Genomic DNA, 61,742 nt, shown 5'->3' on the forward strand with positions numbered 1-61,742 from the left:
CATATAAAAAGACTCCACATCAAAAGCTGGACTACAGCCAGCAACCAAAATTCCTTAGTCACAGTGGTTCTGCTCAGGGCTGTTCCTCTCTGCCGGAGGGACACAGCCTGGAGAGGATGCAGGGGCCACGGCTGGGAGGAAAGAGGCTGGCGATGCTGCTCTGATCCTGCAATGGACAGGACGGTCAGCCCGACAGACTGACCAGGCCCCAAACGCAAACAGAGCCCCGAAGTCTCACAACTGAAGGAGCGCTGGCCAAGCCACACACATGGCAAGCTGAGCCAGTTGGCACAGAGCTCAGCCTGGAGAAAGGCAACTCCCGGCCACTGTCACACAAAGCAAGGATCTCCAGCCACAGCTACTTCATGACCCTGTAATTCGTCAGCCTTTTGGGGGTGTGCTTATTTTCACAACAACAAATATGGTATCTACTTTCATGTTTAAATTGTTTCTGAATCATCATGATGTTTTAACATTTAAAAGAATTAAACAGTTCTACTTGCAGTGGTATAACAAGTTTTAATTCAAAATAGACACTCTGAAAACAATAAGTAAAAAAAAAAACTTGAACAAGCTCTTTGAATTTACAACAGAGCACACCAACAATCACACACACATCAGTTTCACGATTGCCTCAAAAATGTACGTTACAGCAATGACATGCAAGAATTATTAAAAATCCACGTGGTAGACTGTCGCATCTTCCAAGCACGCGGCACAGGCGCCTCTGCCGTGCATCACCAACACTGCGGCTCAAGGTCAAACAGGCTGGTTTCCATAACTGCTTCTGGTGCTTTAAGTTATTTCAGATTTTGTGGAAAAAACGAGGTCTAGTTGGCCGAAGGACAGTAACACGCTTGATTCCTTAGCAATAGCCCATCCCAGTAACCTGGACACCAGGCTATGGGAAAGCCCATTTTCCCAGAATGAATAAATTTACCTCCAGGAAACTGTCAGATTTAATACACCAACTAGGAGACTAGCTCCAGTCCATACATTTCACCTGTTCCCTGAAAACCTGTTTAAATCTTAGTAGCCACACTCAGGGATCAACATTTTATTCCTGAGTAACACAGACTTTCCCGTTCGCTGGTTTATGAACAGTTAGGTTAGGAGGAGAGCTTGTGTGTGTTTTCAGTGTTTGTTCTAAAGGCACTAAAGATTTATTGTCTTGTCTTTGAATGGAGAAGACATCACCATATCAAAAAGAGGGGAAAAGTCTACAGTAAGAAGTATTTTGTACCTACAGAATTACTTTATTTGTAAAATAACTCTTGATTTAAATACCAGACTTCAGGTTCAGTATATTTTTAACAAATGAAAACATTTGGTTTTCTGAGTTACAATCAAAAACAACTGTTAGGACGTAAACAACTGAAAAAACATAAATCAAAATTATAATCTAATAAGCAAATACCTTACAAGAAGAAATCAGCATAAGTTAATGCAGTGCATCCTTAAGGAACCAGACATGTCACGGAGGCTGCTACTCACTTCTCTAAACATTTACTGTATCATCTGCTGCTACTTGGGAAGCTGAGGGAGAGCAGTTTTAATTTGCAGTTAATCAAGTGTTCTGAAACAAGCTGAAATTTCCTTAAATGAAAAATAAACATATATAGATTTCAGTTTTTATCATACGATACTGACACTACTGGGAAAACAAGGCGTGCATGAATTATCAAAAGATTTAATTTACATGACAGGAAAAAACAAAAAATAATTGTTACAAAATCAAACTGCAGGAAACAAATTTGAAAGAACTATTCACTTCTTTATATAGAAGTCTTTCTGAGCACCTGAAAGAAATCTAAAGAGCAGCATAAAGACCACTGAAATTGATTAGTTCAACATACAGTGAAGAAAATAACATTTTTTAAAATCTCAATTGAAAAAACTGCTATTCATCTAATACTTTAGATTTCCTAACTTTTTTTTTTTTTACAAGTTTTGTGGTTCATGCTCAAAGTTCAATCTGTGTTTAACATTTTTAAGTTCACACATGTCAAAGCCTAAAAGTACAGAAGGCTTGTGATTTTTTATTGCTTTCATGCAAATATACCTTCTTTTTCCAAAAAATGAAGCCACGTCAATTTTCCACACCCATAAGAGTGAGGATAACAATTCTATTTCCTTTTTACTGGGATATGGTCTCTTGTGGAAATAATCCCTAAGAAACTGCTTTTTGTCTTCGTAAGAACGGTCTTCGTACTTTTTAGGATTTAATGCTAAAATCTGAAGAGCGTCGTCACTAACAGGCGGTCCCTCCGTCCTGCCCTCACTCCGCTGCCGTTTAACAGGTGCAGCGCTCGCTGCCTTTTCTGGGGCCGGGTCTGTGTCCGCGTCTATGATGAGGGGCCGCTCCGTGCCATCCCTCTGGTCTTCGGCCCCGGAGTGGCCATCGGGCAGCTTTCTCTTCACTGAGAAGCTGGGGTCGTGGATCACCTCGCCGTTGACTAAAAGCAGCTCGCTGTTCTCCAGGAGGCCGGGCTGGCCCTGCAGGTCAGGGCTACTGTCCTTGGGGGCGCTGCGGCAGCGCAGCAGGTGGATGGCAATGGCTGCCAGCGTCATGTTGCCGGTGTAGACCCCGCAGCAGTGGATGCACTTGAAAGCCGGAGACTTCAGAATCGTGTGGACTGTGGGCGTGATGTGGTGCCTCTCCTTCAGATGCAGCTCGTATGCCTCCGTTGTCACAAAGGTGCCAAAGCAAAAGGGGCAGGTCAACACCTGCTTGCCGGGCCTCCCAGACGCACCCTCAGCCTGGGGCCTCACCTTGATGTACACGGGCACCAGCGACTTGGAGTGTATCCCCGCCAGGATGGCCAGGTAGACCTCCCGCTCGCCCAGCTCCTCCCTGGGCAATATGGTAATAAAGTCAAGGTGGGGAAACAGCAGGTTGCCGTTGGCGTCGATATCCAGTTGAAAACCTTTGTTACTGTAATCCATGGGCAGCTTCTTCTTCCCCAGGTGCATGGTCCGACTGTGCTCTGAGAGGCCTCTGATATCGTGGAAGGTGCACGGGCAGAACAAGCACCCCAGCCCGTGCATCAGTAAGTGATGGATAAGCTCCTCCTCCGAAACTAAGCACTTACAAGACAGACACCGCACTGTCTTCTCTCTCATCCACTTTAAAAACGGCGCACATGCTGCCAGTTTCTCTGGCTCCAGTTTGTCAGCAGCTTTGGATTCACTGTGCTTATGTGCCACTTCCATATGGACCTGGTACACGTTGGAAGGAAAGAGCTCATTGCAAACGGGACAGGTTTTCCATTGCTTGGCCTGTTTGAGCACCTGATTCGCCTCTGCCACAGACGAAGAGGCCTGAACAAACATATTCTGAGTGGCATTTACCACCACGGGAGGGGAGGGCATGCCGGCCATGGAACTGGCCATCTGGGCAGCTGGGCCCGACTGCAGGAGCTGGATGGGCATCTGGGGAGGGGCAACGGTGGCGACGCTTCCAGGGGGCACGGGCAGAGTGACAGACACCGGGGCAAGTGTGTACGTGGGAATGCCATTCACTTGTTTCCCTGTGGGTATGAGTTGTCGGAGAATAGAGCCCGACGTCAGGAAAGTGGTGTTTGGCGAAGCACCGGGTCTAATGGTCTGATTTGCAGGCAGAATGTTGGTATTCACAGACTGATTAAGCTGCAGGACCCCAGGCCTCACTGGCTGGCCCACAGGAAGAACTCCTGACATGACCGGCTGACTGAGCTGAAGAACACCAGAGTTAATGCCCTGGTTCACAGGAAGAACGGCTGATGAGACTGTCTGGTTGGGGGGAAGGAGCCCAGGTGGGACTACCTGGCCAGGCGGGAGCACCCGCAGCGGGACCGTCAGCCCTGTGGGCAGTGCTCCTGAGGGGGCCGTCTGCCCAATGGGGAGCACCCCTGACTGAACCACCTGGCCAGCAGGGAGAACCCCAGAAGTCGCTGTCTGTCCTGAAGGGATGACCCCAGCAGGGGTCACCTGTCCTGCAGGAAGGACCCCTGACGGGACTGTCCGACTCACAGAAATCACCCCTGGTGAGACTGCCTGAAGCACTCCAGGGGTGACAGATGGGTTGACAGGGAGGACCCCAGACCCAACAGGTCTATTCACCGAGAGAACTCCAGGTCCAACTGGCCTGCTTATGGGCCCCACAGGCTGGTTGAGAGGCAAAACCCCCGGGCGGATGGTCTGGTTTATGGGGAGGATACTGGTTCCAACAGACTTATTTACAGGTCCAACCGGCTGACTCAAAGGCAACACAGGAGGGTTTGCTGCCTGATTAAGTGGCACTCCGTGAGACAGAAAGACAGGCTGAGGCGTTGAGGGTGGCAGAGTGAGGCTGCTCTGGCCCACTGGCAGAGGACTAGAGACCAGAGTCATGTGAGGCTGGGCTACCGCGGGCGGAGAGTGGGTGACACTGCCCACAGCCCCCGCACCCACAGTCGCCGGAGGGGCTGCACCCTGAACCGGCTGCACCACGGTCTGGCTCTGGCCATTCTGCGGCAAGGCAAGGTGGAAGCACGGAGAGGAGGCTGGGATGCCTGGAGCACTGCTATTCGGCGGTATGGCCACGTGTGCAGCTGGTTTGGGAGCAATATGCATCTGCTTCAAAAGGCCAGTCTTCTTAATATGTTCTGAGATCACAGACCTAAGCTTGTTCTCCAAATCCCGGTGTATATCGGATGTCAAAATATGATACATTAAAGCGTCCTGGCTGCTGGCATTGGCGTTGCACTTTTTACAGTAATACCTGTCAGACAGGGGCAACTTCTCTGCACAGAGAGTGTCGTCAGCTCCTGGATGCTCACCCATCTCCTCAGTCCTCAGGCCAAAGTAGGAGTTAATTAAGTAGTGAAAATGTGCTACCAGCACATGCTTCTTCATGCTGTAGTACAGAGTGTTTGAAAAGTTACATTTTAAACATGTAAAACTTATCACATCACTCCTAGATGATTTTGTTTCACCTAAAATATTCACTGTGTAATTCTGGACTTTCCGAGCAGGTGCATGAAACATTCTGAAGTGCCTTCCCACAACTCTGGGTTGAGAGGAAAACACGCAGTTTGGGCAAGGGATCACCAGCTCCTGGTCAATTTCATCTTCATGGTAGCGATGTAAATGATTTTTGAATGAAGTAAGCACTTTTGTGGAGTATTTACAGAGGCTACAACAGTATGGTTTTGTTCGATATCTCTGTTAAAAAAAAAAAGTCAAGCACAGTTTAATAAAACTACATAGTTTAATAAAAATCAGATGCTACACAATCTACAGTTAACAAGTAAACGATATTTTTTCTTCTAACTTGCTGGATCTAGGGCTGTGTTGTAAGGAAAAGCAGCTACAGACAACACACATCACAAAACCCTTTTCATTTTCTTCCTAAAACACTTTAAAAATGTAACAACTATTCTCAGCATTTAGGCCATACATACAAACTGCGTTTGGCCCCAAAAACATAGCTACCTGAAACCCATTTCCAAAGCCAGCCATTAAAATCACAAATCTCATTATTTAATCCTATACTCTGAATCAACTGCATCAATTGAACTCAATTCTCAGCAAGAAAAAATTACTTTCTCCCTTTTTTATTCCACTTTTCTTAGTTCCAAGTTGTTTTTACTCCAAATTCTAAAACTTCTGGAATGTTATAACTTAACCAAACTTGATAATTGTTAAACCGATCACCCCTTTCATTTCCCAGATTCCAGAAGACAAATGCACAGTGATAACCACTGAAGACAGAGGAGCTGTGGCTCACTCACTGTGAATAAGCCTGAGGTAAGTTCAAGCCACAGACTGCCACTCTTACAACATGGTATCTCTCTGTAAGGCAAATATGGGGAATTCAACAAGCCTGGGGCATAAGAACAGACATTTGTACAACAGCTGGCCAACTGAGGAGCACAATGTGTTCTAACATCCAGGAAGCCTTGCTGGTCTGACGTGAGAGTAGCATGGCAGGCACCAGATCCCAGAGCTGGAGCACCAGAAAACACTGGGCCTAGTTTCACAAAGCAGGAAGGCCAGGGTGTGGACAGGTTAGACAAGAGGGCAGAGGTCCTCCCGCCCTGCAGCTGTTTCCCGCTGATGCAGTGGCCGCTGGCCACCCCCGTCCTTCCCAGTGCTCGGAGACCACTCACACACACACACATACACATACAAATTCCCCTCCTGTGGGTTTTGTCACTCTCTCTGCTAGTCACACAGTCTTCCTCTTGGGTCACTGATCAGAGAAAGCACCCAAACACATTCAACAACATGTCACTACTGCCTTTTCAGCAATTAAGAAATCCCAGGTTCTGGCATTTCCAGGAGAATCTATAAAAAACCTAGGGGACAGCCAACCACACATCACATTTTAAAAAATATGTTTCACCAATTTGGACACACTTTTTTCTATTTTAATATCTCTGAAATCTGGAAGCACCTTATGCTGTACTTTAGTTTCATTTGTGGTTCATTTAAAATGGAGCATCTTATACTCCAAAAATACTGTATTGAAAAACCAGATACTTAATGAAAATTACACCCAGTTAAAGAGTCAATAGAACTAACAACTTGTTACTATCTGTTAGTACTGAACAGATCTTTGGATCAAGGAAAGATTTCTTAAATAAGACACCATAAATACAATCCATAATAGAAAATACATGCCTCCTGAGAAATCTGTATGCTGATCAAAAAGCAACAGTTAGAACTGGACACAAAACAACAGACTGGTTCAAAATTGGGAAAGGAGTACATCAAGACTGTATATTGTCACCCTCCTTCTTTAACTTCGATGCAGAGTAGTACATCATGCAAAATACCAGACTCGATGAAGCACAAGCTGTAATCAAGGTTGCCAGGAGAAACATCAATAACCTCAGATATGCAGGTGACACACCCTAATGGCAGAAAGCAAACAGGAACTAAACAGCCTCTTGATGAAGGTCAAAGAGGAGTGTAAAAGCTGCCTTAAAACTTAACATTCAAAAAACGAAGATTATGGCATCTGGTCCCATCACTTCATGGCAAATAGATGTGGGGAAAAAAGGGAACAGTGACAGACTTTTATTTTCTTGGGCTCCAAAATCACTGCTGACGGTGACTGCAGCCATGAAATTAAAAACACTTGCTCCTTGGAAGAAAATCTACAACAAACCTAGACATCATATTAAAAAGCAGAGACATAACTTTGCCAACAAAGGTCCGTCTAGTTAAAGCTATGGTTTTTCCAGTAGCCACGGATGGCTGTGAGAGTTGGACCATAAAGAAGGCTGAGCATCAAAGAATTGATGCTTTCAACTGTAATGCAGGAGAAGACTGTTCAGAGTCCCCTGGACTGCAAGGAAATCAAACCAGTCAATCCTAAAGGAAATCAACCCTGAATATTCACTAGAAGGATTGATACTGAAGCTGAAGCTCCAAAACTTTGGCCACCTGATGCAAAGAGCCGACTCACTGGAAAAGACCCCGATGCTCGGAAAGATTGAGGGCAGGAGGAGAAGGGGATGACAGAGGATGAGATTGTTGGATGGCATCATCAACTCAATGGACATGAGTTTGAGCAAACTTTGGGAGATAGTGGAAGGATAGGGAATCCTGGTGTGCTGCAGTCCATGGGGTTGCAAAGAGTCAGACATGATTGAGTGACTGAACAACAGTAGAAAAAAATTATAAACAGGATTTTATCAAAGTAAGAAATCTTCTCTTTGAAAGATACTTTAAAAGACAAAAAGACAAACCACAAGCTAGAAGACAATATTTACAAACCACGTACCTAATAAAGGACTTGTGTCCATAAAACACACTGTGGACATGTTCAAGTCTCAGTAAGGAAACATATGACCCAATTTTTAGAAAACTGGCAAAACATTTAAGAGTAGAATACTTTAAACTAAAGAGGGTATCCAGATGCCACGGAAACACACGTAAAGATGCTCAACACTGTCAGTCACTAGGGAGATGCAAATTAAAACCAGAGAAGACACCACTACAAGCCTATTAAAATGGAAAATAAGCAGTTAAATCCAAAAGCACAAATACCCTGATTGAGTCCAGTGAGGACGCAGAGCAGCCGGGACACACACCACTGGTGGGAAAGCAACATGGTACAGCCACTTTGGAAAACAGTCCGACAGTTTGTTACAGAGATGGACCATATATTGTACAACCCAGCAATCTCACACCTGGCAATTACCCAAGAGACGTGAAAGCAAATGTTTAGAGAAAAACCTGTAAGTCAAAGTTCTAGGAAAGTGATCAATCAGAAGTAACTGGAGGGTGAGACCTTGGTTCACTGTAACAGAAAAATAACTAAGGAGAGAAGCAGAAAGAAGTGGAGTCAGGCATCACGGGCACTGCAGGATGCCTTGTCTCCGAGATCATCCCTGTCTCCCTTCTGCCTAAGGCCACATCTTCAGGTCCCATAACAGCTGGGCTTCATTTCCAACATAACACAAGCATCTCCATCCCAAACCCAGATATCCAGCACATCTCATTTCTCTGCAGCATGAGCCACATAATCCAGCCGAGTAGCACATTCCTGCTGCAGTGGCCGAAAAACTGTCTTTGTTCAAAAATCCTATTTCCCAGACACAAATTAAAGAAGGTTCTCTACAAATACAGAGCAAGGTACTAAAACTAGCACGTAACACAGCCTCTACCATGCCAGGTAACAGTGGTTTATTTTTTCTGAATATGGTACCTATTTAACATATTCAATTTCCACTATTTCACATTGTTATTTAACTTTTTGTGCCCATTCACACACCAAAAAACATAAACTCCCTAAGGAAAAGAACCTTAACTTTCACCTTTTGCATCAAGCACTCAGAAAGTTGTAGCAGGAATTCAAAAAATGTTTCTTGATGAAGAGCATATAATTATACATTATACTGCATATTACATACAATCTTTTAGGAATTCAGATGAGAAAAATCAGACAGGCCTAAGAAAATATTCACGAAGCCAAGGTATTCAAAATAAGGCATATTTGAAAAGCCATGAGCTGTTCTGAGCAGAATAGCCAAATCAGAGCGGTTTCAAGGAATCTTGTGTCTGTTGGTACAGAGGGGAATGTCGGGTCAAGGAAGGGAAGAGACACAGAACAGGCAGAAAGCAGGACTCAAGAGGACAAGGTGACAACAGAAATGTTTACAAATAAAATTCTGACAGAAAAACGACTGACGAGTTACAGAAAGCTTTTTTAAGCCAGAATTCTCAAGGGCTACGCTATTTGGACAAATGGGAGGGGGAGGCAATGAGCAGAGGCTGGTCCCCTTGGGGCAAGCTGCCTGGAGCCGAAGAGGTGCTAACCCAGCGGCTGGGCGGCAGGAAGGTTTTCCAGAGGAAACACTTTACAACGGAGAACTCAGCAGTATGTCACATAGTTTAGTGGGAATCTGCTTAACATTGAGGTTTCAAATTTATTATAAATTGTGTTCCCCGATTCAAACTCCATATTTTTAATTTTTGAAACCAGAATGTATGCTCATACTTGAAGTCATTTCTTTTTACTCAGAATAGTTACATAACTCAAAAGCCCTTCTTATATCAGAGGCACATAATAATAATATAATAATTTCACTGTATCACTTCATCAACTTTATATGCAGAGAACTCTCACAGCATCAACAATCCTGTATTATAAAACATTTAACTTTTTCTACTTCCCTAAATGTTTACATTATACCCCTCCTCATCCCTTTCATTCATCTGCAACCCAGAAACACATGATGTTCCTCAGAACTAAACCAACACTTACCCCACGTTCTGAGGAAACATGAAAATTGGAAATAAAAATACATACCACTTTCTTTCCAGAAGGTTCCCACAGAGAAATATCTCCCCATGATGTGTTATAAAAGTACTTCTCTCCTGGGTCAAAGCCTTTAAGGTCCTTTTAGAAAGGGAGAAAAACAGAGATTATTATGTAATTTCATAAGATAAAGAAGAAGGAACCCAGTGGGATTCTTTGGCCCTGAAGAAATCGACATGCAAGGGGCTTCCCTGGTGGACCAGTGGTCGCAAGTCCCAGCACTCCCACCGCAGGGAGCACAGGTTCAATCCCTGGTCAGGGAAATGAGACACCCTATGCTGCACAGTGCGTAGAAAGGGAGGGAAGGAGATAAAGAAAGAAAGAAAGGGAAATCTACATGGGAAAACTGAAATGAAAATATACCCCATGGCAAACGCTGACAGAGTTCCCATCAAGCTGGAGACCTGGGGAAAATGCTGAAATAATCCAAGTTAATACTACAGCTTCTGTACTTCAGCAGCTGCCTTTCAATTTATGTCAAGTCCTTACAGAGTTTATACTTAGTAAACGTATCTTCTGAGTTTCACAGAGTCTTAAATTCAATACATTTTTTTCTTCCTTTCCCACACTTCTTGTTTGCGCTTCATTAAACTGTCCTATTACAGAGCTGATTTCCTTCCTGGCCACACTTGCTGGGGTGCTGGATTCTTTCCATGTCTTTAGTCTTCCATAAATTCAAAAACATACATAAATATATATATATATGTAGTTTTAAAAATACCATCTTATAAGAAATAAACAGATCAGATTTCCCACAAATAATTTCTGAAAGAGAAAACCCACATGAGCAAACACTGTCTTCCCAGTGTGAGCCCCATGGAGAAGCGTGTCTGGGGTGGGATGATGTGGGCACTCCAAGTGTTGGTAAGAAGTCAGACAGTGAATATGTAAGGCTTAGCCAGCATGCAGTCTGTCTGAAACAACTCCTCAAGCTTACCACTGTGCACAAAAGCAGCCACAGACAGTATGTAAACACAGACAAGCAAAGCTATATTTCAAGAAGTTTATTTACAAAATGGACAGCAAGCCAGATTTGGCCCAGTTTGCCTACCTCTGGTCTAAACACTCAAATAAGAAGTATAGAATGTCAGACTGAGTTAAAAACCACAATCCAATTATATGTTGACTGACTGGTTCAAAATCAGGAAAGGAGTCCAAGGCTGCATACTGTCACCCTGCTTATTTAACTTCTTTGCAGAGTACACCATCCAAAATGCCGGGCTAGATGAATTCACAAACTGGAATCAAGACTGCTGGGATTCATCAACCTCAGATATGTAAATGATACCACTCTAGTGGCAGAAAGTGAAGAAGAACTAAAGAGCCTTTTGATGAGGGTGAAAAAGGAGGGTGAAAAAGCTGGCTTAACACTAAACATTCAAAAAACTAAGATCATGATATCCAGTCCCATCGCTTCATGGCAACTAGAAGGTGAAAAAGTGGAAGCAGTGACAGATTTTACTTTCTTTGGTTCCAAAATCCCTGCAGACGATGACCACAGCCATGAAATTAAAAAGACGCCTGCTCCCTGGAAGAAAATCTACCACAAACCTAGACAACATATTAAAAAGCAGGCATCATCTTGCCAGCAAAGGTCCATTTAGTGAAAGCTATGGTTTTTCCAGCAGTCATGTACGGATGTGAGAGTTGGACCATAAAAAAGGCTGAGCACCAAAGAACTGCTTTCAAATTGTGGTATTGGAGAAGACTATTGAGAGTCCCTTGGACAGCAAGGAGATCAAACCAGTCCTAAAGGAAACCATTTCCTAAAGGAAATCAACCCTGAATATGGAAGGACTGTTGCTGAAGCTCCAATACTTTGGCCAAGTGATACAAAGGGCAGACGCACTGGAAAAGACCCTGATGCTAGGAAAGACTGAGGCAAAAGGGGAAGGGGCTGGCAGAGGATGAGATGGTTAGATAGCATCACCAGCAAGAATTTGAGCAAACTCCAAGAAACAGTGGCGGACAGAGGAGCCTGGCATGTTACAGTCCATGAGGTCACAAAGAGTGAAATACAACTTAAGAGACTGAACAACAGCAACAATTGTATGCTGTCTATAAAAATTTCACTTCAAATACAAAATCACAGAGAGGTCAAAGATAAAAAGAAGGAAATCAATATCATGTGACCACTGGTCAAAAAAAAGCTGATATAAATCACCAATGCCAAAAAGAGAGGGGAGGACTTTTTCTGGTGGCAATCGGATAAGAATCCACCTGCCAATGCAAGGACAGCAGTCCAATCCCTGGTCCAGGAAGATTCCACACGCCAGGGTGCAGCTAAGCCCGCAACCTGCAGCTGCTGAAGCCCTTGCACCTGGAGCCCGTGCTCTGCAGCAAGGGAAGCCACCACAGTGAGAAATCAGCGCCCCGTGACGAAGAAGCCCCCACTCGCCACAGCTAGAGAAAACCTGTGCAAAGCAACGAAAACCCAGAGCAGCCAAAGAATAAACAGAGATACCACTATGGTTCCTACAGATGAGAAAATAATATGAACACCATAATGCCAATAAACTCAACAAATTAAACTGACAAGGACAAATCTCTTAAAAGAGTATGAGAAAAAGCTCACTCAGGAAAATCAGGTAACCCGATAGCCTGATGTCTAGTGTAGAAACTGACTTCATAATTAAAGCCCTTCCCACAAAGGAAGCTCCAATTCCAGACAGCTTCACTGGGAGTTCTACTAAACATGGTATTATCAATTCTACATAGACTCTTCCAGAAAATAAAAAGAAAGAAACAACTCCCAATTCATTTCACAAGGCTGGCCAAGACTTGACAAAGATGTAACAGAAAGTGAAAACTACAGACCATACCCTTCAAGAACATAGATGAAAAATCCTTAACAAAATGTTTGCAAATCAATCCACATACTAAAAAGGACCAAGTGGAATTTATCCCAGGGATAGAGGTTGGTTTAACAATTTTTTTTTCTTAAAAAAAACAAAAATAAAAGTCATGTAATTCACTAGACTAAAAAAAGAAAATTATATTAATATAGAGAAGTCATCTGACAAAATTCAACCATCAGTCAATAATTTCTGCTCTCAGCAAAGTAAGAATAAGGATCTTTCTCAACCTGAAAAGGGGATCTCCCAAAAACATGTAGCTAACAACTATGCTGCAGGGTAACATAAAGAACATTCTTACATCTATTTTAGGCTTCATTTCAAAAATTTTTTGAAAACCAACACTATCGAAAGGTAGTGAGGATGTGGAGCAAGGGAAACCCTCCCCACTGCTGTCAGGAGTGTGAAATCACACTACTACTTTGGATAATACCAAATCTAGATACTTATCCAAGAAATACCAAAACAGCTGTCCACAAAAAAACACTTTTATAAGAATATTTGAAAAAAAAAGTGCTAGTTGCTTAGCTGTGCCGGCTCTTTGCAACCCCACCAGGCTCCTCTGTCCATGGGATTCTTCAGGCGATACTGGAGTGGGCAGCCATTCCCTTCTCCAGGGGACCTTCCCAACCCAGGATCAAAACCACATCACCTGCAGGCAGATTCTTTACTGTCTGAGCCACCAGGGAAGCCCTCTAAGAATATTTATAAGAACCTTACTCATAATAACCCCAAACCAGAAACGGCCTAGGTGTTCACATTAGAAGAATCAATAACAAACTACTCACAGAATGGGATTCTCCTCAGCAACAAAAACGAGCAGCTACAGAGAAACAACACAGAAGAATCTTCCCCAGGAGCACCTATTATTTCACTCATATAACACATCAGCCAGGCAAATCTCATCCACAGCGAAAATCTTCAGCATGATGGTAACCGGTAGGGTGGGGTGGGGTCTGACTGCCACACCAGGCCCTGTGCCCTGACAGGGGCTTGTACTGCATGAATCAGTGCATTTCCAAACCCATCAACTGGAGACGGCTACGGTGCATCTCACAAACATATAAATTCCCCTCCCACTAAAAGCTGTAAAGAAATACTAAACTTGTGTTAACGATACACCTATGCTGTAAGAGTTTAAGGGCAAATTTATCAATGCCTGAAACTTAGAAATGCATCCAAGTATAAGATAGAAGATGTTCCCTGGTGGTCCAATGGCTAATACTCTGCACTCCCAGTGCATGGGGCCTGGGTTCAATTCCTGGTCAGGGAACTAGATCCCACATGCTGACACTAAAGATCCCACATGTTGCAACTAAAACCCAGTGCAGCCGAACAGATAATTTTTTGTTTAAATAAGGTTGAATGATGGGTGTATATACATACGTGTGTTAATTTTATAGAATTTAAAAAAAAATAAAAATAAAAATTAAAAAAAATTTATAGAATTTAGGTGGGAGGTACATGGGTTTTCATGGTACAATCCTTTCAGTACTTCTATAGGCTTCAATTTTTCATAAGAAAATACTGGAAAAGGAAGAAGTAAGCAGTAATGTTCTATAGCAGGAGATGAGAAGGGTTTAAGGGAAGAAGTGCTTTCCACTGTCAGATGCAGGGAAAAAAGAGCTAGTATGGGCTTCCCTGGTGGCTCAGTGGTAAAGAATCCACCTGCCAAGCAAGAGACATAGGTTCAATCCCTGGGTCAGGAATATCCCCTGGAGGAGGAAATGGCAACCCATTCCAGTGTTCTTGCCTAGGAAATTCCTAGGAAATCCCTAGACAAAGGAGCCTGGTGGGCGACAGTCCATGGGTCAGAAAGGAGTCAGATTCAACTTGTGACTAAAGAACAAGAAAACCCAATTATTAGGAAATAAACAGATTAACTATTTCAATATTTCTTGTAGATTAAGATACCTGGTGTTCACAACTGAACAGTTTGCTGGCTGCACACCAAAATTAAAACAACCTGAGAACTGAACAAAGATACAAAAAGAGATAATCAAAGAAACCAAAAGTTGTTTCTTTGAAAAGATCAACAAAATTTACAAATGTTTAGCTAGACTGACAGAAAAAAGAGAGAAGATAAAAATAAGTAAAACCAGAAATGAAAGTGGGTGTTTTACAACTGACCTTACAGAAATCAAAGGATTAGATGAAAATACTAGCAACAACTGTATACAAACAAAATAGATAAACTAAATGAAATAGACAAACTCCTAAAAACACACTAATTATCCAAACTTATTCAAGAAATAGAAAATTTCAACAGACCTATAACAAGTAGAGATCGAATCAAAAGGCATAATCAAAAATATCAAAACAAAGAAAAGTCCAGGGCCAGATGGCTTCACTGATTAATTCTACCAAATATTTAAAGAAGAATTAACACCAGTTCTTCTCAAACTCTTCTTCCCACAACAGAAGAGGAGGTAACACTTCCTAATTCATTTTACATGGCCAGCATTATCCTAATAACAGAGCTAGAGACATCACAAGAAGAGAAAATTACAAATATTCTTTATGAATAAAAATGAAAACTACATAACGGATACTAAGGAACAAAACCCTAGAGTGATTACAGATTATACACTATGACCAAGTGGGATTTATATCAGGAATGCCAGCAGAGGCAGCATAAGAAAATCTACCAGTGTAATATACCAAAGATAACAGAACAAAGGGGAGAAAACCCCACACAACTACTTCAAGTGGCAGAGAAAGCATCTGATAAAATCCAACATCATTTCATGATTAAGAAAACACTCAGAAAACTAGAACAGAACTTTCTCAGCATGACAAAGGCACTGATGGACACCATGACACTCAACAGTGAGAGACGGAAAGCGTTCCCCCAACACTGCGAACAAGACAAGGACGCCTGCTTTCACCACTGCTATTCAGTATTGTCCTGGAGTCCTAGCCAGAGCTCTTAGACAAGAAAAACAAATAAAAGGTATCTACATTGAAAGGGAAGAAGTATAACTTTCTATTCACAGGTGATACGATCCTATTAAGAATCCAAAGTGGGGCTTCCCTTGTGGCTGCCAATGTAAGAGACATGGGTTCAATCCCTGATCCAGGAAGATCCCACATGCCAAGGAGCAAATAAGCTCGTGTGCCACAACTACCGAGCCTGTGCTCCAGAGCCCGAGAGCCGCAAATACTGAGCCATGTGCTACAGCTACTGAAGCCCCAGCACCTGGGAGCCCATGCTCTCCAACAAGATCAGACGCCACAATGAGAAGCCCGTGCACCACAACTAGAGAGCAGTCCCCACTCTCTGAAACTGGAGAAAATCCGTGTGCAACAGTGAAGACCCAGCACAGCCAAAAAAAAGAATCCAAAAGAAGCTACCAGAGGTAATAATAAATTCAGTAAAAATGCCGGGTACAAAATGAACATACATAAGTTAGTTGTTTTTTATACACCTGTAATGAAAAATCTGAAAATGAATTAAGATAACAATTTCATTTACAATACCATCTAAAATAATAAAATGCCTAGGTATAAATATAACCAAGGAGATAGGTGAAAGCCTTGTAGACTGAAAACTACAAACATTATTGAAAGACATTAAAGACCTAAATAAATAGAAACACATCCTTTATTCATGGGTAGGAATACTGCCAAGATGTCAATACTATCCAGCATGATCTACAATATAATCCCAATCAAAATTCCAATAGTCTGGCAGAAACAGAAACTCCAATCCTTAAGTTCATATGGAAGTGAAAGGGGCCCCTAACAGCCTAAACAATATTGGGGGAAAGAAAAAACAAAGAAGTTGAAGAACTCACACTTTCCAACTTCAAAACTTAACACAAAACTATGGTAATCAAAACACTGTAATACTATTGTAAGGAAAAACATACAGATTAATGAAAGAGAACTGAGAGTTCATAAATAAATCCATGTAGCTATGGCCAAATCATTTTCTACAAAGCTACCAATTCCATTCAATGGGGGAAAATTAGTGAAATAAATGGCTCTGGAACAACTGGATTTCCACATGCAAAAGAATGAAGTTGGACCCTTGCAACACACCATATACAAAATTAATACAGATCAACAATCTAAACAAAAAGAACTACAACCGTAATACTCTTAGAAGAAAACACAGAAAAATTTTAACTTGAATCTGGCAATGGCTTCTTAGATACAACATAGAAAGCACTGCAAACACACAAACAGGACTCCATCAAAATATAAAACTTTAGTGCATCAAAAGATATTAAGAAAGTAAAAAGAGAATGGGAGAAAACATCTACAAATGGGAAAAAACATCTACAAATCATACCTAATAAGGGTTTAATATCCAGAGTACATAAAAAACTACATCTCAGCAACAAAAGGACAAACAATCTGATTTAAAAATGAACAAGACTTGAAAGCAAATCTCCAAAGATATCCAAATGGCCAATAAGTACATGAAAAAATGCTCAACATCATTAGTGGCCACAGTGGCGAGGGAGGGAGGGAGAGAAAGAGGACGAGAGAAAAAGAACAAACAGCAAGGCTGTGGCTAAACTGGACCCCTCATGCATGGCTGGTGGGAACTGAAAAGGGTACAGCCACTTTGGAAAGTTAGGTGGGTCCTCATAAAAGCTAAACAATTATTACATGATCCAGCAAAAAAATGAAAACAGGGCCTCAAACAGACACATATGAGCCAAAGTTCACTACAGCATTATTCACAATAGCCAAAAGACAAAATCAACCCTAGTGTCTATCAACAGATAAACTGATAAAATGCAATATGTGGTTATATAACGGACTGCTGCTGCTGCTGCTGCTGCTGCTAGGTCGCTTCAGTTGTGTCCGACTCTGTGCAACCCCATAGATGGCAGCCCACCAGGCTCCCCCATCCCTGGGATTCTCCAGGCAAGAAAACTGGAGTGGGTTGCCATTTCCTTCTCCAATGCATGAAAGTGAAAAGTGAAAGTGATGTCACTCAGTCGTGTCCGACCCTCAGCGTTCCCATGGACTGCAGCCTTCCAGGCTCCTCCGTCCATGGGATCTTCCAGGCAAGAGTACTGGAGCGGGGTGCCATTGCCTTCTCCTCGCTTGGCCATAGAAGGACTAACATATTGACACGTGCCACAACATGAACCTCAAAAACATTAAGTAAAATAAGCAAGTCACAAAAGATCCAATATTGCAGGCTCCACTCACATGAAATATCTTTAACAGACAAATCTATGGAGACATATAGTAGATTACAGGTTATCAGGGGCTGTGGTGGGAGCATAGGGATTTATTACTTAAGAGTTTCTGTTTGAGATGATAACAACTAGATGGTGGAATCTAGTTGCAAAACAGTGTGAATGTAATTAATGGTACTGAATTGTACACTTAAAAATGGCTAAATGGGCAATTCCCCTGGTGGTCCAGTGATTATAACTCGGAGATTTCAACACTACAGCCAGGGTTCAGTCCCTGGTCAGAGAAATAAGATCCCACAAGTCACACAGCAATGGCAATTTCATGTTAATATCTTACTTTTATAAAAAATTTCTAAGTACACTTGGAAGATTTAAGGGGAAAAGAGATTAAAATAGTTCATTACTTATCTTATACTGATTACATATTGAAATAATATTTGTAACATATGAGGCTAAATAAACTAAATTATTAAATTAAAAAAATAAAGAACTGGAAAAGTCTTTGCCAACACCAAAGAGGCGCTGCAACCACTGCAGGTGCACAGGGTCCTGTGTTCAGACAGGTCAGTGCAGGGTGAGTCCCTGCTATCACCATTTTTAAAATGTTGATAAGTTAACTCTGAATTTGTTTTATGACGTGAAGTCTGACAGGACAACGAAGCGCACACCAGGGGCTTGAAGCTTCAGCTCACACACGGTCCCACCACCACTGTTTCTGGGACAGAGCCTGTCCCTGCTCTCGGTCCCCATACCCTCCAATGCTCCCCTCTCCCACAACCACTCTGAGACTCTCGCCCACCACCTGGGGCAAGAGCTGAGCTATCAGGAGGTCCACATTCCACAGTCACCCTGCTAAAAGCCAGGTTCAGACTTGGGGAGAGGAGGAGGCAAGGTGGTCACCAGCCTCACCCTGGGCTGGCAGCACCACGGTGTTTGGCAGATAACTTGGCACCTAGAGCCCACTCTGAATCCAAGTACCAGAAGCATCCTGGCTCAGAAGCTGAAATCACGTGGGAGCTATCATCTGCCTGGGACAGCACACTTCCCCACATTTTCGTTTTGCACAGGGCCCTTCAAAGTATCTAGCTAGCCTTTAATACAGAGAAGGCAATGGTACCCCACTCCAGTACTCTTGCCTGGAAAATCCCATGGACGGAGGAGCCTGGTAGGCTGCAGTCCATGGAGTCGCTAAGAGGCAGAAACGACTGAGCGACTTCACTTTCACTTTTCCCTTTCATGCACTGGAGAAGGAAATGACAACCCACTCCAGTGTTCTTGCCTGGAGAACCCCAGGGACGGGGGAGCCTGGTGGGCTGCCGTCTATGGGGTCGCACAGAGTTGGACACGACTGAAGTGACTTAGCAGCAGCAGCAGCCTTTACTATAACGGATCAAATGTTGTTAACTTGCACATGTATACCTGTGATGGATTCATTTTGATATTTGGCAAAACTAATACAATTATGTAAAGTTTAAAAATAAAATAGAATTTAAAAAAAAAATAAAATAAAAAAATAAAAAATTACTTCATCTCCCTAGGGGAAAAAAAAAAAAAGAACCTCTTCAAGATACTTTAAGGAGTTGCAGGGTTTAGATCTACTTTTAGAAAAGGAGATAAGGTTCGTGGAAGAGCTTATTTTCCCTCAGGTTTACTTTCAGCCAGGTTTCTGACAAGAACTGTACAGCCTATGATTTGAGGTCCTAACTCTTAGGATGAATGGAGTCATATACACTTTGGAACTCCAAGAAGGCAGAGTGAATTCTCACTATGAAGTCTGAAATGCTGGATAAGGAAACAGAAAGGACCCTGACAGGTGTCAGATAAACGTCCTCCTGTTTCATTTGGTCAGTGTTGGTTTTCATCACTTTTAACCAAGAACTCTAATTACTACAATGGATTAAGAGTAAGTACATTTGACATTAAAAAGTTCTTAATGTGGGATTCAGTGAAAAGAAAACACAAAGCCAACACATGGTTAGAGCATGTTCTGTCTCTAAAAATCTGAAAAGGTATTAATATAACAATGTTTACCATGGAGATTCTAAGGTAACAGCGTACAAGCGAGTCATTTTTTTCTCTATGTTTCTATGTATATTTTCTAATTTTTCTATAATGAACTTTTATATTGCTTGAGTTTTCAGAAAGTCTGCAAAATATAAGACCAACTACAAATTAATAAAAACAAAATTTCCCCCCAAAAGAATTAGTAAAATTTAACCCAATAGTTAATTAACTAAAAATACTGGTATGCCATTCAAATGTCTTACTTTTCTTTTGTGAAATATACATACATCTGTGTCAGCATAGTCTTGGAAAGAAAAAGTTAACAGTCTTGAACAAATTGAGATGAGTAAACAATCTTAGACTGACTAAGGAAGCAAGTTAGTGAGGAATGTCCAGTTTTATGCAATGTCAAAATCAAAGGACTCCAGGATGAAAAACTGTAGTTGTTACTGACATTTTATCTAAATAAAACACTAAGTTTATAACAGAATTCTATTTTAAAAGTGAATTCACATTAAAGGAGACTAAAGAGAGATGACAACCAAAGGCAATACCTGACCTCAGGGACACATAAACAAACAGCATCAGGTATTATGAGAGGTTTGGAGAAAAACAGAGCAGGTAAGATAATGAAGTGGAAAGAGCAGAATTTTAGGGGGAAGATTTTTCTGGGGCAGCAACGTTTGACAAGCAAACTACTTGAGATCTTTTCTTCAGAAAGTTTACTTTAAAGCAAAAATCAATTCTGACCATTAATGAGAATCCTGGTAATTATTAGTCTTTCAGCCCTTTTTTATAAATAAAATCAATCTGGTTCAAAGTCTGAGATTTAAAAATTAAGAAACTGATCTCTTCCTGGGCCAGTAATATCTTGAATCAAATTATTCACAACTCTGAAAAATTCAAAGCAGACACAGTCCCTATTTTCAGTAGTTATGAATTAAACATGCACAGAATGGCTATAAAGCTACATAGCAAGCTTTATTTAACAATTTTTATTTCTTTATGCCAGCCATATATTCTCAAGTTATAATATTATATGAGAACAGAGTTCATCATAAAGAATGTGACTGTGACTTTAATTTTTTCAACTTTTGTAAGACTGCATGTATTAAATTCACAAATCAAAAAAGACAAAAGAAAACAAACAACCCTACTGTACAAGTATGCATCCCCGTTTGGGATTACTCTAATACTGAAAAACTGATTTAGTCTTTTTCTGTTAAAAAAATTTAAGTAATTCAACATATTCCCCTCAAAGATCAAAAACAAATATATGCTGCAACTAACGGCTGTATATTGTCACCCTGCTTATTGAACTTCTATGCAGAGTACATCATGAGAAACGCTGGGCTGGAGGAAGCACAAGCTGGAATCAAGATTGCCGGGAGAAGTATCAATAACCTCAGATATGCAGATGACACCACCCTTATGGCAGAAAGTGAAGAGGAACTAAAAAGCCTCTTGATGAAAGTGAAAGAGGAGAGTGAAAAAGTTGGCTTAAAGCTCAACATTCAGAAAACTAAGATCATGGCATCTGGTCCCATCACTTCATGGGAAATAGATGGGGAGACAGTGGAAACAGTGTCAGACTTTATTTTTGGGGGCTCCAAAATCACTGCAGATGGTGACTGCAGCAATGAAATTAAAAGACGCTTACTCCTTGGAAGGAAAGTTATGACCAACCTAGATAGCATATTCAAAAGCAGAGACATTACTTTGTCAACAAAGGTCCATCTAGTCAAGGCTATGGTTTTTCCAGTGGTCATGTATGGATATGAGAGTTGGACTGTGAAGAAAGCTGAGTGCCGAAGAATTGATGCTTTTGAACTGTGGTGTTGGAGAAGACTCTCGAAGAGTCCCTTGGACTGCAAGGAGATCCAACCAGCCCATCCTAAAGGAGATCAGCCCTGGGCGTTCATTGGAAGGACTGATGCTAAAGCTGAAAGTCCAATACTTTGGCCACCTGATGCAGACAGCTGTCTCATTTGAAAAGACCCTGATGCTGGGGAAGATTGAGGGCAGGAGGAGAAGGGGACGACAGAGGATGAGATGGCTGGATGGCATCACCGACTCAATGGACATGGGTTTGGGTGGACTCCGGGAGTTGGTGATGGACAGGGAGGCCTGGTGTGCTGCGGTTCATGGGGTCGCAAAGAGTCGGACATGACTGAGCAACTGAACTGAATGACCCTCTTAAAGTAACTAAAAACTGGAGCCTAAAGCAGTCACTTTAAACCATAAAGACATAAATAAAAAGGAATGCTGTTCCTGGGCCTCATTTTAAGAGGCAGAACTTTCCACCTTGAAGCATCTGACCTGTTCGAAGTCCCGTTCAGAGTCCCACTCAAAGAGTCCCCCTCAGCCCAGGGCTTCCGGGGTTACTGTCTTCTCTTCAACCATTACGCGTGTCCTCTTACCTTCAGCAGCTCCTTGCAGCTGTCAAGCCCAATGTCCACAAGAATGCTTTTCACCTTTTTCCGTACCTTCCTGATGTTGTCAAGATTCTCCACGGGAATTTGAAACATTTTTGAAATTTTCCTTTAAAGGAAAGAAAACAAAATTATAATAAGTGTATACACACACAGACACACACACACACACACACACACACACACACACACACAAGGCGCTAGTGGTAAAGAACCCGCCTGCCAATGCAGGAGACATAAGAGACATGGGTTCGTTCCCTGGGTCAGGAAGATCCCCTGAAGGAGGGCATGGCAGCCCACTCCAGTATTCTTGTCTGGAGAATCCCATGGACAGAGGAGCCTGGTGGGCTATAGTCCATAGGGTCAAAAAGAGCCAGACACAACTGAAGCAACTTAGCACGCATCCATATATACACACATACATGTATGTGCATAAAATTTTTAAAAACAGGGTAGGTAAAGAAAGCAGAGTAATTTTCAACAAATTATTCTGGGACAATTAGATTTCCACAATCAAAGAATAAGTTGGATTCTTTCCTATTAGTATACACAAAAATTAATTCAAAATGAGTCCTATACATCCATGCACAAGTGAAAACTTCAAAACTCTCAGAAGATAACACAGGCATAAATTTTCATGACATTGGACTTGGCAACAGGTTCTCAGATATGATATCATAAAACACTAGGAACAAGAGAAAAAGTAGCTAAGTTGGACTTCATCAAAATGAAAAACGTACATGCTTCAAAGAAAACCATCAAAAAAATGAAAAGAGAATCCACAACATGGGAGAAAACATTTGTAAATCTTATTTCTGATAAGGAACTTATATCTAGAATATATAAAAAAATCTCCGATGACAATAATTAAAGAACAAATATGCCAACTTAAAAACAGGAAAAGGATCTGGATATTTCTACAAAGACAATATACAAATGGCTATTAAGAACTTAAGAATATGCTAGGCAACATTAGCTATGGGGAAAAGCAAATAGAAACCATCATGAGATAACTCGTCACACCAACTAGAATGGCTGTCAATCTTAAAAGAAGTAGCAGTAACAGTGCTGGCACGGATGTGAAGAAAGTAGATCCCCCATACACTGCTGGCAGTAATGGCAGAAAAATGGTGCAGCCGGTCTGGGAAAGTCCAGCAGGTCCTCAAGGATTAAACATGTAAGTACCATATGAACCAGCAATACCACTTGAGAGAAATAAAAAACCTGCATCCAAACAAAAGCCTGAACAAGAACGTTCACAGCACCATTACTTGTAACAGTCAAAAACTAAAAAGCGCAAATGTCCATCAACTGATAGATACATAAAATGTGTGTATCGGAAGAATGGAATATTATTTGGCCATAAAAAGTGAAGTACTGATGCATGTTACACTGATAACCCTTGGGAAATATTATTCTAAGTGAAAGGCATCAGACACAAAGGACCACATATTATATGATTCAATTGATAGGAAATGTCCAGAATAGACAAAATTTACAGAGACAAAAAGGAGAACATTGGTTGCTTAGGGGCTGAGGAGAATGGAAGGTGATGGCTAAGTTTCTTTCTGGAACAGTGACAATGTCCTAAATCGACTGTGGTGATGTTATGCACAACTCTGTGAATGTGCTAAATAAAAACCACTGACTGTACACTTTAAGCAAATGAACTGTACGGAATGTAAATTACATCTCAGTAATGCTGCTTTTGGGCTTTTCTAGTAGATCAGTTGGTAAAGAACTTGCCTACAATGCAGGAGACCCAGGTTTGATTCCTGAGTTGGGAAGATCCCCTGGAGAAGGAAATGGCACCCCACTCCAGTATTCTTGCCTGGAGAATCCCATGGACAGAGGGGTCTGGTGGGCTACAATCCATAGGGTCGCAAGAGTTGGACACATCTTAGCAACTAAACCACCACCAACTCTGCTTTTAAAATATCTGAAAAGGCATAAAATTAAAACAAATCCTGTGGTAGCTGACCAGGATAAAAGGTACAGCTGTGACCTTATTATCTGTAATAAATACGGATTCTAAAAATATATATTTGTTAATGTGTATGTGTATATTGTACAGCTCAGGCCACTGCAAGAGCCTGGAAGTAGTTACACACCAGTAGCAGACCACGCCTTGGGCTCAAATCATCCTTTCTAAATATCACTTTCCCTTAAAAGGAAGCAGGGCTCCTTGCAAAAATGGCTGATTTCAGGGCTGGAGCACGGAAGAGACAAAATGATCCTAGAATGTCTTCTGCCAGAAAATAAAGGAGTTGCTCAGAAAACGGGGAGACGTGTCAAAAGTACTCAAGTCAGCTTGAAGAAGTTTCCACAAGCCAAGTATGTGACAATGTGGGTACCAAATAAATGACAGTAACAGATTATAACCTGCGGCCCTGAAGTTTCCAAAGATAATGTCACCGTATCGCCCATCCCACATGCTTTCCTCACAACATGTCAGTGACACTCCTCCCAAGCAGGAGAGGCATCTACGCTCCCACTCCTTGAACCTGGAAAGAACTCGGCAGCTCCCTCGACCAATAAAGCATGGCTATGTGAATGCCCAGGCTAGACCACAAAACGCCACACACTTCCTTGCCCTGAGGGTACCATTACTCTTGGACTCTAGACTCCTTATTGCAAGAAGCTCAACTAGCCCACATGGAAAGGCTCCACATCAACCACTGAACATGAGAGTGAAGATGCTCTTACAGCCTGCAGCTGTCCACTCACCCCAAGTCTTTTGAGTTTTCTCAGGTGAGGCCCCAGACATTGCAGAACATAAACGAGCCATCTCCCCTTGCTCCCACCTGAAGAATTACTGAATTTTTATATAAAATGTTTCACTCCACGAAGTTTTAGGGTGGTTGGGTATTCAGAAACAGTTATCAAAATATAACCCACTAGAACATAAACTCAAGTTCATGATAACAAAAATAATTAAATTTAAAGTTTAGTCAAGAACAGCGTATTTGATATCATTTCCAAGCACCTCCCCACAAAATACTCATTAATAACCAAGGGGAAAACAGTAATTCACAGAAGTCTGGAAGACATCCAATTAAGAGACAAAATTCCCTGTAAACTTCAGAAGTATCCAGATGATACAAGAGCACCATTCATAATAGCCAAACTGTGGAAACAATCCAAGTGTCCATCAAATGGTGAACACATGAGCAAAACATGACATATTCATACCACAAAACACTACAATAAATATAACTAGGCACTGACGCACACAACAGCAAGAATCAGTATCTCAAAAACATGATGCTAAGTCAAAGAACACAGATGCAAAGTCCTCATATTGTCTGACTCCATTTATATGAAACGCCCAGGAGAAATCTACAGATATAGAAGGTAGATTAGTGGTCAGCTGTGGGTAACCGCACATGGATAGGTTTTTGGGGAAAGTGCTGGAAATGTTCTAATACTAGATTGTGTTGTTGGTTGCACAATTCTATAAATTTACTAAAAATCAACTAATTATACTTCTTAAAGACATGGGAACACCAGACTACTTTACCTGTCTGCTGAGAAGTCTGTATGCAGGACAAGAAGCAACAGTTAGAACTGGACATGGAAAAATGTACTGGTTCTTGGGAAAGGAGCACAACAAGGCCGTGTATCATCACCCTGCTTATATAACTTACATGCAGAGTTGTTGTTGTTCAGTCCCTAAGTCATGTCTGACTCTTTGCGACCCCACTGTCTGCAGCACACCAGGATTCCCTGTCTTTCACTATCTCACAGAGTTTACTCAAACTCATGTCCACTGAGTCAGTGATGCCATCCAACCATCTCATCCTCTGTCATCCCCTTCTCCTCTTGCCCTCAATCTCAATCAAACAACCCAGCATCAGGGTTGTTTCCAATGAGTCGGCTCTTCAAAGGAGGAGGCCAAAGTATTTGAGCTTCAGCTTTCAGCAGCAATCCTTCCAACGAACAGAGTACATCATGGGAAATGCCAGGCTGGATGACTCACAAGCCGGAATCCAGATTGCAGGGAGAAATATCATAACTTCAGATATGCAGATGATACCACTCTAATGACAGAAAGGGAAGAGCAACTAAAGAGCCTCTTGTTGAGAGTGAAAGCGGAAAAGTGAAAAAGCTGGCTTAAAACTCAATGTTCAAAAAACTAAGACCATGGCATCTGGTCCCATCACTTCATGGTAAATAGATGGGGGAAAAGTGGAAATAGCTGCAGATTTTATTTTCTTGGGCTCCAAAATCACCGTGGACAGTGACTGCAGCCACGAAATTAAGACACTTGCTCCTTGGAAGGAAAGCTATGACAAACCTAGACAGCACATTAAAAAGCAGAGACATCACTTGACGACAAAGGTCCATAGTCAAAGATATGGTTTTTCCAGTAGTCATGTATGGATACGAGACTTGGGCCAGAAAAACAGCTGAGCACCGAAGAACTGATGCTTTTCAACTACAGGAAAAGACTGTTGAGAATCCCTTCGACAGCAAGGACATCAAACCAGTCAATCTTGAAGGAAATCAACACCGAATTGGAAGGACTGATGTTGAAGCTGAAACTCCAATACTTTGGCCACCTGATGTGAAGAGCTGACTCACTGGAAAAGACCCTGATGCTGGGAAAGACTGAAGGCAGGAGGAGAAAGACATGACAGAGGCTGAGATGGTGGGATGGCATCACTGACTCAATGGACATGAGTTTGAGCAAACTCTGGGACATAGTGTAGGACAGGGAAGCCTGGTGTGCTGCAGACCATGAGGTCGAAAAGAGTTGGCCACTACTTAGTAAATGAACAATAACAATACTTAGACAAAGAAGGTGCAAGGAAAAACTAAGAAACTGTTTCAGATTGTGAGAGACTAAAGAAAATTAAATACAATGTGTAATTCTAACTAGATTCTTTACTATAAATAATGTTTCTGGAACAACTGGCAAAACTTCAATGTGGGCTGAGAATCAGATGCTAACAATGCATTGATTTTCTGATTTTGATGGTTGTGGGTATGTAGAATGGATTTTGATGGTTCCGGGTATGTAGAATGTCCTTATTGTAGGAAATGGACAATACTGGAGTCATCTGGCATCTTTTCTGGCAACCTAGCTTCAAATGATTCAGGGGAAGTTCTTTGTACACCGGCAACTTTCTATAAATCTGAAACTATTTCAAAAAAGGTTTTAATGCACAAACTATAAAAACTACAAACAAAATCAGTTAAATTTGAGTTAAAGAAATGTCAGGTAAAATAATGCCAATTTTCAAATTATCAAAACAATAATTTAAAGACTGATAATATCCACTGGTAGTGGCATCACCGACTCGATGGACATGAGTTTGAGCAAGCTCCGGGAGTTGGCGATGGACAGGGAAGCTTGGTGTGCTACAGTCCACCGGGGTACAAAATGTCAGACATGACTGAGCGACTGAACTGAACTGAAATGAACTGACTGGTAGTGAGGTTAAGTAGAAAAACATTAATTTCTCCATGTTTACACATCGACTGGCAGTATCTCCCAAGATTTTTAAACAATTTCTCTGAGTTGGAAATTCCACTTCTAAACCCTTTACAACTCCTCCTCCCTCAAGGATAAGCTTGGAACCCCTTCTAAGAACTCCCAGAATGGCCAGTTTATACTTATTTCATTGCACTCACCTCACTACGTTGTAATTATTTCCTTATATACCTATTTTCCCTTTTGAACTAAACATCTTCAGGGCAGGAATCATGTTTCTCTGAACATCTGGGCCTATCACAGAGGTTCAAAATGGACAGGCTGTAGAGGATTATTGAGTTGGAGTTCAAGACATTCTAAGTAAATAAATCAGCATCAAAAAATCACTGAGGTAAAGGAGTATCTGAATGTATTTGGCAAAAGGTAAGTAAAACTGAAAATATGGACTGGAATAAAACGAGACATGAAAGGGGCATTAGAGCTAACAGTGGAAAGAATTTTTTCCCGGGTAATAAGAAAATATGAAGTATCGAGAAGCCAATTTGGAATGGGTAAATTTTTCAGACAAGTTACCTATGTAAAAATTATATTTCAGGTTCAGTAAAAAGCGAGTTTGAAGGATCATTTAGTATTTTAGAACCAGAAGATACAAAAAATCATAGCAAGTCAAGTTTTAAAATAATAAAAATCATTAACAATAAAATGCACAAAACTGGGTTCTAGGCTTCAAAAGCATAATTTAAAAGGCAAGTTGTTAAGAACCTTGTGGGAGCATTCTTAAAAATTAAGCACAGCGTCACTTTCAAGCCCAGACTGGCTTCTCTGGCCAGAGCAGCCTCAACAGAAACTTCCCTTCACCTTTTCCACTCACTCCACCAGATGTGCTGGTCTGTCCTCCTTAGAGTTCCTGGAGCACTTCTTTCCCAAAAGCTGGCTGATAAATAGGACTGCCCAAGGTTAAGACCATCATCCACCTATATCTAAAACAAAGAAGCTAAATGTATTGCTTGCAAAGAAATCTGGCCTTACATAGCAAGTGCTGATCTTATCACAGTTGAGAAACAGTAGTACAGGGATTGGCCACATTTCACAGGATGGTTCCCAAGCTGCTCCTGACAGGCCAACTCTCAGGAGGAAGGCGCTGAAGAGGCTTCCAGTGATCAGGCAAGTTTTAAAGGGCTCTGCAGGTACTTGTTCAAGGCTTGGGAGAAGGGCCAAAGTCTTCGTGAACCTGCAGAATAGGAGCTTTTTATTCTCAACTGTACACGCTCCCATTCCCTCATCATTGTTACTGTGGTTCCCTCCCTCAAAACAAGTACACAGGTCCATTCTTAATTTAAAGAAAAAGTTTCCTGTTTATAGCATTTACTGTTTTAGGGAAACCAAGTAAACATAATAAAATAAAAGACAGGTAAATCACAGAAGTTCTGTCAAGATCCTTGGTCTACTGTTGCTAATCACTTTGGGGGGAAAAGCTGACTTTTACCATATTTTATCCATTCTCTAAGAGATGCAAGATTCTACACAAAAGGCTGAGTAGATTAATTAATTAACTGGAAAAGAAGTTGCTTAATGCTTCCATATCTATAGATCCTTTACTGATGCTATTCTCTATATATTCTTAGTACTCAATTAAATCTGTATTTTCACCATTAGGAAACAGCAGGCTAATGCAGCTGTACTATCTACCACGTTTAGTTTACAGTAAATTATTCTTTTCTTTTGTATTTTACTATTATTTTCAGCTGTGTTCAGTGCTTGCTGCTGCACACATGCTTTCTCTAGTTGCAAGGAGCGGGGTTTCTCTTGTTGCAGAGCACGGGCTCTAGGTGCACAGGCTTCAGTAGCTGCAGCATGCAGCTGCACCATGCAGGTTCAGCAGCTGTGGCTCATGGGCATATTAGCCGCACAGCAGCTTCTGGAATCTTCCTGGATCAGGGATCGAACCTGTGTTCCCTGCACTGGGAGGCAGATTCTTATCTACTCTATCATCAGGAAAGTCCCACAGTAAATTACCTTTAATTTCACAGTGTGTGGTAGACATGAATTTACCAAAAATCGCATTAAAGTGCAAAAGAAAATCGGAGAAGGCAATTGCACCCCACTCCAGTACTCTTGCCTGGAAAATCCCATGGATGGTGGAGCCTGGTAGGCTGCAGTCCATGGGGTCACTAAAAGTTGGACATGACTGAGCGACTTCACTTTCACTTTTCACTTTCATGCATTGGAGAAGGAAATGGCAACCCACTCCAGTGTTCTTGCCTGGAGAATCCCAGGGACGGGGGAGCCTGGTGGGCTGCCGTCTATGGGGTCGCACAGAGTAGGACACGACTGAAGTGACTTAGCAGCAGCAGCAAAAGAAAATACTATTTTCCAAAGAGGCACTTAAAGGGTTTTTGTTGCTTTTTAGTATCACGATCATATAAGAATACCCCATTATCAAAAAATACACTGTAAAAAAATGTCATTCTGGTAATAAACAGTAATTTTTTAAGTCATAGAACTTTCTTGTAAGTTCCTGTGAAATCTAAGTTCTGTAATGATTTCACTTGCAAAACAATCCAGAACAATGATCTCACAAGCAAGACTCTGGAGCTACACTGCCTGAGTTCAAGTAAACTCCACAGTTAACTCCTAGTTGTGTGATCTTTAGCAAGTTACTTAATCCAAGGGCCTGTTTTTTCTGTACAACAGGGACTGCACAACCGACTCTGAGAAGTAGTTTTGAGGAAGAAAATTCATTTAATGTAAGAAAAGCACTTAGAACATAAGACTGTGAGTTTGCTATTATCTAACTCCAAAAACTTAAAATGCAACATCCAAAACACTAGGATCATGGCATCCAGTGGAAGCAGTCATAGATTTTATTTTCTTCAGCTCCAAAATCACTGTTGACAGTGACTGCAGCCATGAAATTAAAAGACGCTTGCTCCTTGGAAGGAAACCTATGACAAACCTAGACAGTATTAAAAAGTAAAGACATCACTTTGCCGACAAAGGTCTGTATAGTCAAAGCTACTGTTTTTCCAGTAGTCATGTACAGATGTGAGAGCTGGACCATAAAGAAAGCTGAGCACCAAAAAATTGATGCTTTTGAATTGTGGTGCTGGAGAAGAGAGTCCCTTGGACTGAGAGATCAAACCGGTCCATCCTAAAGGAAATCAACCCTGAATATGCACCAGAAGGACTGATGCTGAAGCTCCAATACTTTGGCCACCTGATGTTAAGAGCTGACTCACTGGATAAAACACTGATGCTACAGAAAGACTGAATGCAAAAGAAGAGGGTGACAGAGAATGAGATGGTTATAGATAGCATCACTGACTCAATGGACTGAATCTGAGCAATCTCTTGGAGACAGTGGAGGACAGAGGAGACTGGAATCCTGCAGTCCTGGTGCTGGGGTGGGGGCGCGGTGTTGGCAGAGTCAGACATGACTTAATGACTGAACAACAAGCTCCAAAAAATATAAATGAAATGCTGAAACTACTCAAATACAGGGTTTAGTTGTTTCTTTTTAAGTAACTTTAAAAACACATGATATCTATACATGAAAGCAAGAATCAAAGGTCTGGGTTCAAACACAGAAGATCCCTTCTCAGACAGGCTCCTTCAGCAAGTCCTCATGATTCAATGACCTCCTTGTAACACACTGCCAACAGGTCTGTGATAACCGGTGTGGCAGCCACAGCAGAATATTGGGGTGTGACCACTCAAAGTGACTACGACCATAAATTCACCAGGAACATATTGCAAACTTGGATCAAATTAAAAAGGTGTCCCAGATATCTTCAGATAGATAGATATCTTCCCTGGTAGCTCACATGGTAAAGAATCTGGGTTCCATCCCCGGGTCAGGAAGATACCCGAGAGAAGGGAATGGCTACCCACTGCAGTATTCTTGCCTGGAGAATTCCATGGACAGAGGAGCCTGGCGGGCTAGAGTCCATGGCGTTACAGAGTCGGACACGACTTTCACTCACTCATTACGGGAGAGTAAGGCAGAGTGGTTACAAGAATTCTGTGTGTGTGTGTGTGAGTTGCTCAGTCGTGTCTGCCTCTTTGCAACCCCACGGACTACAGCCCACCAGGCTTCTCTGTCCATGGAATTCCTCAGGCAATACGGGAGTAAGTTGCCATTTCCTTCCCCATCCTCTTCCGACACCAATCTTCAATTCCTAACCTAAAACCAGCTCTCACATCCTTACCACTGCTCAGTCAGACGAGTGAGCCTATCTCCTCCCAACTCCAGTCCCCCTCCAGACTAGCATCTGTACCCTTAGGACACACAGATCGGTCACTTCCATGTCTAAATACCACTGTCTCAACAAACTCCCAATTACAACTAGAATATCAAAGTTCGTTCATAACATGGCTACATCCCCAATAACAAGTTACACGTATTTGTAAACATGTATGTCTAAACAAGTTACACATACATTACTTGACTTCCAACCAAAGCCGAACACGCGCTTTCCTCAACTCGCACTTTTTACGTGGTCCTCTCCTCCAGAGCGCTCCTCCCGACTCCCGGTCCCACGTGCGTGCTGAGCCCTGTGGGGCTGGCTGGTGCCCTCAAGCACTTGCCCATTTGCATCATAAATCACCACACGCAAGAGTCCTCCAAGTCTCAAGAGGCTGCCATTACCCCATTCCATTCAATTATAAAGTTTTAAGAGCATTCCGGCAAGCCTCCCATTCAAATTCAAAGAAAATACTTAAAACATTTAATTATTTAGCTACTGTTCAGTTAAAACTGGCGGCTACTATTTTCGACCTTCCCAAGCCAAGAGTCAGGAGAAATTCTGCGCGCTCTACGTAAGCGCGGTGAGCGGCGGCATGTGAAAAGTTCAACTGTAATGTCAACATCTGCACGTCATCAGTATTCACACCGAGAACTCCAGGGTGAAGGAATTGGGGCTCCTCTCAGCTGTGCGCTCAAGAAAAAACCCGCCACAACGCAGGCAGCCGAGCCCGCCTCTGCTCTGCCCGGCCCGCGTCCGCGCTCGCTCCGGGCGGCCCTCCGGCTCCCAGCCCGCCCCCTTCCCCGGCCCTCCCCGGCCGCCGCCCTGTCCCCGCGTTCCCCTCGCCCTGATGCCGTCCCCCGCCCCGCCTCCCGGGCCCCATCCCCGCCCCCCTCGACCCCGGCCCACGTGACGCGGAGGGACGACGGGCGCCCTTCGGGCCACGAGCCCCGCGCTGGCAGAACGTCGCGGGATTCGGGAGGCGGCCACGGGCCGCCGGGTGTGGGCGGGGTGGGGCGGGGCCGCCGCCGGGACTTCGCAGGCCGGGCCAGGGGCGTCGCCGCGGGCAGGGCCGGGGTTACCTACCGCTGGGCGCCCGCAGCGCCGCCGCGTCCCTCGCACGTCTGGCCGCGCCCGCTGGGGCCCCGCGCCCGCCCGCCTCCGCCCCGCGCGGCGGGACCCCCGCTCGGCGCGCGCCACCCCGCGCGACCCCGTCCCCTCCTCCCAGCTCGGCCAGAAAGAGAAAATGGCGCTCGATTGGCCTCCGGAAGTGACGCGCACCCTCATTTGCATGCCGATGCAGTCAACCAATGGGAGAAGAGCATGCATGGGACCCCCTACTGGGCACTGACCCACAGGCCCCTTTGGGCCCCTGCCTTAAGCTGAACTGGAGGCTCAGCAGTGGGAATGGGGTTTTGTGTTGAAGCCCCCTCCCCTGACCCCACTCTTGCCACAGTGAACTGGCCTGCTAGCTTTTCACATCTACAAACTCTCGTGAGAGTTTGAGGTGATGGCGTCACTAGAGGGGGCGGGGCCTGTGCGTCGTTCGTCACGTGACCAATCACGTGGGTTCCCTAGAGCTTTGGCTTCATTTGCATGAGGTGGGGTGGAGCTAGAGGCAGTAGCAGGAATTGGTGGCCCCGCCCACATCTCAGAGCCAATGGGAAACCAGCTGTGAGGGGAATCCTGCCCTATCATTGGAGGATAGAACTTGAACTATCAGAACTTTGACAAGGATGCTCTTGATATATCTTGGTGAACTGACTGGATAGGGTCTCCTGACTTCGTAATTATATCCTGAGAAAATTAATTTCACACTTTTTCTTGAGAATTCGGATTTTTAAGTTAGAGCTACTACGTGCTGTGTAGGAAAAAAGTTAATTGTATACATTTATAAAAATTCTTAAATGGCTTAAAAGTTCACTTTTGCCCAGCTTTGTAAAAAAAAATGTGAAGGGATAATATATTTCTCAAAATGAATGTACCATAGCGTGAATGGAGCTTTCAAAATGCCTATGGGTCTTCAACTGTTGAGTAAAGTGCCCAAGGGGTAAGAATAGAACCGCATTGCCCTCAGGGAACTTGCAGTTTAAGGGGAGGCCTGCTGTGTAGACAAACAACTATTTTAATTTATCCCTCCTCAGTGACTACTCCAGCCTTTTTCTCCCTTCTTTGAAGATGCCGAGCCATTACTTGCCCCTCCTCGACTTACTTTTCAGCACAAGACCATGTCTACTTCTTCCAGAACACCAAGACCATCAGAAATGGTCTCCGTCTATCTCCTCCGGCCCCACGTGCACACCTTTTCCTCAGCACCATCCTGATCAGAGTATGTGTGGGTTCACGCTCAGGACCAGTCCCTTCATTCCTGGGCCTTGTTTGCCCTGCCCGGCACCTCATTGCCCAACCATTCAGTTCAGTTCGGTTCAGTCGCTCAGCCGTGTCCGACTCTTGGCGACCCCATTAACCGCAGCACGCAAGCCCTCCCTGTCCATCACCAGCTCCCGGAGCCTATTCAAACTCATATCCATTGAGTCAGTGATGCCATCCAACCTTCTCATCCTCTGTCGTCCCCTTTTCCTCCCACCTTCAATCTTTCCCAAGATCAGGGTCTTTTGAAATGAGTCAGTTCTTCGAATCAGGTGACCAAAGTATTGGAGTTTAAGCTTCAACAGTCCTTCCAATGAGTATTCAGGACTGATTCCATCCTTTAGGATGGACTGGTTGGATCTCCTTGCAGTCCAAAGGACTCTCAAGTGTCTTCTCCAACACTACAGTTCAAAAGCATCAATTCTTCAGTGCTCAGCATTCTTTATAGTCCAACTCTCACATCCATGCATGACTACTGGAAAAACCATAGCCTTGACTAGACGGACCTTTGTTGGCATTCCTCTCCCCTAATTTCAGCTTCTCTCTTTCTATGGGTAACTTCTGCTCAGTTTAACCCAATGACTAAAAACATAAGAGGCACTGGAGTAAATGTATGAATTAATTTTAAAATGTTCCTGAATGCTGGGTTGATATTACTCAACCACAATTTGTTTTTTTCTCTACAAGAATCCAAGCCATAATTGAAGGAGAATTTACTCTTTATTTATGAATTATGATTTAACTTGATAATAAATCACAGCAGTAAATGGGTATATGTCCCTATACATCTTTCTTGAAGAAATGGGTGGGATGAAAAGTTACAGCCTTCTGGTTACCCTTGACCCAGACCACGCAGCTCCAGTGGGAGCATAGTATCACATTTCTCCAAATGTCTTGCTTCCACTCCTCATCGTGTGCTCTCTTGCGCCACCCTCACCTGCATCTAAGAGTGGGAAATTACAGGTATCCCTTGACCACCAGGGCTTCCCTGGTGGTTCAGCTGGTAAAGAATCTGCCTGCAATGTGGGAGACCTGGGTTCAATCCCTGGGCTGGGAAGATCCTCTGGAGAAGGGAAAGGCTATCCACTCCAGTATTCTGGTCTGGAGAATTCCATGGACTGTATATTCCATGGGGTCACAAAGAGTCAGACTTGACTGAGTGACTTTACTTAGCCACTAGTGACCTCCTAACTGTTAAAGCCAAGAACAGATTTTAGTCCTCATCTTCCCTTTCCTGAAGCCCTTCCCTCACAACATGACCTCTAATCTTCTCCACCCTAGCTGATTAGTCCTCACACCTTTACTAGCTTCCCCTTCTCAGCACATCCTTGAACATTTGCCCCATAATTCCTCCCATTTTCGTCCACGTTCATCACCACGTCCTGTGTGCCAGGCATTATTCCAGGTACTGGAACCCCCATCCCTTTCAGTCATCACTCTCCATCCTCTCCCTTGTTAATCTCAACGGCAGATTCAAACTTCATTATTTTGATTCCAGTGTATCCACCTCTGTCCTGAGTTCTGGCTGCCAACGGGGCAGCTCCACCTGGGGGTCCCACCCACACCACACAGTCCAAGTGCTCAAGGCCGAGCGATCACCCCTCCTCTACAGTCCCTCCAACAGTAAGCAATGTGCTTACCTGGCCTTCATTTTTCCCATCTCCAGTTCTCTAACTTTACGTCCTGATGCTCCTCTCCTGTAGCCCTCCTACCACGTGTGCCTCTCCTGGTGGGAACACCTGCACAGGTCAGGTCAGCTCAGGCAACTCTGGGAAGCCTTCCAGTCAGCCATCCTAGAGATCTAGCCAAAGCAAGTCTGACCCTGTTGCTTCCCTTCTTCCCTTCAGCCATTCCGACAGTTGCTCAGCTTAAACACAAGCTCTCCAGTGCTGACCATCCCCAGCCCATCTCCCGCTCGCACAAACACTGCACAGTATTTGTTCATGGGATTCCTTCCTTTTCCACAACCTGAACTGATTTCTGTTCCATTGCCATTCAAGGCTGAGTTCTGCTGACTTCTCTCCCAAGAGCTCCCTGACCACCAGCACCGCACACGTACCTGTGGCAAGATGTGATGGGTTCCTCTTGATATTCACAGAACACTGCACTAACTGTGTGATCCTCATTTGCTAATGTATCTGTCTCTCTCAAGGAGTGCTGTACCAACAGGGGCCATGTCTCCTGGTCATCACTGTATCCCTGATGCCTAGTTTACTTTAATACAATTTGTAATAATATTTTGATAAACATAATGAATCTTTAATAAATGCTGAAAGAATTCATTTTTCTCCCAACACCTTATAAAAACTTTTGAACATACTGAAAAGTTGAAATAAATGTACAGTGAACACCATTACCTAGATCTTACAATTAACAATTTTGCTGTATTTGCTATATCACCCAGCTATCCAGCTATTCATCTTTTTCATTCAGTTTTTTATTGAAGCATAGTTGATTTACAATGTTTGTAAAGCAAAGTTGATTTACAATTTACAATGTTACAAAATTTACAAGGAATCGCTGCTTTACAGCAAAGTGTTAAACACATATAGACATTCTTTTTTATGTACTTTTCCATTATGGTTTATCTAGGGTATTGAATATAGTTCTCTGTGCTATACAGTAGGACCTTGTTGTTTATTCATCCTATATGTAATAGTTTATATCTGCTACTTCCAAACCCCCAGTCCCTCCCTCCCACCCCCCACCCCCTGGACAGACACAATTCTGTTCTCTATCTGCGAGGTTGTTTCTGTTTTGTAGATAAGTTCATTTGTGCCGTATTTTAGATTCCACATATACGTGATAACACATGGTATTTGTCTCTTTCTGACTTACTTCATTTTATATAACCTCTAGTTGTATCCATGTTGCTGCAAATGGCATTATTTCGTTCTTTTTTATGGCTAAGTAGTTTTCCATTTCATATACGTACCACATTTTCTTTATCCATTCATCAGTCGATGGACATTTATGTTGTTTCCATACTATTCATTTACACACTATTGTGAATCAACTTTTCATCTCTTGTACCATCTTTTTTTTTATGCACTCGAAATTGCAGATATTGGTCTACTGTGTCCCTAAACACTTCAGCATGCATGGATATGTTACAAATGACATTTAAAACTACAATCAACAGCTTTTATGTTGAAAGGACTGTCCCTCTCCATGACAGAGGAATGAGCAATATGACCCAGAGGGACTCAGTCATCAAATCATTCAAAATCAGAAGTTAGACCTGAGGGCATATATGCTGGACATGTCGCAGCACAAGCAAGTTTGTTCTGCTTCTTCTCAACCTACTTGGTTTCAGTACAATTACCAGATGCTTTGCTTTTAGCTGTTCAGATCAGATCAGATCAGATCAGTTGCTCAGTCGTGTCCAACTCTGCGACCCCATGAATCGCAGCACGACAGGCCTCCCTGTCCATCACCAACTCCCGGAGTTCACCCAGACTCACGTCCATCGAGTCAGTGATGCCATCCAGCCATCTCATCCTCTGTCGTCCCCTTCTCCTCCTGCCCCCAATCCCTCCCAGCATCAGAGTTTTTTCCAATGAGTCAACTTCAGTTGGGTCTAAATAGCCTGTGCTGGACTTTTTCTACACTCTCATTTGGTTCCTTCTATAATTAGCATCAGCTTTTGTAAAAATAATTGACCACCACAAAAAAAGCAATCTGGGTGACTACATAGCCCCAGAGCCTGACATATCAGCCCACAGGGGGAGCTCTTTGGGAGGGTACTGCCTTGAGGGTCCCAGCTTCCAGATAAAAGTGACGCATCATATATGTGTGTGTGTGTGTGTGTGTGTGTGTGTGTGTGTTTTCCTCTGGGCAGACTCAGCCCCACATCAGGGGACACATCTTTGCAAGCAGAGTGGTCTGGATTTCCAAGTCACATAGGCAACTGTACCTGGCAACACACAAACAGACAACCGTACATATGCCCATCTAAATAAAATACATCTCTAAGGTTCATCCAAATCCACTGACATTTCTATGGAAAGATATTCTTTGTGAACACCTTAGATGTGATCTTGCCTTTCTCACCTTTGTTTTACATTTATTTGTGTCTGCTACACACCAAGGAGTGGAGGAGGCAATGGCACCCCACTCCAGTGCTCTTGCCTGGAAAATCCCATGGACAGAGGAGCCTGGTGGGCTGCAGTCCATGGGTCGCTAAGAGTCAGACATGACTGAGCGACTTCACTTTCACTTTTCACTTTCATGCATTGGAGAAGGAAAGGGCAACCCACTCCAGTGTTCTTGCCTGGAGAATCCCAGGGACGGGGGAGCCTGGTGGGCTGCCGTCCATGGGGTCGCACAGAGTCAGACACGACTGAAGCGACTTAGCAGACACCAAGAAGACAGCAATGAGCAGAAAACAGAAGAAATTCAATCCCTGCTTTCATAGAGCTTAGAGAACCGTGAGGGAGATCATCATTAGTGAAATAAGAACACAGTGAAAGTTTAATTATAACCTGAGCAAACACTCCTGAAGAAGGTAGACTCTCCAAGCATCCACATCCCAGAGACCTGATCTGGAGGCGCATTCTTGACAGAGTGGCAACCTGAAGTCAGAAGGACAAGTCGGCATGAGTGGGTCAAGGCAGCAAGTGGTCGTGAGGGGAGACGACTGCAGGCAGTGGGAACAGCCTTGCGAAGTCCTTCCCTTTACTGTACTTCCAGTCTGTCCTCCAACCATTTCTTTCTGCTTCTCAGGTTCCCCAGAATTATGTCTCACAAGCTGTTTTAATCAAATTAATCCTGCCTTAATGGAGAAATAGCAAAACATTGGGAATTTCTGATCGTCCAGTGGTATTTTTAAGTTTTTTATTAGAAGAGAGATATAAGTATTTTTAGGGGAAAAAAGTCATCATCTAAAAATTGGTTTACACATACTTATTCCCAAACTGAAAAATAAATCATCATAAAAGGTGGTGAAGGGGAAGAAGAATTAATATATAATTTTCAAGAAGCATAGAGATGTTACTGTCTCATCTCACAGATGAGGAAACAGCAGCTCAGAGAAATTAAGTAGGTATCTGAATTCACACCCCCAACTGCATGCAGAGACAGGCCTTCCAACTCTTCATTCTTGGTCTTCCCATTTTTCTGCACAAGTGCCCACAGGTATCGATAATCACCCATGAATATCTGAACCCGCGAAGCAAACACAGTATAGCCTCAACCCCTCCCACCTGAGCCAGCAAGTTTGCACTGAAGGCTTCTAAACCTCTTTTCTGGTCATCTTCTTCCTCCATATCTAACTTAGCTTCACTTTCTAGGTTTTGCACAAGTTCAGAGCCATCAGTAGACAACACTGGGACTTCATCTACCAAGCCATTTCTCCGTGTTCTCCCCACTGTGATTGAAACAGCTTTTATGGCTGGACATGCCTCTCCACTCCTGCCTTTGTCACTGTCTTTTCTTTCATGAAGTGCTGGTTCCAAACAGCTGAAAATGGAGGTGATTTTTGTTCATTTACATATCAGGATATGCTCTGAGTTTCTTTTAAAGTGCCATGGGAAAAAATGATTTCCGAATTGTTTAGAGGAAAAGTTTATGTTTACATTTTAAAATAAAACCCCAGTGAAGCTCACTTTGAGAGCTCACTCTGAACCCCAACAAAGCAGATGGCTCTCCAGGGAACATACTCAGGTTCTCAAGTGCTCTGCAGAGCACCCTGACAGGTGCAAATGAAATAGCAGGTAGTTAAGAATAGCAAGAAGAGATAAGAAAGCCTTCTTCAGTGATCAATGCAAAGAAATAGAGGAAAACAACAGAATGGGAAAGACTAGAGATCTCTTCAAGAAAATTAGAGATACCAAGGGACCATTTCATGCAAAGATGAGCTCGATAAAGGACAAAAATGGCATGGACCTAACAGAAGCAGAAGATATTAAGAAGAGATGGCAAGAATACACAGAAGAACTGTACAAAAAAGATCTTCACGACCCAGATAATCACGATGGTATGATCACTGACCTAGAGCCAGACATCCTGGAATGTGAAGTCAAGTGGGCCTTAGAAAGCATCACTATGAACAAAGCTAGTGGAGGTGATGGAATTCCAGTTGAGCTCTTCCAAATCCTAAAAGATGATGCTGTGAAAGTGCTGCACTCAATATGCCAGCAAATTTGGAAAACTCAGCAGTGGCCACAGGACTGGAAAAGGTCAGTTTTCATTCCAATCCCAAAGAAAGGCAATGCCAAAGAATGCTCAAACTACCGCACAACTGCACTCATCTCACACGCTAGTAAAGTAATGCTCAAAATTCTCCAAGCCAGGCTTCAGCAATACGTGAACCGTGAACTTCCTGATGTTCAAGCTGGTTTTCGAAAAGGCAGAGGAACCAGAGATCAAATTGCCAACATCCGCTGGATCATGGAAAAAGCAAGAGAGTTCCAGAAAAACATCTATTTCTGCTTTGTTGACTATGCCAAAGCCTTTGACTGTGTGGATCACAATAAACTGTGGAGAATTCTGAAAGAGATGGGAACACCAGACCACTTGATCTGCCTCTTGAGAAATTTGTATGCAGGTCAGGAAGCAACAGTTAGACCTGGACATGGAACAACAGACTGGTTCCAAATAGGAAAAGGAGTTCATCAAGGCCGTATATTGTCACCCTGCTTATTTAACTTCTATACAGAGTACACCATGAGAAATGCTGGGCTGGAAGAAACACAAGCTGGAATCAAGATTGCTGGGAGAAATATCAATAACCTCAGATATGCAGATGGCACCACCCTTATGGCAGAAAGTGAAGAGGAACTAAAAAGCCTCTTGATGAAAGTGAAAGTGGAGAGTGAAAAAGTTGGCTTAAAGCTCAACATTCAGAAAATGAAGATCATGGCATCCGGTCCCATCACTTCATGGGAAATAGATGGGGAAACAGTGGAAACAGTGTTAGACTTTATTTTGGGGGGCTCCAAAATCACTGCAGATGGTGACTGCAGCCATGAAATTAAAAGACGCTTACTCCTTGGAAGGAAAGTTATGACCAACCTAGAGAGCATATTCAAAAGCAGAGACGTTACTTTGCCAACAAATGTCCATCCTAGTCAAGGCTATGGTTTTTCCTGTGATCATGTATGGATGTGAGAAGGCTGAGCACCGAAGAATTGATGCTTTTGAACTGTGGTGTTGGAGAAGATTCTTGAGAGTCCCTTGGGCTGCAAGGAGATCCAACCAGTTCATTCTGAAGATCAGCCCTGGGATTTCTTCGAAAGGAATGATGCTGAAACTGAAACTCCAGTACTTTGGCCACCTCATGAGAAGAGTTGACTCATTGGAAAAGACTCTGATGCTGGGAGGGATTGGGGGCAGGAGGAGAAGGGGACGACAGAGGATGAGATGGCTGGATGGCATCACTGACTCGATGGACGTGAGTCTGGGTGAACTCCGGGAGTTGGTGATGGACAGGGAGGCCTGTCGTGCTGCGATTCATAGGGTCGCAAAGAGTCGGACACGACTGAGCGACTGAACTGAACTGAAGAACCCTTTGAAAGCAGACATTTATAAAAATTCAAACTATATATTTTATATAGAAAACAAAACAGTATAATAACAAATTCAGAATTTCTCCTTAATCAAAATTGTCAATTAATAAATTTCACTCTTTTCCTGTAAAGGCAGGATGCTCATAATTCTTCTAATAGGCCTTAGCCTTTAGATAAACTTAGCCTTTAAGATCGGAGAAGACAATGGCACCCCACTCCAGTGCTCTTGCCTGGAAAATCCCATGGATAAGGAGCCTGGTAGGCTACAGTCCATGGGTCGCTAAGAGTCAGACATGACTGAGCGACTTCACTTTCACTTTTCACTTTCATGCATTGGAGAAGGAAATGGCAACCCACTCCAGTGTTCTTGCCTGGAGAATCCCAGGGACAGAGGAGCCTGGTGGGCTGCTGTCTATGGGGTCGCACAGAGTCGGACATGACTGAAGCAACTTAGCAGCAGCAGCAGCAGCCTTTAAGATAAAAGCAATTTCCTCATATCTATCTCCAACATTAAGTGTGTCACACACAAGCTTGTCTGCACAATGCAGTATGATGTTTACATGTGCTCTCTATTCATTTCTTTTTGCTTCCTTAGTGCTTTCCTCCTATCCTTCTCTTTTGGGTTTTACTGTCCTTTATCTAACCCAAATTGTAAAGTCAGAAGTAAAATTTTTGTCTGGCCTTGCCCTCCTACATTGCTAATGCTCAGAAATCATAAATGGGAACCAATACTCTCTGCCCAGTGGATGGTCTACGTTTGAACTAACTCTTGGCCATCCTGGGGTACAGCTGCACCCCCAGTGGTAGCTGCAGGAGGTGAGGATTAGCTACCAACGGAACCCTTTTTGATGTTCTGATAATACTGACCTCCAGCTTTCAGAGGGTTCTCCGTGCCCAGGAGTCATAGCCACTGTCAACAGCAGTCCCTGGTTCCCCTGCCCCTCCCTCCCAGCCCAGACAGACGCCTACCAGGGCCCCTCCCTGTTCTCCCCCATTAAAATAACAAGCAACCCAGTTTAAAAATAGGCAGAGGACTTCAACAGACATTTTTCCAGAGAAGACACACACATAACCAACAGGCACCTGAGAAGATGCTCAGTGTCACTAGTCATGAGAGAAATGCAAACTAAACCGAGAGGTCACCTCAGCACCTGTCAGAATGGCTACTGTCAAAAAGACAGTAACAACTGTTGGTGAGGATGTGAAGAAAAGGGAACTCTCATGGACTGCTGGTCGGAATGTAAATTCGTGCAGCCTATATGGAAATTCTTTCTAAAATTGAAAACATAACCACCATAAGATCCAGCAGTCTCTCTGGTGGAATTCAGGCGAGTTGAGTGGAGGGCTCCTGTCTTGTGGTTCTCAGACCGAGAGAAGGCAAATAGGTGTTTTGTTTGCAATCGTCAGTTCAGAAGAGACGACACCACCCGGTCCTTCGGCGCGTTCCCTCCAAGGGCGAAAGATCCAGTCCCTTCAACGTCACTCAGGAGTCTGGCCCGAGCACCAGAGACTAGGTTCACACCTGCCGGGTTCTAGCAGGCAGTCCGGTCCCGCAACGCAGGAAACCACTTTTTAGATTTTCTTTTAAACAAGGAACCTTGCTTCCACGTTCTGCTTTACAAGCTTGCAGAAGAACGTTGAGCGGTGGAGCGAGCGGGACCCGGCCTGGCGGGAACTGCGACCTGGCGGGCGGGAAACCGGGAGGTTCCCCGCCGGCTGCTCGCCGCCCCCGGTCCCGGGTCAGAGCCGCCTCTTCCCGACGCCGCCCCTTCCCGCTCCCCAACCCTCTCCAGGCTAAAGGGAAGCTCTGCTGCCGGCTCAAAGCATCTGGAGGTGTTTCCCGAGACCTGGAGACCCGCGTCCCCGCCGACACCGCCGGGTCTGCGCAGGGCCCTCGGAGGAGGGCCTGGGGAGGAGGAAGCCGGGGTCGTCCGCGCCGTGTGTCCAGAGCACCGGGCTGGGCCGGCAGCGTCTCGCACTCGGCCCGGGGAGCCTGCACACAACCCCCGCGCCCGCGCGAGCTCCAGGCCGGCGCTGCAGGTGGAAAGAGCGGGATGAGGGGCTGGGGCGAAGCTCTCCCCCTTGGCTCGGAGGCTGGAGTGGTTTCCTCCTCAGACCTCGGAGCCGACGAGGCTTCAGGGTTCCCGCCCTTCAATCCAGTTGCACTCCGACCCCCGCCCGGGGCGTGGGAGAGTATGGACGGCCGCCAGGCAGCGGGCAGACCCCGTTCCTGAGAGCCGAGCGGGGCGCGAGCAGCGGGGCGGGGGCACCGGGCCGGGAGCGCCTCCTCGCGCAAGACCCGGTGCTGCCTGGGCGCCCGGCGGCAGGGCGGCCGGGGCTGTCCCCCGACCCAGACGCGACACGGAAGTCCGCGCTCGTCTCCAGGCCCCGAGCCCGGGGGTCGCGACGCAGGTATGCCTCGGTCACTCTACGGCGACCCGCGCCGCCCCAAGCCTGCCTGTGGCGCCCACGGGGCTCCGCTCCACGTGTGCAGCGGGTCGGCGCGCGACCCCCGGGGAGCAGCGAGGAAGGGCGAAGGGCGCTCCCCGGGGAGATCCCCCCGGAGATGCTCGGTGGGCCACAGCGCGGGCACCCGGGCCGGCAGCGCCGTGTCTCCAGGGAGCTCCGTAGAAACGCAGATGCTCCGGTCTCAGGCCTGCGACCCCGGAGAGGTGGACGGCCGCGTACGGTGTTACCGGACCCCGGGGGGTACACTGAAGCTTGGGAACGGCTGACCTACCTGACAAAGTAACAGACGCTGATGGAGTTCCTTAGCTTGAGACGCCTGGACTCAGTCCCCGTTTCCGCAGCAGTTTCGCAGAGAAAGAGTTCACCGACGTGCTCACGAGGCTGGTTCGAGGGTTTCACTAGGTCAGCTCTTGCCAACTTTCGTGATTAGCTTGGACGCCAGGCGTCTTCCGGGGGCTCCGGCAGCCTCCAGGGGCGGACTGTCCCGCAGAACCCAAGCGGGCTTCGGCGTGTGGGGGCGGGGGCCGCTGCCTGCTGCCTTCTCGGGGCACTAAGCACCGGCCGGCAGAAGCCGGGTCGGCCTGTTTCCTTGTTTGTAACATGAGGACTGAGCTTTCAAGCCTGCGCCTTTCTGCGCCCCTCCGCTCCCCTCTCACCCCCCTGCCTTTTTCCATCCCTGGATTGCTGCTCCACTGCGCCCGCCTCACTGCCCCGGGACACACGCTCTTGTCGCATGCTGGAAAGGACCCCAGAGACAAAAGGAAGGCAACAACCCCATAGGTAGCCAGAAAATAGCCTGCCCACCGGGGCATCTGTAGGTCAGGTATGTAATAGGATGCGCAGTTCCCAGCTGAAGGCTCCCTCTTCCCATGATGGGCTCCGCCCCGCAGATAAGCAGGATGCAGCAGAGGTTAGGACCGCGGGCTGCCTTTGGCTGTACCATTTACCTTCTCATCAACAGTGCGCAAGTGTTCACATTTCTCCACATCCTCGCCAACACTTGTAATTTTTTTTAATACTAGCCATCCTAATGGATGAGTTGGTATCTTGTAGTTCTGATTTATTGTTCCTCATGTCCTGTTTTTCCATTGTCCCTAATGATTAGTGCTGTTGAGCATTCTTTTCATATGGTTACTGGTCATTTGTACATCTCTGGAGAGAATTCTACGTAAGTTCCTTCGCCTGTTTTTGAATTGTTTTGTCACTTGTGTTGTAAGCATTATCTATTCTAGATTTTAATTCCTCATCAGACATATGATTTGCAAGTATTCTCTCCCATTCTGTGGATTGCCTTTTTATTTCATTGATAGTGTCTTGGCACAAAAGATTCTCACAAAGTCCAACTTGTCTGTTTCCTTTTGTTGCCTATGCCTTTTGTGTCATATCCAAGAAATCAATGCCAAATTGAGTGTTTTGAAGCTCTAGTCCTATGTTCTCTTTTAAAAGTTTTAGTGTTAAGTCTTTATGTGGCTTGTGGGATCTTAGTTCCTCAACCAGGGACTGAACCCATGCCTTTGACAGTGGAAGCACGGAGTCCCAATCACTGGACTGCCAGATAATTCTCTATATTGTTAAGTCTTACATTTAGGTCTTCGATACACCTGACCTGTGTCCTGAGAAATATATGCTGGTCAAGAATTAAGTTAGAACCGGACAGGGAACAATAGACCAGCTCAAAATTGGGAAAGGGGTACAACAAGACTGTATATTGTTACCCTGCTTATTTAACTTACACATAGAGTACATCAAGAGAAATGCCAGGCTGGATGAATCACAAGCTGGAATCAATATTGCCAGGAGAAATACCAATTTCAGATATGCAGATAACACTCTACTGGCAGCAAGTGAAGAGCAACTAAGAGCCTCTTGATGAGGGTAAAAAAAAGACAGTGAAAAGGCTGGCTTAAAACTCAACATTAAAAAAAAAAAAAAAAAAAAGACCATGGCAGCCAGTCCCATCACTTCATGGCAAATAGAAGGGGAAAAAGTGAGAGATGTTATTTTCTTGGCCTCCAAAATCATTGTGGTGATTGCAGCCATGAAATTAAGACATTTGCTCCTTGAAAGGAAAGCTATGACAAACCTAGACAGCATAATAAAGAGCAGAGACATCACTTTGCCAACAAGGGTTCAGAGTCAAAGCTACGGTTTTTCCAGTAGTCAAATAAGGATGTGAGAGTTGGACCATAAAGAAGCCTGAGAGCTGAAGAACTGACGCTTTCAAATTGTGGTGCTAGATTCTTGAAAGTCCCTTGGACAGCAAGGAGCTCAAACCAGTTGATCCTAAAGGAAATCAACCCTGAATGTTCACCAGGACTGATGCTGAACCCTCAGTACTTTGGGTACCAGATGCAAAGAGCTGACTCATTAGAAAAGACCCTGATGCTGGGAAAGAATGAGGGCAGGAGGAGAAAAGAGCGGCAGAGGTTGAGATGGTTAGATAGCATCACTGACTCGATATGAATTTGAGCAAACTCCGGAAACAGTGGAGGACAGAGGAGACTAGTGTGCTGCAATCCATGGGGTTGCAAGAGCTGGACATGACTTAGCGACTGAACAACAAAATGTCTAACTTCATACTGTTTTTTCTGTTTTGGTCATGGCACTTGGTATGCAGGATCTTAGTTCCCTGACCAGGGATTGAACCCTTGCTCCCCACATTGGAAGTATGGAGTCTTAACCATAGGACTGCCAGAGAAGTCCCCTACTTTCACACTTTTGTATGTGGTATCTAGCTTTCCCGGCATCATTTACAGAGACTACCCTTTTCCCATTGTTTCCTTTGTCCACTAAACGATCTTGGCACCTTTGTCAAAAATCATCTGGCTATTTATGTGATGGTTCATTTCTGGGCTATTCTATTCCATTAGTCTATATGTCTGTCTTAAAGCCAATACACAGTTTTGATTACTGTTGTTTTTGCAGTAAATTTTCTAACTGGAAAATGAAAGTCATCCAGTTTAATTCCTTTTCCAGGATTGTGCTGGCTGCTCAGAATCCCTTGAGATTCCTTATGAAATTTAGTATGAGCTTGACAATTTCTAGAGAAAAAAAAAAATCAAGATTTTGACAGTGACTGCACTGATCTGTAGAGTGCTTTGAGTAATACTGATGTTTTCATAAGTCTTCCAATCAGTTAACTTCTTTCAACATGTTTTGTAGTTTTCATTGTACAGGTCTTTCTCATTTATGCTTAACTCCTAAGTATTTCTTTTTTGGCAGTATTGTAAATATTATTGTAATATCAGGTCTTGGGTTTTTTTTTTTTTTTTTTTTTTTGCCATACCGTATGGCTTGTGAGATCTTAGTTCTCCAACCATGGATTGAACCTAGGCCCCAGCAGCAAAAGTGCAGAGTCCTAACCGCTAGACTGTCAGGGAATACCCTGTAATCACTTTCAGGTCACTCATTGCTCGTGTATAGAAATGTGACAGCTTTTTGTGTGCTGACTCTTAATCTTGCTACTTTGCAGGGCTCATTTATTAGATCTAACAGCTTTTCTTTTCTTTAAGATAGTCTATGTATAACACGATATCATCTGCAAACAATTTACTTTTCTCTAACTTGTAGGTCTTTTCTTTTCCCTGCTTAATTGCTCTGGCTGAACTTTCAGGACTATGTTGAAAAGAAACGATTTAAACAGGCAGGCATCTTTGTCTTGCTGCTGACCTTAGATGAAAAGCTTTCGATCTTTCACCACTGGGTATTGTTTGCTATGGATTTTCTGATATAGATTTTATACTAAGGCAGTCTCTTTCCATTCCTATTTTGTTGAGTGTTTTTTCATGAGAGGTGTTGAATTTTTTTTTTTTTTGCATCATTTGAGATCATGTGGTTTTTCCTGTCACTTTGTTGATGTGGCATGTAACACTGATGACTTTCGTGTGTTGGAACTTCTGCATTTCAGGGATATATCCCACTTGGTCATGGTGTTTAATCCTCTTGATGTGCTGCTGAATCCTGTTTGTTAGTATTCTGTTGATGATTTTCACATCAATGTTCATAAAGGATACTGGATTTCACTTTTATTTGTAGTGTGTGTGGCTTTGGTTTTGGAGTTATACTGGCCTTCTAGAATAATTTGGTAAGTGTTCTCTCCTCATTTTGGGGGGAGAATAGTTAGCATACTATTATGAGCTCTGTTACATGGACAGCCCTGCCAGGCTTTGACAGTTACGTCTAGAATTCAGGCAGGATTTCACAATGATTTTCCTCACTTCTCAGTGGTTCTTCCTCCACTTTTGCTTTTCTGGTCACTAAAACACCCACACCCCACTGCTGGTGGCTTTGTGACCAAGATTCACGTGTATCTGATGTAATCTGCTTTGAAGACCCAGTAGTTGAGCATGGGAGACAGATGGGGCCAGTGACTCCTCCCGAGCCTCCTTGGTCCCAGTAACGTGTGACGCAGGCATCCAGCCCGCAAGCCAGTTTGCAAGTCGTGGGCCTGAGCAGGGACTGACATTAGGAGCTCAGCTTCTGGAAATGGAGACGCCAGTCTACACAACACGAACGCCAACACCACGCCAACCGTGATGACGTTTGGTTGCTCTTTATGCAGCTCCCAACCCACCCAGAACACACGTCACCTACAGGGGCCTCTCTCCACTGCACTTCACTGACTCATGTCTGCAGAACCCGCATCAAGTGCTTCTCCAAAGCCAGTGTATGGGCCGTCTGCAGAGTGGAGACAGAGGGGATTTTATGTTTGGGGCTGAGTGAAGAGACTTTATTGAACATTTCAGAGTTCCTTCCATACATATTCTTCGCAGAGCAGCTTACTTTAATAAGCTGGATCTAATAATGTCACAGTTCATGTTGAGAGGTGCTATGCATAAGTCAGTTTGAAAATGAAGACAATGGAGCAGGGACCTGCATTCTATAAAACTGGGGACCGATATGCAGAGCTAAATGAAACAGTGTAGGGTGCAAGTTTTTCCTTCAGCTACAGAAAACTCTGAGGCCTTCAAACACTGGTGAGACTACCTGCATTCACTTCAGAGGGTAAAGTGAGACACTGAACGGCTGACTCAGAGCTGCTGCTCACACAGCATGTTCAGCGAAGCTCCTGGTTAGACAGAGCTGGTTTTCTAGGGAGGGAAGTGGAGCTGCTGCTGGGATGCTACTAGAGGAGAGCCCGTGGGCACCCAGAGCTGCCATCCCCAGGGAACGTGACAGCACCTCCCTTCTGCCCTCTGCACCTGGGGCACAGAATCAGTCCTAACACTATACACGGCTGTTCTAGGAGGGAAAACAGCAAGATTCCTCTCACCAAGACTCAGAGCTTCAGGAAGCAGGGCCCAGAGGCAGGAAGGCTACCAAGAGCCTTGCACTGAGACACTGCACTGAGTGTCAGTTGGGTGGGCTACAAAGGGAAGGGGTGTGTGTGCGCATGCCTGTGCTCTCACTCTGAGACACTGTGCTGTGTCTGTGTCTGAGTGTATGAGTCTGTATGAGAGTTGGGAGGACTACAAAGGGAAGGTGTAGAGGTGTGTGTGCACATGCACGTTCTCACACTGAGACACTGTGCTGAGTGTGTGTCTGAATGTGTGTGAGTGTGAAAGATGGGAGGACTACAAAGGGAAGGTGCCCTAAGGTCTAGGGAAGCTTGCTGCCATCCCGCTGGTCGTGGCCAGTTTGGGGCTGTCTCTGCTGCAGGGCAGGGCTTCCTCCCAACAGAAGCTACAGCAGAAGACACAGCTTTCCTTCAACACGAAGGCTACAGCAGCACCATGAACTTTCAGGTAGAACTGAGACGGCATTTCTCCAGCCTCCGACAGCATGTGTGTGAGCTCTGGTTCCAGCCTGGCAAGATGGGAGCACCAGAAACACCCTGGAGGCACCCACAGTCCTTCAAGGCAGGTGCTCCCACGTGCGCCTCACCGCCCATCAGCGCAGGGCCCGTGCACGTCCTCACACTGGCCAGTCCTCCCTCCGGACATCTCTGGTCTGGACAAGAGTCTGTGTGAGCACCCACCTTCCTAAGGAAACAACCACACAGGTACCCGCACCCCTCCAGGGCACCACATGCACCAGCCCACAGCCATGTGCCCAGAGCGGGTACCCACGTGGCTGGCTGGTGTCCCAGAACCCTTGCTGGCCCTCCAGCGGGGGCCGCATCCCTGCCGGGCACTGCCCCTCGTCCCAGGTGCGGACAGGGAACGGAGCATCCAGGCCATGCCACTGCTGCTGGGATACGGGCAACCTACCCAAGAGATGTTATGAGAAGGGGGATCACACACCCTGAAAGCAGCGCTACAAACGTCTCTGCTGTATCTCAACAGGAACCCTTCTCCGATCGTCTGAACTGGGTTGGTAGCACTTCCAGTACTTCAAGGCTGACACCTGGTGAGTCAAGACGCCCCAAGTTTAGGACACTTTCTCTGCGTCAGACTCAGATGGTTATTTCCTAACGAGGCTCATCTAACACACGCACTCTCTTTGGAAGTCACAGCACAGAATCTCACACTCAGAACAACTCATCAGCAACTCAGGGCCAGGACTGACATCTCCATCAAAAGGCACTAATGTGACGCTAACCCGACTGCAGAGAGGACAGCCGTTTACAGTAGGAGGCGAACGAAGCAGGCAAAGCAGCGCCTCTGTGAACAGAGGCCACCGGTGCATCCCAGGACTCAAGTGTCCACGAGTCTGCACGTCCAGGAAGACCAGGGGAGCACGGCAGCCACGGATCTGGGGGCTGTGGAGAGACCAGTGCGTGAGCAAACGTGCACACGTGGATCCCAAATAAGGAGGCCTGACCGCTTGCCATCCACCAAGAGGGTTTTACACCCTTCCCACAGGCCTCCTCTGCAACACCGTACAAGGGGTGCAGACGGCATCGGCAGTGCGCATGTGCCCGGAGCCGGTCACGATCCACTGCCTTCTGGTCCTTTCTCTCCACCTCAGTTCCTGCTCTGCTTCTCGGAGCCCCACTCGTACCCTGGGGCGCGCTCCTCAGGAGGCCCCTTGATTGTCCAGGGGCTTGTCACTCCCCACCCTGCAGATAGTTCTTGGGAGAGAGGTCATCGTCCACGTGGGGCTTGGCCTTCCTCCTCCTCATCTGCTTCCTCAGGTCAGCCACGTGCTCTGGCCACAGGGGGCTGGCACTCCCATGCCCTTGCTCTCTCCTCCTCTTGTACTCCAGGATCTGCTTGTTGAGTGCCTCATGGTCAATCCCACACAGGTTCAAGTGTGCTGCAGGGCTCAGGGTATCACTTGGCGGAGCCGCGTCCAGGGCCTCGGGGTCACTGGGGGAGAAGGGGAGTTGTCACACCAGGCACAAATACCACATGGCATACAAACACTCCATCAGCCCCTGCCCACACACCGCGCTGCCACGTCTGCAGTGGAGCTGTGGAGCCAGCACAAAGCAGGCTTTGGTCCAGCGGCCTCCAGTCCAGCACTTCTTGACCAGCACTCCCGGAGCCTGTATGTGGCTCAGGCCACCAAGCTCCTGAGGCAGACATTCTGGGCTGACATCAAGTGTATTTTCATTGCTTCCCCACTTAAACATGGCTAGTGCACTAGGCTAGTTAAACAGAATCATGGGGAGCTGGTCTTTAGTTACCTGATGAACCAAAAGAGAAGACAAGTCCATTCTGAGGGCAAAACCAGAGCAATCCTCTCAAAACCCCAATCTGGCCACAGCACGCCCCTCACTCTCAGACCTGGAAGGGCTCCAAACCCACAGGCACTCCACCTGCCTCGCCCAGGTCTGCTCCTCACTGAGCTGGAACTGGGGACTCACTGCCACTCGGGGCTTCTGCCCTAGCTCAGGGGTCTAAGTGTTGCCCCCCCACCCCCTGGCAGGCTGGCTCCTGTAGGCCCTGGCCCCTGAGGCCCTGACAGTGCCCAAGTGATGCTCACATAGATGATCTAAGGACACAGACTAGACACCAGGTGGAGCTGTTTCACCTGGAATCCTCACGTCACCTTCTCAGAGGCCTACCCTGATGTTCACTGCTTCCTAGCAAAACGCAGGCTCCAAAGACACTGCCATTCGTTCACAGCATTCCCTAAGCGTTAGAACAGGCCTACTGGGAGCAGGCACTCGACATAAATGCACGAGGGAACAGAGAGGATGAGCTGCAACCACTAGCACTCAGCGTGCAGGCCCCAGCACTTCCAGTGGGCCCGGAGGCCCTCCTGACAGTCTCCCCGAGTTGCTGGGTAATGGGCCAGGCTGCCACTGTGGCCTGCCATGGGCCAACCCTGGGTTGGGCCTCAGGCCAAGACCCTAGGGCATAAACCAGGGCCCACCCCCCTACACTGGGCTGGGGGTGGGCAGCACTATACAGCAGTTGTGGAACCCAGTACATCCATAGCTGTGTGTGCCCACATCAGAAACACACGTCCACATGTTACCACCTGAAGTCACTTTGCACAAAGTCTTCTTTTTCACCCCGGGGTCCAAAATCAGCAATTGCCAGCAGCCGATCAACCTGAAACAGAACAGACAGTGGGTTAGCGGAGAACTGTGCTTCTCCACTGCCTGCGGAGCGGGGCGCCCACGGACTTCAAGTGTCAGGCTGCCCAGAGCCACGGCCACCTCAGGGCCCGGCTGCGTGACAGGGCTCCCTCCCTGATGTTGCCCATGCCCACGATCTTAGTTACACTTGTTCTGATAATGAACCGAGTCTTCTCAAAAGACTGTACTTAAAGCGTGTAAATGTTAGTCAAATTTACAAAGGAACCAGTTAAATATTAGTTGAATTCCTGACACTTACTGGTTTCTAATGAGGTTCTGTAAAATGCTTCAATTTTGCCACAGAATTTGCTTGAGGGAAAGAAGCCCCCAGCGTGGCTATGTGGGAGTCACAAAGCCCAGCATTTGACTCCAGCTCTGCGGGGTGGGAGGGGCGAAGGCTGGAGATGTACTCTGCTGCTCAGCAGGGCCCAGCAAGGCCCCCCACCTTCGCCTGCCTGCTTTGATGCTGCCAGGTGCTCCCACCCAGGCTGGGCACTGAGGCCTGACCTCCCACCTCAGTGCGAGCCCAGCCAGCCGGACCCACAACCAGGTCCCGACATCCACATGAAGTCATCACCAACAAGTGACGCTGTTAAAACCACAAGGTGAGAAGAGGCAGAACCAGACACGAGTCAGTCCACAGAAAACCCAGGAACAGGACGATACTACATCGAGGACAAACAGGCCTCCTCGAGTTAAAACTGGGAGTTAACTCACATTCCTGATGGCCAATGTGCTGAGCACCTGAGTGTGCACACTGGTACTACCACCAGCAATGAGCACCCCTGAGTGTGAGCACTGGCAGGACCATCATTAGCTTTTAGGTAATCAGCAAAGTGGGGCTTCCTTGGTGGCTCAGTGGTAAAGAGTCACCTGCAATGCAGGAGACACCGGGTGGATCCCTGGGTTGGGAAGATCCCCTGGAGGAGAGCATGGCAACCCACTCCAGTGTTCTTGCCTGGAGAATCCCATGGAGAGCACCCCTGAGAGTTGGCACTGGTAGGACCACTGGTGCTGAGCACCCCTGAGTGTGAGCACTGGCAGAACCACCAGTGCTGGGCACCCCTGAGTGTGAGCACTGGCAGTACCAGTAGTTTTGCTGAACTACCTAGGTTTCAGTTTGGACACAGCTGATTACTCAGCCTCTTTCAAACATCCAGACCTGTGACCTGAAGACTGCATTCTATCCTGAGAACGCAAAGTAAGCTGTTCAAACTGGAGCAGTAGCAACTACTTGCGACTTTTGTTGCAACCAATATTAGACAGACAGAAGACTCCAAGTTTCATCCAGAACTAATTGCAAATTTCTGTGCCTATCCAAGCTGCTTACCAATGGATGATTTTAAATCTTAAAAATGTACAGAGTCTGAAAAACTCTGCTCTGACTTAGCCAGGGGAAGCAGTGACCATGCCCTTGACGATCACCTACCCAAATCAGAAACCCACTCTGGTCCAGCCTTTACTCCTAACTACAGTGAGACAGAGTGCGGGACGATGCGGCCAGCCATGGCCTGACCTTCCCTTGGTGGGTCCATGTGCAGGACCCACCATCACCATATGGCTCGTGTCCGACCCTTCAGCACTTCCCTTGGGCATGTGTGGTAGGACAGACAGGCCTGAAGTGCACAAAGGCCCCCCTAGAGACACACAAGCATACAGGTGGGAGCATATACCCTCCCCTCCAGTGACTTTTCTGAAAAGGAACCCACATAGCCAGGGAGCACCTTGCAGCCATGAAATGTTCCTCCACAGAGAGTGGGACGAGTAACAGTTCAGTGAGAACAGGGAGCCCACCCTCCGGGACAGGCTGGGCTCCCGCAGCCCTGCACGGGGACTCCTGCTGGGGTCTGCACACCACAGCCCAAACCCCACCTGGGCTGACAAGCGGCTCTGCACCTTCACTCCTGCTCCCCTTCTAGCGAGGAAACCACACACCCACGAGGCTATTATCCAAATAGTGTTTCCAGTATAGGTTGTATGATGAACAATGAGAGACAACAATGTACAACTGGGTCTTTTTTCCTGTGGACCTACGCACTACCTAGTCTCACAGTGAACACGCCGCCGAATCCTCCTGCAGTGCTGCTGGCTTCCTCAGTGAACCTGTGAAGGTGTAAGACACCTTAATAACCAAGGAACTACCACCAGATGAAAAATGCATGTATGTTAACAGGTTTTTAACCTTTAAAACCTGTACTTAAAGCAAGGAAAACAACTAGGAAACAATGCGTAAAGCCTTACGCATACAGAAGTTGACACAGTCAAGAGGCAATTATGCCAAAGCCTTACCTCCATCACAGCTGCGTATTTTTTGTCCTGAACAAACACTATGGGAGGCACGTTCCTCAGGGTCTGCTGCGACATCAGAAGATGCCTGGAGAGAAAATAAGGTTGGAGCAGTTGAGGTGACATCTGGTGGAGGGGTGCCAGAAACAGATATGTCATCTCACAAAGAGGTGAGACCTGAGTTTTGTTCATCACAGTATTCAAAGATGAAAAGTCTTCCTTAGCCAATGGCCACGTCTCAACAGGGGTATAAAATGCATCATCACAACTGTTTTTAATTCTCTAAATGCAACTTTTGAGATCAAGTCTGACATGAACTTGGAATGGCCTTCCGGGCATCACCACCAGCGTCCTGTCCCTCCATTCATGGGCACCAGCAGCAGCGCCACAGAAGGGTGGCCGCCAGCCCACCACCACCAGACGCCAGACACAGAAAACACTCTGGGACACGCAGGCACAGCTGCTCAGCGACAGAGCTGGTACAGTCACGCGGAGACCTTCACACTAAAGCCTGGCAATCCAAAGAGGTGGGAAACGTTCTGTTCAACTGACTTTTCTGATTGCTGCTGCTTCTTAGTCGCTTCAGTCGTGTCCGACTCTGTGCAACCCCATGGACTGTAGCCCACCAGGCTCCTCTGTCCATGGGATTCTCCAGGCAAGAACACTGGAGTGGGTTGCCATGCCCTCCTCCAGGGGATCTTCCCGACTCAGGGATCGACCCTGTGTCTCCTGCATTGCAGGTGATTCTTTACCACTGAGCCACCAGGGAAGCCCCACTTTTCTGATTACCTAAAAGCTAATCAGAAAACGATGCTGTTATCTCAACACTTGTTGGGAATCTCTTGTTTTCTTCTTTCTGTGAAATGTAAAAACTGAGAGTGACTGACCACTTTTTGATGATGTCCGGCTTCAGAGACCACGGCACTGTGAGGGATGCACAGTGGCTGAAGCAAGCACACAGGAGAACACCAGACCCGCAGGACCCTGCTCTCAGCATCTATCCCCTCATCTTCTAAAAAGGAAGCATGGGGCTTCCTTGGGATCCAGGGGTCAAGAACCCGGGGACGCAGGTTCAATCCCTGGTCCAGGAAGAGCCCACACCCCATGGGGCAACTGAGCCCCTGAGCCCCAACTACGGAGCCTGTGCTCCGGAGCCCGTGCTCTGCGACGAGAGAGTCGGCCCCGCTCCCCACGACTGCAGAAAGCCAGTGTGCAGCATCGAAGACCCAGAGCAGCCAAAAATAAATAAAAACTTTAAGAAGCAAAATGAAAGTACAGTGGAGGCAGGAGGCCCAGGGAGAAAGGAGAGAAGAAGGGAGGAGAAAGCCCAGTTCTGAGGTTTTCCACATTTTAAAGACTGAGGAGAAAACTGAGTAATTTTTTTCCTACCACCCAGCTCAGTGGTTCTCACAATTTTTGGTCTCAGAACCCCCTTTATACTCTTAACAATTACTGAGGACACCAAAGACCTTTTGTTCATGTGGGTTACATCAATCAATACTTAACACGTTAGAAAGTGAAGCTGAAAAATGTAAAAATATGTCTTCACTAATTCATTTAAAGTAACAGCTGTATTTTAAATGCGGTTAAGAAAAGTGACACTGCTTGCCTGGCTCCAGATTTCTTTAAAACCCAGCGTAATGCAAGTCAGCTAGATCCTCACCTCTGTATCTGCATTCAATCTGTCCTACTATTTTGCTTAAAAAAGAAGAGGGAAATTTAAGCTCACGGATCAGAAACTGAAAAAGGAAGAGTATGTGAACAGCCCTTCAGAAAGGTGTCGACGTTCTCTGATGCTACACAGAATCTCAACAAAAGTAGTTTATTTAAGGCTGCAATGTGGAATCTGAAACCAGATGGATGGACAGGTCACTCTCTGTACATTAAAATCCTGTGATCCTCCTGCCCTCTGAATTGACCTTTCCCCATTGGTGATTTTGTAACATCATACATTGGTATATTTCCAAAAATACTGATTTACCAAGTTACACAGATTTTCAGAATGATGATGCACTTTAGAATATATCGTCTCCAATCTCACCAAAAGGGTCTTATGAACTGCAAAGCTGTCAAACTCACGGATGTGGGTACAGGCTTTCTAAAATTCTCATTTTCACTGAAAGCTTGCATTTTATCACTGGTCAAATATGGTCAGTTGTTTTCTTGAAGTGACAGGTTTACTTTACTCACTTTGGAGAAAATGTCTATCAAATACCTACATCTTAATAACCATAGTTGGTTCACTTGTTCTTCCAAGTGAAAAATGTGTATTCTGGGTCACAATCAGCAACCACAATATTTTTCCAAGACAACCACCAGGGCTTCATCCACACTTTCCACCACAGACACCAAAAAGATGTGCCCAAGCGTAGATTTAATAAAGGGAGTAACTTCTGCTTATTCACCAAGGCTGCCATCTCAGGGGTCGCACAGAGTCGGACACGACTGAAGCGACTTAGCAGCAGCAGCAGCATTCTTAATGAAGCTGGCAGTTGATTACCGTGAGTACATGCTGACGCCACAGTGACGACCAGGACATCCTCAGGGCAAACGTCCACACAGCGAGAAAGAAAAACCACACCTCACCATGAAAACAGCTCTAAACTCATGAACGTCCCCCCACAAAGGACCTCAGGGGTCCCTGGGGAACCAGGACGCACTTAGAGAACCACTGACCTGGCCCGTGGCTTATATGAAGATGTGAATTCTGCTCTGAAATTCAAGAAAACACTTACAAAATTTTCCTTAAAAGCAAAAGTGGTGAACACACCGGCCGGCAGGCAGGGTCAGGCAGAAGACTCACCTCATGTGCGCAGCGCTCCTCCGCAGGACGGCCTCTGTGTGTGCGTTCTGAGCTTCGGAGAGGGTCGCCCTCCAGAAGACACGGCAGGCAGAGAAATCTGAAGTCAGAGAGACCTGAGCCCCCGACCCCCGCCCCAGATCACTGTCAGTTCACCTGGGCTCTCGTGGACAGAGGGTGTCAGGAGATAGGCACTAACCCAGGGGCAGTCCTGGCTTCGCCCCCAGCACCAGCGCCAGTGCCAGGGCCCCAGGCCCTCGCCACCCGCATGCCCTGACCTGACTCCAGCCCCTGCCCCACCCCAGAAATGCCTCAGTGCCCTCTGCCTTCCCTGGGTGAACCCACTCCACCTTGAGGGTGAAGATGGCAGGAGCCAGCTCCCCGTCCTTACCCTGAGAGGAAGGCACACGGGCCACCACTCACCTGACCCAGGTCTTCCTCTGATGGCCCGCCTCACCCCAGGCAGAACGCCAGGCACTATCTGTGCCTGTCCCCCACGTCTTCCTCCCGACACCTCAAGGCACACACCGAGCCTCCCTCCTGCCTCTCCCAAGCGCGAGGCGCCTGATGGGGTGCGAGGTCCCATGGTTACCTTGCAGAGCTCCACGTTCAAGTCGCACAACTCCTGGCTCACTTCAGGGGTGCACAGCAAGTCTGTGAGCGCTTTATAGAGGAGACCGTTCAGGGCCCTCAGGCGTACCTGGTCTTCCTTCCGGGTTCTCCGAGAGGTGCTCTTCGTCAGGAACTCCAACTGGGATGACTTGTGGGTCTCCATCAAGAAGAAAGGCCAACATTACACAAAGGCCAACATGACACCTATATGCGAACCTTACTGACAACAAGGGTCACCCTCAGTCTCCTTGGCTTTCATGAGGATATACTCATTTTACAGACCTGGACCCGTCTAGATTTTACCTAGCATCCCTTCAAAATTAAAAGTATGGCCAAGTACATATATTTTTCAAAAAAAATCTTAGTGAAATGTAACCCACATACCATAAAATTCTCCTTCTTAAAAAGTACAATTCAGTGGTTTCCAGTATCAGTTCAGTGCTCAGTTGTGTCCGACTCTGCAACCCCCATGGACTGCAGCATGCCAAGCTTCCCTGTCCACTACCAACTCCTCAAGCTTACTCAAACATCGAGTCAGTGATGCCATCCAACCACCTCATCCTCTCGTCCCCTTCTCCTCCTGCCTTCAGTCTTTCCGAGGATCAGGATCTTTTCCAATGAGTCAGTTCTTCACATCACGTGGCTAAAGTACTGGAGCATCAGCTTCAGTCCTTTCAATTAATACTTAGGACTGATTTCCTTTAGGATGGACTGGTTTAATCTCCTTGCAGTCCAAGGGACTCAAGAGTCTTCTCCAACACCACAGTTCAAAAGCATCAATTCTTTGCCCCTCAGCTTTCTTTATAGTCCAACTCTCACATCCATACACGACTATGGGAAAAACCATAGCTTTGACTAGACCAACCTTTGTTGGCAAAGTAATGTCTCTGCTTTTTAATATGCTATCTAGGTTTGTCATAGCTTTTCTTCCAAGGAGTAAGTGTCTTTTAATTTCATGGCTGCAGTCACCATCTGCAGTGATTTTGGAGCCCAAGAAAATAAAGTCTGCCACTGTTTCCTTTGTTTCCCCATCTATTTGCCATGAAGTGATGGAACCAGCTGCCGTGATCTTTTTTTGAATGTTGAGCTTTAAGCCAGCTTTTTCACTCTCTTCTTTCACTTTCATCAAGAGGCTCTTTAGTTCCTCTTTGCTTTCTGCCATAAGGGTGGTGTCATCTGCATATCTGAGGTTATTGATATTTCTCCTAGAAATCTTGATTCCAGCTTGTGCTTCATCCAGCCTGGCATTTCACACGATGTACTCTGCATATAAGGTAAATAAGCAAGATGACAATATACAGCCTTGATGTACTCCTTTCCCAATTTGGAACGAGTTTGTTATTCCATGTCCGGTTCTAACTGGTGCTTCTTGATGTGCATGCAGATTTCTCAGGAGGCAGGTAAGGTGGTCCCATCTCTTTAAGAATTTTTCAGTTTGTTGTGATCCACACAGCCTAAGGCTTTAGTGTACTCAGTGAATGTGAATGTGAGCATGAAGTCGCTCAGTCGTGTCCAACTCTTTGCGACCCCATGGACTGTAGCCTACCAGGCTCCTCTGTCCATGGGATTTTCCAGGCAATAGTACTGGAGTGGATTGCCATTTCCTTCTCCAAGGGATCTTCCCAACCCAGGGATCGAACCCAGGTATCCCACATCGTAGACAGACGCTTTACCATCTGAGCCACCAGGGGTTTTTAGTATACAGAGTGTATTTTTTTCTAAAAGGAACCATTCATTACATACACTTCCATGATACACATACAATGTATTTCAGAGATACTGCAGGTTCCTTCCAGACTATTACAATAAAGCAGATATCACAATACAGTGAGTCACACAAATTCTATGGATTCCTGATGCATATAAGTTATGTCTGCACTACAGTGTAGTCTATTAAGTGTGCAATAACAGTATATCTAAAGACAACATACATGCCTTAACCGAAAACACTTTATTGCTAAAACACGCTGACACTGACTTGCCAAAGCAGGGCTACTACAGACCTCAATCCCTAAAAATCACAGTATGTGGGAAACGCAACACAAGGAGTGCTTGCATACCTATACATATCTGTGTTACACACACACAACCTGAACGGACGTCACCATGTTAGAATCTGATAACAGATACGACATTCTGGAAAACTGTGGTGTCATTTTTTTAAAGGTCAAATCCCCACGTTAGCAGTGTATGCAGGCTCACCCCTCCAGTACTGATGCGGACAGACCACAGGCTGGAGTGCAGCCCAGGGCAGGGCCTCCTGCCCTCCGAGATCCCAAAGTGCTTGTCACTGCTCCTCCTACTTACCAAGTGAGAGCCCAAGGAAGGACCTTCATACCAGAACTTCTTCCTGTGGGAGAAAGTGAGAACTCTGCTGGATACAATGGCAAATTGGGTAAGAAACAGTTACAAATGCTAACCGCAGGTTATGATATCATAGCTGTTTCTAAAGGGCTAAGCCTGAACATACAGATTAAGTTCCTGAGGTTCTAAAAGATTTAGTTATCCACCTGACAGCAGCATGGGTTTTCGGGGAGAGACAGGAGGCAGTTTTAATTCAGCTCAAGGTTTTACCTAAAGTCTGCTTCTAGTCCCAAAGATGGAGAAAGGGGATCTTAAAAACACACCTACCACATGCATGACAGCACTGTCCTACTCAACAAAGCTGCTGCCTGGGATCTGGTTAACAACTGACACGGTCACACATCAACAGCTAGGTCAGCAGAAGGCAGATGGGAGAGCCAGGCTCCTGACTGCTGCAGACAATCAAGGGAGGGGGGTGAGGACCATCCGGGCACCAGCAGATAAGAGATGGAGGTCAGCAGGAACTCAAGTTCCACTTTTTACAGCTACAGGTGGTGACATGGAGAAACATTTATAGATAAGCATATACCCTTGGCTTAACCTGAACATGTATTGTTTTCACTTTGTCAGCTGAAAGGGTATAAAAGACAAATACCCCAGGAGCAATGACATACTCAGCTCCAGATCATGGTTCTGATGCCAGTGTCCAGTGAAGGAACCAGACAGAGCTCCTCGGAGGAAGTGGCTGGTTCTAGCACTGAGGCATTCTGTAGCGCCATAAAGTGAAGAAGAGCTAATAAATTTCTTTAAATGTAAAAACTTCTTCAAGGGTTTCCCTGGTGGTCTACTGGTTAAGAAGCCGCCTGCCAACACAAGGGACACGTGTTTGATCCCTGATCCTGGAAGATCCCACATGCCACAAAGCAACTAAGCTACTGAGCCCACACGTCCTAGAGCCTGCAATGAGAATCTGCTCACCACAGCTAGAGAGTAGCC

General features: G+C 45.3%; 2 protein-coding genes across 7 annotated transcripts in view; both read right to left on the reverse strand.

The window, feature by feature from the left end:
- Positions 1 to 499: 499 nt before the first annotated feature.
- On the reverse strand, positions 500 to 33,117 carry ADNP2 (ADNP homeobox 2). 4 transcript variants are annotated; one of them, XM_027525656.1, is made up of 4 exons: positions 33,014 to 33,117; positions 22,235 to 22,355; positions 9,785 to 9,874; positions 500 to 5,184 (listed from the first exon to the last, which is right to left on the reverse strand). In XM_027525656.1, the coding sequence occupies exons 2-4, from the start codon at positions 22,340 to 22,342 to the stop codon at positions 1,942 to 1,944; spliced, it is 3,441 nt and encodes a 1,146-aa protein (XP_027381457.1). In that variant the 5' UTR covers positions 22,343 to 22,355; positions 33,014 to 33,117; the 3' UTR covers positions 500 to 1,941. The 4 variants fall into 4 exon arrangements, with proteins under 4 accessions (XP_027381457.1, XP_027381456.1, XP_027381455.1 ...); XM_027525655.1 differs by lacking the exon at positions 33,014 to 33,117 and adding an exon at positions 32,123 to 32,623; XM_027525654.1 differs by lacking the exon at positions 33,014 to 33,117 and adding an exon at positions 28,713 to 29,405.
- A 15,693-nt stretch (positions 33,118 to 48,810) lies between these two features.
- RBFA (ribosome binding factor A) overlaps positions 48,811 to 61,742 on the reverse strand; it is a 14,527-nt gene continuing 1,595 nt past the window's right edge. Inside the window, exons 2-8 of one of the 3 annotated variants that reach the window (XR_003508410.1) lie at positions 60,750 to 60,792; positions 58,423 to 58,599; positions 57,834 to 57,946; positions 55,034 to 55,118; positions 52,645 to 52,718; positions 50,815 to 51,524; positions 48,811 to 50,619 (exon numbers count right to left, since the gene is read on the reverse strand). Coding sequence is in view for 2 of the 3 variants with exons in the window: in XM_027525597.1 (XP_027381398.1) it covers positions 51,263 to 51,524; positions 52,645 to 52,718; positions 55,034 to 55,118; positions 57,834 to 57,946; positions 58,423 to 58,599; positions 60,750 to 60,792 (754 nt within the window). In the remaining variant the exon portion in view is untranslated. Of the gene's footprint in view, positions 51,525 to 52,644; positions 52,719 to 55,033; positions 55,119 to 57,833; positions 57,947 to 58,422; positions 58,600 to 60,749; positions 60,793 to 61,742 lie in introns of all 3 variants that reach the window. The other 2 variants (XM_027525598.1, XM_027525597.1) reach the window with 2 other exon arrangements.

The sequence above is a fragment of the Bos indicus x Bos taurus genome, chromosome 24, assembly GCF_003369695.1.
Source record: "Bos indicus x Bos taurus breed Angus x Brahman F1 hybrid chromosome 24, Bos_hybrid_MaternalHap_v2.0, whole genome shotgun sequence".
Classification (NCBI taxonomy): domain Eukaryota; kingdom Metazoa; phylum Chordata; class Mammalia; order Artiodactyla; family Bovidae; genus Bos; species Bos indicus x Bos taurus.

What these genes read in the sequence shown, in the direction of transcription:
- ADNP2 (XM_027525655.1), bottom strand. An exon ending in GCTGCAAGGAGCTGCTGAAG is followed by an intron (nt 9,875 to 22,234) that starts GTAAGAGGACAC and finishes CCTTTCTAAAAG; the next exon opens with GACCTTAAAGGCTTTGACCC. An exon ending in AACCTTCTGGAAAGAAAGTG is followed by an intron (nt 5,185 to 9,784) that starts GTATGTATTTTT and finishes TTTTTTTAACAG; the next exon opens with AGATATCGAACAAAACCATA.